General features: G+C 45.2%; 1 protein-coding gene and 1 pseudogene across 2 annotated transcripts; both read left to right on the top strand.

Annotated features, from left to right (window-relative positions):
• Positions 1-15,633: 15,633 nt before the first annotated feature.
• LOC129851660 (fibroblast growth factor 8-like) lies at positions 15,634-22,289 on the top strand. Of its 2 annotated transcripts, none has more exons than XM_055918215.1 (5): positions 15,634-16,543; positions 16,642-16,678; positions 17,764-17,911; positions 19,838-19,944; positions 21,135-22,289. In XM_055918215.1, exons 1-5 carry the CDS (start codon positions 16,512-16,514, stop codon positions 21,417-21,419), a joined length of 609 nt encoding a protein of 202 aa, XP_055774190.1. In that variant the 5' UTR covers positions 15,634-16,511; the 3' UTR covers positions 21,420-22,289. The 2 variants fall into 2 exon arrangements, with proteins under 2 accessions (XP_055774190.1, XP_055774189.1); XM_055918214.1 differs by having other exon boundaries at positions 17,731-17,911.
• A 4,522-nt stretch (positions 22,290-26,811) lies between these two features.
• Positions 26,812-69,051, top strand: LOC129851644 (F-box/WD repeat-containing protein 4-like; annotated as a pseudogene).
• Positions 69,052-72,089: the final 3,038 nt, after the last annotated feature.

Here is a 72,089-nt window from a genome sequence, read left to right as displayed (position 1 = left end):
AGAACGCTGCTGGCGGAATGTGCGCTCTGTCGTCTCTCTTTCACCCTCCATCCCCACCCCAGCCGTAGAACATTCCTCAAGGTTCCACCACAGCTCTAAATACAGACTGTTTACCTAATTAGGTATACACAACAGAGATGGGTAGGAAATTCAATATAAATCATTCACAATATCTCTTAGATCATGAACATCACATACTGTAAAGGGTGATCAGAATTGGTGTCTGCTAAAAAATAGCCGTATCAATTGAAAGGTCAAAGAGCTTGGTTAAGGATGACACTGATGACATGACAGTTAGCCCAGAAAATGATCTGGTAAGAGTTCCATAGCTTTGTGTGTTAGCAACAGCCAGGGTGTTAGCCGGGTTGGGCTCAGTTCTCGATTTCAAATGACCTGAAATTCTATTCATGATATACAGTGCCTTCAGAAAGTATTCATACCCCTTGACTTATTCCACATTTTGTTGTGTTACAGCCTGAATTCAAAATGGACTAAATATACAAATATACCTACATTACCCCATAATGACAAAGTGAAAACATGTTTTTTGAAATGATTGAAAATGTATTGAAAATGAAATACAGACATCTAATTTACATAACTGTTCACACCCCTTTGCTAAAACAATCCAAATTGAGCTCAGGTTCATCCAATTTCCTTTGATCATCAATGAGATGTCACTACAACTTAATTGATTTAGAAACAACACACCCGTCTATATACTGTAAGGTCTCACAGTTGACAGTGCATGTCAGAGCAGAAACTATACCATGAAATCCAAGGAACTGTCCGTAGATCTCCGAGAGAGGATTTGGATGAGGCATATATCTGGGGAAGGGTATAAAGCCATTTCTAGAGTGTTGAAAGTTTCCAAGAGCACAGTGGACTCCATCATTGGGAAATGGAACAAATATGGAACTACCCAGAATGCCTAGAGCAGGCAGTCCAACCAAACTGAGCAACCTGGCAAGAGGGACCTTGGTCAGGGAGGTGACCAAGAACCCAATGACCACTCTGACAGAACTACAGAGATGGGAGAACCTGCCAGAAGGACAACAGTCTGTACAGCACTTCACCAATCTGGGCTTTTTGGGAGAGTGGCCAGACAGAAGCAACTCCTGAGTAAAAGACGCATAACAGCATGCCTAGAGACCATGGTGCTTGCCTACGGAGCTGTGAGGGGAACGGCACCTCCGTACCTTCAGGCTCTGATCAGGCCCTACACCCAAACAAGGGCACTGCGTTCATCCACCTCTGGCCTGCTCGCCTCCCTACCTCTGAGGAAGTACAGTTCCCGCTCAGCCCAGTCAAAACTGTTCGCTGCTCTGGCACCCCAATGGTGGAACAAACTCCCTCACGACGCCAGGTCAGCGGAGTCAATCACCACCTTCCGGAGACACCTGAAACCCCACCTCTTTAAGGAATACCTAGGATAGGATAAAGTAATCCTTCTAACCCCCCCCCCCCCTTAAAAGAGTTAGATGCACTATTGTTGTCACGATCGTGTGGCGGATTGACGGACCAAAACGCAGCAGTTGGAAAATAAGCCATCTTCTTTTATTTTAAAAGATGACGAAAAATAAACACGAAACACTTAATACAAACTATACAAAACAACAAACGACCGTGAAGCTAAATAACGTTGTGCACATACACACACAGGCTACAAACGTTCTACATAGACAACTACTCACCACAAACCCATATGCTACACCAACAACCCCTTTACCATAGAAACACCCAAAACCAACAAAACACAAACATTCCCCATGTCACACCCTGACCTAACTAAAATAATAAAGAAAACAAAGAATACTAAGGCCAGGGCGTGACATAACCCCCCCCTTAAGGTGTGAACTCCGGGCGCACCATTACACAGTCTAGGGGAGGGTCTGGGTGGGCTTCCATCCACGGTGGCGGCTCCGGCTCTGGTTGTGGTCCCCACGTCACCACAGTCCCTAACCGCCTCCTTAGCTTCCTCCAAATGACCCCCCTCCACATTAACCTTATTGCATTAAGGGGCAGTTCCGGACTAAGGGGCAGCTCCGGACTAAGGGGCAGTACCAGGGTAAGGGGCAGCACCAGGGTCAGGGGCAGCACCAGGGTCAGGGGCAGCTCCGGACTGAGGAATGGCAGCTCCGGACTGAGGAATGGCAGCTCCGGACTGAGGAATGGCAGCTCCGGACTGAGGAATGGCAGCTCCGGACTGAGGAATGGCAGCTCCGGACTGAGGAATGGCAGCTCCGGACTGAGGAATGGCAGCTCCGGACTGAGGAATGGCAGCTCCGGACTGAGGAATGGCAGCTCCGGACTGAGGAATGGCAGCTCCGGACTGAGGGACTGCAGCTCCGGACTGAGGGACGGCCCATGGCTGGCTGACAGATCTGGCTGCTCATGGCTGGCTGACGGATCTGGCTGCTCATGGCTGGCTGACGGATCTGGCTGCTCATGGCTGGCTGACGGATCTGGCTGCTCATGGCTGGCTGACGGATCTGGCTGCTCATGGCTGGCTGACAGATCTGGCTGCTCATGGCTGGCTGACGGATCTGGCTGCTCATGGCTGGCTGACGGATCTGGCTGCTCATGGCTGGCTGACGGATCTGGCTGCTCATGGCTAGCTGACGGATCTGGCTGCTCATGGCTAGCTGACGGATCTGGCTGCTCATGGCTAGCTGACGGATCTGGCTGCTCATGGCTAGCTGACGGATCTGGCTGCTCATGGCTGGCTGACGGATCTGGCTGCTCATGGCTGGCTGACGGATCTGGCTGCTCATGGCTGGCTGACGGATCTGGCTGCTCATGGCTGGCTGACGGATCTGGCTGCTCATGGCTGGCTGACGGATCTGGCTGCTCATGGCTAGCTGACGGATCTGGCTGCTCATGGCTAGCTGACGGATCTGGCTGCTCATGGCTAGCTGACGGATCTGGCTGCTCAAGGCTAGCTGACGGATCTGGCTGCTCAAGGCTAGCTGACGGATCTGGCTGCTCAAGGCTAGCTGACGGATCTGGCTGCTCATGGCTAGCTGACGGATCTGGCTGCTCATGGCTAGCTGACGGATCTGGCTGCTCATGGCTGGCTGACTGATCTGGCAGATCCTGTCTGGTTGGCGGCTCTGGCAGATCCTGTCTGGTTGGCGGCTCTGGCAGATCCTGTCTGGTTGGCGGCTCTGGCAGATCCTGTCTGGTTGGCGGCTCTGGCAGATCCTGTCTGGTTGGCGGCTCTGGCAGATCCTGTCTGGTTGGCGGCTCTGGCAGATCCTGTCTGGTTGGCGGCTCTGGCAGATCCTGTCTGGTTGGCGGCTCTGGCAGATCCTGTCTGGCGGACGGCTCTAGCGGCTCCTGTCTGGCGGCTCTAGCGGCCCCTGTCTGGCGGACGGCTCTAGCGGCTCCTGTCTGGCGGACGGCTCTAGCGGCTCCTGTCTGGCGGACGGCTCTAGCGGCTCCTGTCTGGCGGACGGCTCTAGCGGCTCCTGTCTGGCGGACGGCTCAGTAGGCTCATGGCAGACGGGCGGCTTTGCAGGCTCATGGCAGACGGGCGGCTTTGCAGGCTCATTGCAGACGGATGGCTCAGATGGCGCTGGGGAGACGGATGGCTCAGATGGCGCTGGGGAGACGGATGGCTCAGATGGCGCTGGGGAGACGGATGGCTCAGATGGCGCTTGGCAGACGGGCAGTTCAGGCATCGCTGTGCAGACGGCAGACTCCTGCCGGCTGAGGCGCACTGTAGGCCTGGTGCGTGGTGCCGGGACTGGTGGCACCGGGCTGGGGACACGCATCTCAGGGCTAGTGCGGGGAGCAGCAACAGGACGCACAGGACTCTGGGGACACACAGGAGGCTTGGTGTGTGGTTTAGGCACTGGTGGTAAAGGGCTGGAGACACGCACCATATGGCTAGTGCGTGGAGGAGGCACTGGTGGTACTGGGTTGGGGCGGGGAGGTGGCGCCGGAAATACCGGACCGTGCAGGCGTACTGGCTCCCTTGAGCGCCGAGCCTGCCCAACCTTACCTGGTTGTATGCTCCCCGTCGCCTGACCAGTGCGGGGAGGTGGAAAAACCCGCACCGGCCTATGTAGGCGAACCGGGGACACCATGCGTAAGGCTGGTGCCATGTACGCCGGCCCGAGGAGACGCACTGGTGACCAGATGCGTTGGGCCGGCTTCATGACATATGGCTCAACGCTCAGTCTAGCCCGGCCGATACGTGGAGCTGGAATGTACCGAACCGGGCTATGCACGCGTACAGGAGACACCGTGCGCTCTACTGCGTAACACGGTGTCTGCCCGTACTCTCGCTCTCCACGGTAAGTACAGGGAGTAGGCGCAGGTTTCCTACCTGACTTCGCCACACTCCCTTTAAGGCCCCCCCCAAGAAATTTTTGGGTTGTACTCACGGGCTTCCAGCCTTGTCTCCGTGCTGCCTCCTCATATCGCCTCCTCTCGGCTTTAGCTGCCTCCAGCTCTTCACGAGGAAGGCGATATTCTCCAGGTTGTGCCCACGGCCCCTTACCATCCAGTATCTCCTCCCATGTCCACGAATCCTGTGTAGGTAGGTCCTGTTGCCGCTTTCCATGCCGCTTGGTCCTGTAATGGTGAGTAGTTCTGTCACGATCGTGTGGCGGATTGACGGACCAAAACGCAGCAGTTGGAAAATAAGCCATCTTCTTTTATTTTAAAAGATGACGAAAAATAAACACGAAACACTTAATACAAACTATACAAAACAACAAACGACCGTGAAGCTAAATAACGTTGTGCACATACACACACAGGCTACAAACGTTCTACATAGACAACTACTCACCACAAACCCATATGCTACACCAACAACCCCTTTACCATAGAAACACCCAAAACCAACAAAACACAAACATTCCCCATGTCACACCCTGACCTAACTAAAATAATAAAGAAAACAAAGAATACTAAGGCCAGGGCGTGACAATTGTAAAGTGGTTGTTCCACTGGATATCATAAGGTGAATGCACCAATTTGTAAGTCGCTCTGGATAAGAGCGTCTGCTAAATGACTTAAATGTAAATGTAAATGTAGAGTTTGCAGAAAGACTCTGAGATCACAAGGCAAAAGATTCTGTGGTCTGATGTGACAAAAATTTAACTCTTTGGCCCGAATGCAAAGTGCTATAAACCAGGCACAGCTCACCACCTGTCTAACACCATCTCTACCATGAAGCATGTGGGTGGCAGCATCATGCTATGGGGATGCTTTTCAGCGGCTGGGACTTGGAGACTGGTAAGGATAGAGGGGAACAATGAATGGAGACAAAAACAGGCAAATCCTTGATTAGAAACATCTTCAGAGTGAAAACAACTTTAGACTGGGGTGAAGATTTATATTCCAACAGGACAATGACCCCAAACCTACAGCCAAAGCAACGTTGGAAAGGCTTCAGAACAGGAATGTCAAAGTCCTTGAGCGGCCCAGCCAAAGCCCAGACTTGAATCCCATTGAAAATCTGTGGAAAGATTTGAAGATTGCTGTTCACCGCTGCTCCCCATCTAACTTGACAGCGCTTGAGAAAATCTGCAAGGAAGAATGGGCGAAAATCACCAAATCCAGATGTGCAAAGCTGATACAGACATAACCAAGACGATTCAAAGCTATAATTGACTCAGTGGTGTGAATACTTATGTAATATTTTTTAGTTTTTTCGAATTAATATTATTATTATTATTACTACTATTTTTTTTGTTATCTTTTTACATACCTCAAATCAAGTAACCTGCAGTGGTATATTTACCTCAGGAGCTGTAGTATACTTCACCTGAATTAACTTTATTTTTGTATCCTTTTTGATCTTGAAATCAGGGTAATTTCTGGGAATTTCACAACGGAACCTCACTCACCTCAGCACACCTCCTACGCATTCATACAGTAACCCTATCACAACGCTCGAGTTGCCATGACGACGGCCATAGCCTTTTTGCTTCTGAGTGCACTACTTTATTGATCCTACAGATCGCCATGTAATACCTCATATACAGTAGTCACTCCCACAATCAATAGCCTATTGGAATGATGTACTTTATGCAATATTTCTGTATTCAAGAGAAAAAAATATGAATTGAATCCAGGCTGTAACACAACAAAATGTGTAATAAGTCAAGGGGTATGAATACTTCCTGAAGGCACTGTGCAAATCAGAAACTACGTTTTTCAGTTTCCTAATTGATTTTCAATTTAAGCCCAGATCCAATAGAATATCAGCAACGCGTGCAGTGTGCATATCTGTTATTTCTCTAGTAGCCTACTGGGTAAATCAAGTCTGATCTAATGCAGTGGTTATAGTTGTATACCCGACCCACAACCCAACCACGTTTGGGACCTTGAACCCTCCGCCCCTTTGGCCCCCTGCCCACAGGGTCACTACAGCCCTCTCAAGTCATAGGTCAGCCCCTGTGAGCATTACAGGCGTGTAGCCTGCCGGGTGGAATCCATGATTCGTTCCCCAGCTTGTCTGTAACATTACGTTGCCACGACAACACTATATTACGTGCTTTTAGAGGAAGTGGGTGGAGAAGGGCCTGACAGTAGACCTCCAAGGGACAGCAGTTCGTGGGTGTGTGTCTGAGTGTGCGTGCGTGCGTGTATGTGTTTGTGAGAGTGCATGCATGTCCGCCATGCAGACCTCCCTAAGGTCTAGAGTAGCGCAGCTCAGTTCAGCGTAGCACCGCAGCAATCTCCACGAAAAATGATTTCATCCTTATTGAGCCCCAATGCATACCTTATGCCTGCTCTGTGCAGGTTCATCTAGAGTGTGACTGTGTAGGCTGCAGGCTGTGTGGGGTTTCAGACTGCCTAAGCCCCAGCCCCACTGGCCCTAACCTGCAGTCCTGCAGCGCATGGTAAAGACATCAGGCCGTTCCCTTTGAAGGGGACCACTGAAACACAACAGCTCTCAACACGATGTGTCTCTCTTTTCAACTAACCCTCTCCCTCCAAATTCCTGCAAGACCCTGCTCCCCTCTGCTTTTTCCATTTATTCCCTCGCTTGCTCGCAGATCCCTCTTTCCCTCCCTTTCTACCTACTTCCCTGCTCTGTCACTCACTCACTCTACTTAACCCCCCTCCCTTCCTCACTTTACTTATTGCTCTCCCGCCCTCACACTCCTTCTTTCACTCCTTCTCTGGCTGTTTCCGTGAGTGCACAGACAGGTCATGAGGTACAGTATTCTCCGAGTGCTCCTAGAAAAGGTAGTGATAGGTGTCATGCAGTAGTCTGGAAACGGTGATACTGTTAAGCATAGGGAGAGAATATTGGTAAAGCATAGGAAGCATTGGTCGTTGACCAATTAGAGCCTACTTTATGACTAGACACGACCAATTTCAGTCTTTATTTCCATGATTGCTGCCCATATTAACTCTTGCGTGTGACATTGCGTGCTGTCCCGGGCCGATATAAATTGTGGTCTCTCTGTAGCAGAGAGAGTGAAAATAACTATCTTTAGCAATGGAGGTTGCTGAGGGGAGGACGGATCATAATAAGCGGTGGAACTGCGCAAATGGAATGGCATCAAACCATGTGTTCGACGTATTCCATACTATTCCGCTCCAGCCGTTACCACAAGCCCATCCTCCCCAATTAAGGGGGCACCAACCTCCTGTGATCTATATATTCTATTAGTTGCACATCGATGACGGTCCACATTGCCCCTCTGTGACATTTTGGGTACGTCTCCCCTGCCGTAGAGGAATGCAGCGTGTCCGGCGTCTGTCAGAGACGTCACACATGCTCCTCCACTCAGCCGCCCTCCGGCCATATGGTGCTGCCCCGGCCTCTCCAGAAACGTGAACACTGTCACTGCACTGACCTCAGACCAGTTAGGGAAACCTATAATGTCATTGTCATGGTGGGAATGTTAATTCAGCTCTGGGGGAGGGAATCTAGGGTGTTAACTGTGGCTCTATTCCAGAGTTCGGGGTTGGGGTCAATTCCATCTCAATTAGATACATTTGAGAAGTGCCAGGCATTACCAATGCATTACCAAACAACATATAAGAGAGGAAAGGAGAAGCGATAAGAGGACAAGGAGGGATGGGGAGGAGAGGATATGATATGGTATGATATTGGGTGGAGTAGGGGGATTGGCTAGGAGTAGGCTGAGACAACAGACGGACGTGGCATCCCCTCTACTCCCTTCCTCCTCTCTTTCATCCCTTCATGTTTATTGGCTTTGTTAAACAGTTAACAATGTTACTTTGGGGATTTTTATGAGATCACGTTATGAGAGAGAGATTTTAAGTGTTCTCCCTCTAATTCTTTCTGTCTCCCTCCCCTCCCGTAGGACCTGAGCCCTAGGACCATGCCTCAGGACTACCTGGCCTGATGACTCCTGGCTGTCCCCAGTCCACCTGGCCGTGCTGCAGCTCCAGTTTCAACTGTTCTGCCTGCGGCTATGGAACCCTGACCTGTTCACTGGACGTGCTACCTTGTCCCGGACCTGCTGTTTTTGTCGCTCTCTCTCTCTCACCGCATCTGCTGTCTCGATCTCTGAATGCTCTGCTATGAAAAGCCAACTGACATTTATTCCTGAGGTACGGACCTGGTGCACCCGCTACAACCACTGTGATTATTATTTGACCCTGCTGGTCATCTATGAATGTTTGAGCATCTTGAAGAACAATCTGGCCTTAATGGCCATGTACTGGTATAATCTCCACCCGGCACAACCAGAAAAGGACTGTCCACCCCTCAGAGCCTGGTTCCTCTCTAGGTTTCTTCGTAGGTTCCTGCCTTTCTAGGGAGTTTTTCCTAGCCACCGTGCTTCTACATCTGCATTGCTTGCTGTTTGGGGATTCAGGATGGGTTTCTTGTATAGCACTTTGTGACATCGGCTGATGTAAAAAGGGCTTTACCTTCAGTGAGGTATCTGAGACGTTATCGCTCAGATAACACATTGAGTAATGAATGAGTCTCGTTATCGAAATAATCTCCTTCGGTGGATAACTGACACTACCTATTAACAGAAAGGTGAGCTGACAGGGTGTTGCTCTCTCTACCGGACACTGTGTTCATCTGGCTTAATTGAATTTGACACACATCGTCCATCGACAGGGCAGACAGGGTTACCATCAATTCTTGTTCCATTAGAAAATATGAATTTTAAATTGCATTTTTATCAGAGGATGTCGCTATACTGCATTCTTTGTGGCTTGTTGAATATATCATTCACAGTGGTTTGAGATGGTAGCCTTGTGTATGATTCTCACATGTATGCTTGGGACTTTTGAAGCGTCATCACTTTATGCTCTATATCTTGTGTGTGGTTTGTGTGTGTGCACGAGTGTGTTTGCTTGCGCATAATTGAAAAACACAGACAAGCAAGGCAGAGAGAAACTCCACAAACTCTTTGTTAACCCCCCACGTACACACCTCACAGAGCAACCTCTGGTTAGGCATCCAAAGAGACCTATCCATAGAGATTTATTCCCACTCTCACACACAGCCAGGCCACTAGCATGGAGGGTCAGTAGTCCGAATGGGGAACTTAAGACACATTTGTGATTTGAATCACTGGAATACTCTTCCCCGACCTCACACTATGAGCACCACTAGAGCCCATCAGGTTTCCGCCGCTCCAGGCCTTAAACCCACGCAGTCCTGTGTGACGCAATTTGCCAACTGGTGGGAACAATTTCCTGTGCTTTTGTCCGTTCCACATAAAGGCTGGACTCTCCTTCCTTGCCCCGTCTACCTCACTCCTTCGCTCGCTCTCCTTCCTATGGCATATGGTTATTATGTCCCGACTCAGCCCAGGGGATAAGGACTGTGTGTGTGTGTGTGTGTGTGTGTGTGTGTGTGTGTGTGTGTGTGTGTGTGTGTGTGTGTGTGTGTGTGTGTGTGTGTGTGTGTGTGTGTGTGTGTGTGTGTGTGTGTGTGTGTGTGTGTGTGTGTGTGTGTGTGTGTGTCTCTCTGTGTCTCTGTGTGTGTGTCTCTCTGTGTCTCTGTGTTTGTGTCTCTCCGTGTCTGTGTCTGTCTGTCAGTCTCTCTGTGTTTGTGTCTCTCTGTGTCTCTGTGTTTGTGTCTCTGTCTTTGTATTTGTGTCTCTCTGTGTCTCTGTGTGTGTCTCTCTGTCTCTGTGTTTGTGTCTCTCCGTGTCTGTGTCTGTGTTTGTGTCTCTCCGTGTTTGTGTCTGTGTGTCTGTCTGTCAGTCTCTCTGTGTTTGTGTCTCTCTGTGTCTCTGTGTATGTGTCTCTCTGTGTCTTTGTGTTTGTGTCTCTCCATGTCTGTGTCTCTGTGTCTGGCTGTCCGTCTCCCTGTGTCTCTCTGTGTCCGTGTCTGTGTGCTTGTAAAGCTGAGTCTGGTCCTTGCAGCGGCTCTCAGACTTTCACTCACTCAGCCCCTCTAATTCTCAGCAGCGGCAAGTTGCCAGGTATTTTACTGCCTAAGAACCATGTGTCTGTTGCGCTTGTAGCAGCATGGATGTTGTTAGCAAAGGAGAGATGTGAAAAGCAGCCTAAAGACGCACAGGGACCTGTGTGGATGCGCTGAGAACATGGCAATGCTTGGAGGGCATCCAAACTCATCACTCCCACGTCCCACCACCAAATGCCGACCTGACCGGGTGAACAATGCGAAGCTTGTGTGTCTGAGACATGGAGTGGTCCTGAATGCTCATGTTGTGAAACATGCTAGGCTTCTTAGCCACCACCTGTGAAACATGCTAGGCTTCTTAGCCACCACCTGTGAAACATGCTAGGCTTCTTAGCCACCACCTGTGAAACATGCTAGGCTTCTTAGCCACCACCTGTGAAACATGCTTGACCTGAGTGCTGAAGGTGTGTAAAACATGTGAACTGAACATTATTCATATGAAACATGATAGAACTCACGGCCACACGTGTGATAGGTGTGATACTTGCATGAACCGAATACTACATGTATGACAGAGGGGCAGAACTGTAGAGAGCGTGTCCTTTTGCCTCGCTGAGTGTGACCTTGCATGGCTGGGTCAGAAGAAGTGAGGTTACGGTGAGGGTAGGAGCCAATATACAGGGGGGCCTGGGGAGTGTGTGTCAGAGGGCAGTGTAAAATGTGTTTTTATGGTCATATACACTGGATAGGTGCAGTGAAATTTGTTGTTTGACAGAGTCCGCCATAGTAGTACGGCACCACCTGGAGCAAATTATGGGTTAAGTACCTTGCTCAAAGGCACATCGACAGATTTTTCACCTTGTCGGTTCGGGTATTCGAACCAGCGACCTTTCAGTTGCTGCCCCAAGGCTGTAACCTAGGCTACCTGCCTTGAGAGTGTGTGTGGGTCTGTGCGTGTAATTAGAAGTGTGTGTGATAGAGTGGCGTATAATCAGGGGTCAGAGGTCACCTTCTGTCTGGTACCTCCTACTGTTCAGCTACAGCACACCTTAACACCACAAATTCTTTACTTTCTCAGAGACCACAGACCTCACAAAAACTGAGTAAACAATGAAACGGCATAGAAATTGAGTGGAATAGAGCAATTCATATAAAAATAGACTAGGAATAGACTAATCTAGGGCACAGTTTGGCGAGCTGAGACGGAGCACCTCTTGTATTATTATGGTTTGTTTGCCTGGTTCGTACCCCATTTCTATTGGCATGACGAGGGAGTCTTGAAACAAAGGGCAGGCTAGATGCTAAAGCCATGGTGTTGCTGGGCGCTCATATGGAATAGGTATTACTAGCATGTGTTCAGTGAAAACACATACCTGGGTGAACCCAATGGGGCTATGAATGCACCCCTGGCTTTGAGACTGGGAATGGAGCTGCTGTCGGGGGCTCTAAATAAGTACATGCCAGGGAGAGACCTCTCGCTCTCCTCTCTCTCCAGATGGATAAACAGTTGAAAAGCACACCTAAGGAGCAAGATGCCTGAGAAAGTCACTGGGGCTGGGTGACTGCAGGTATTTAGGCAACTTCAGAGTAGATGTTGTGAAAAAGTTACTTTAATGGTGATATTGAACTCTTTTTCCACATTTCTGATTTAGCTTTGTGTGTTTTAGACCTGTTCTGTGGCACTGTTATCCTAGAGCGGATCCTCTATTACTATAGCTTATTAGTTTTTAACTATGATACTAAGGTTTGGGACACTGCAGAATGCCAGAAGGCAGGTATGACTGACAAAAGGGCTGCAATGCATATTATGACTTCGGATGACTCTGGGGAACATTTAGTACCCCTGATTGGCCACAATGATGAAACATGGATTTATTATCTGCTACCCCAGTCTACCAGCCCGGAATATATTTATCCTCTGTCATTTTATGAATAGTCTCATCAATATTTAAGTTTTAATGGAGTTCATGCTTTGTCTCAATTTCTTACGAGAAGAGAGCTGACGTGATATTTAGCAAGTGCCTAGTTTCTCTTGGGTGAACGTGGTGTTGATCTTTGTAAGAAAAACTGAGGGAAGGTGTGTTTGACATATTTCTGATCTTATAGTAACACGTCAACTTTAAGTGAGGGAACATTTACATTTTAAGTCATTTCGCTGACGCTCTTATCCAGAGCGACTTACATTTAACCTTTTTTTTAAATTATTATTATTTTTTATTTTTATTTAACTAGGCAAGTCAGTTTAAGAACAAACTCTTATTTTCAATGACGGCCTAGGAACAGTGGGTTAACTGCCTTGTTCAGGGGCAGAACGACAGATTTGTACCTTGTCAGCTCGGGGATTTGAACTTGCAACCTTTCGGTTAATAGCCCAACGATCTAACCACTAGGCTACCCTGAGGGAAGATATGGAAAGGAAAGTAGAGGTAGTGGGAGAAGGAGGGAGGAGAGACAGGGAGGGAGGAGAGAGAGGGAGGGAAAAATAGGCTGTGGGGAGAGTGAGGGTGAAGGTGAGGGAGAGAGGTAATGGGAGGAGAGTGAATAGGGATAGCAATGGAGGAATAAAGAGGTGTAGTGGGAGAGAGAATGAACGGGGAGAGAGATGGGAAGAGGGAGAGAGAGAGAGGGGTGGGGGGAAGGAGGGTGGTGGGGGACCCCCACAGAGTTGCTGATAGATGTGGGGCTCCTGGGGTTAAGGGGAGGGCAGGCAGGCCTTGTGCCGGGCTGCAGAGTGGCAGCTACCTGCCGCTCATCACACACACACAGATAGAGAGAACAAGTAGACAATGCTAATGGTAGAGTGGGAAGGAAACATAAATACAAACCAACTAGCAACGAGAAGCTCGACAGTTCAAGACCTAGGCCTACCACTCACAGATTAATAAAGTTCAGCATTGTTAAATTGCCATCAATGAGAGATCATCAAATACACACACCCTTTCATTTTAATAGTCATTACATCTCTGTCTTGCTGCTTTTTGTTCTATGTTACTCTGTCTGTATTCTATGTCTTGCTTGTCCTATGTTGCTCTGCGTGTGGTCACTGCTCAATGGTTGTCTATATTGAAATTGTTTTTAATAACCTGCCCAGGGACTGCAGTTGAAAATTAACCCGGCTGGCTCAACTCAACTCTGTATAATCTTGCTGACCATTTGTTAGGGCGATTTTAGGAACTAAAGATTGCTTTAGTTCAATATAGTGTACATGTCTGGCGTTTACTAACATAATCGTTCTTTCTTGTACCAATGTAATAGAGTATTAGACAGATACGGTGCCCTCTAGTGGTTCAGATGAGTAACTGCGGGCAGGGTGACAAGGACAATGGATCGTGTGATTTGTCAGTGACAGAGTACTGCGTCCATCCATTATTGTGTGCTTAAAAAGGTTAGTAGGCACTCACTTGCATGAGATGAGACGCATGATTGAGAGATGGATTGATGCATTTGTAGTATCTATGTAGTCCAAATAATTTCTGGCCTATTCAGTCTGTTCATTGGTTTGACAAATAACTAATCAGAACAGACAACGCATAGGCTAAATAACAATATTAGACACCAGTACAATTAAATATCGAATGCATAAAGGCATGTTTCAATTAATGATTTTATGATGGGCTCTAAAGTTTATTTTCATAATATAAATTACAAAAATGGGACAATAGCCGGGGGTATAGACAGTTTGCATTTGCAGTTTTAAAGCTCATTTCCTGTAATTCAATTTTTTGTGTGTGTGTCATGGCTTATGACGTGCTCATATGATATCTGGGGATGGGGGGCGACCTCCAGGGGGCCCACAAACCGCACTGCGGGGGGTGTGGTAAGCCAGTCAGTAAAGTTAGGGTAGGTCCTACACATTCATTTAAAAGATAAACTTCAAATGATGTCAATCAAATATTAAAATGAGTGGCATGCCTTTGCGTTTCTGTCTGACCATCACATGGCTGAAACTAAACTCTGGATCCGACCACCAGAAAGTCTGTGCTTGCTGGACCACAGCCTAATTAATTGCAGACAATCAATTAACCAGATGGTCTTCTTGGTGATGGGCATGTTCTAGGTCCCATATAATAAAGGGTGGGGTGGAGTCTGCATGTAAGGGGGCTTTGATAAGTCTCTTAACCAAAATAAAATAATTGACTGATTCATTTGAAGACATGTCCCCTCTAATGGCCCATTCACCCATTCGAGGTGAGAATGTCCTCTCACACAACTCATTAATAAATTGTTCTGTCTGGTCTCTCTCATAATTAAGTAAGTTTTCGTTTAAGAAGTCTGTTGCATTCGGGACAGTGAACGATCAATTGGATAGGTTAATCAATAGGCTATTGTTTCAGTTGAATGTAAGGTCCCATTTTGCAAAGATATACATGTACCCTTATGTTTGTTTATCTACCCTGGTTCTCTTCTCTGAGTCGTGAATAATGATGAGTGAGAAAGTTACAGAAGAACAAATATCATACCCCCAGGGCATGCTTACCACTCACCATTACAATACCAGGGGGGTTTAGCATGGGGGGGGGGGGTATTTGTGTTTCTATTAATGATATATACCCATTGCTTCTTAAAGAATATAACTTATAAATGGCCCATGAGCTTTGTTCAACTGTCGTACCCCATCAGAACCCAAAATATAAACTTGTTTTACTCCAATTTTTGTAAACAGCGTAAATGTAAACAAACACTGTATAGCCTCAAAACATGGTTAAAATTATACACTTATACAAAATTATACAGTCCTTGCATCCATAGCTCTGACTATGAATGTGAGAGTAGTTCGATTTCTCCAGCTAAATCCCTTAGCTTTTTGGTGATACAGGGGTGGGGAGTACGCTTTGTTATTGTTTCCATTATGGATTCTATCTTGAAGTAGGCTACTGGAGATTAATGCATCTCCCTTTATCAAATGCAGGGAGGGGGTGTTTTAAAAACGCTAATCGCCTGTAATCCTGTTATTATGTTAGTCTCTCACTTTTCTCAGGCAATACACAAGATACGCATTTTGCAAGTCTGCACTCATCCCAGTGACACATCTGTTTCATCCTGAAAACAAAAAATCGAACAAATCTATAGGCATAATCAAGTTTGTAGCTGTAAACTATAGCAAAATCATTTGCATTGATGACATGCGGCCATTGTACTAAAATAGATTGCAAATTTGAGTTTGAATTTTTCTCTTTCAATTTTATTATAGATTTTAATATAGGATAAATTACCAGGAACGTTCCGTTAACTCTTTTTTTATTTCATTAATTCCTTCGGTAATTCGGCGCAGAAGCGTCATTGCGCACTGGGTATGTAAGACTCCTCCTGCTTCTCCCCGCAAGTGTTGACTTTTCCTCAGGTGAATATATGTTTTAAATGCAGGGGGAGGGGGGTGGCTTTTGTTCTGCAGAAAAAGGGGGCTTGTTCCTCGCAGATCGTCCTTCCATTTTAACCAGGGGTGTGAGTGCGAACAAGGGGTTGACATTGGAGCCTGCGATGGGAGGAGAGGAGGGGAGACTGGAGAGTCGCCAGTCCTGCACTACCGATCAATGAGGCAACATCACCCGCTCTGAACGCAAGGGACGCGCACGTTATCCACCACCGAGAACCCCGATATATAAACTCTCTACAACCGGCTAAACTGGAAGATAGCTACTGAGGATTCTCTGAAGGAATTACAAAGAGATAAATATTACAGCGAATGAACTGTCATCTTCATTGGCATAGGATGACCTTGTTTGCTTTTGCATTTGTATCCTTATTATTAGAAAACCCACCAGCGCTTTTGCCAAAACTTGAACGCACCTTTTCCAAGTGCACTTAAACGTTGGTAAACTAGAGGGCCGCCTGACCAACAGACAGCCACTTATCAATAATCATTCATCATTGTTATCAATTATCATTTTCAGTTTCGCATTTTACTGTCAAGGTTGACGATAATTCGTGAGCGTCAGTCTTTTCAAAACAGGCTATGGACATTTATTTGACGTGAAATGTAGTCCATTTTTTGCAACGACAAAAAATTACCGCGTCCTCCAGCCTTGGTCGTTTGGGATTTTAATGAAGTCTTTGAAGAGCGAGGATTGCAACCGAAACCAGTGTTTCACAAAGCTTATCTTTACCAAGTAACCTCGTTTTTGGAACACTGCAAGCACTGTCAGCTGCATTTATCGAAGGAACAATCAACACAATCAACATGCGACGCCTCCCATCCCAGTTGAGTTATCTGTGAGTATTTCCTGCAACTCTCAATTCTCCTTCTGTTGATTAATGTGGGATTTACGTGCCCTAATGTATAATAACTCATTTATGTTTCTCTTTTTCAGGTTCCTACACTTCTTTGCATTCTGCTACTATGCTCAGGTATGTCCATATGCATGATTTGAAATATAACATTTCTTTTTATGATTGATTATGATTTTAAATATCTCACGCGTTTTCGATTCATTTACAAATAATTTACAAACTGTTCAGTCTCAGTGGATTTATTCATTATTGGATAACACTTTAAATCTCCTTGGACGACATGTCGTTATTTTAGCATCTTGAAAATTCGTAGAACATCAAATGTAAATTGTTAAAACATATGGTTTCTGTGACTGAAAGCACGGGGTAATAATAGCGAGCAGTGAGCTAGAGAGAGATGATGGATCGTCATATCGTTTGTGATATAACATATCAGCTGGGTCCCAAGGCGCAAGGGGCAGCGGGCGCGTTGCATGCCGCCCGCGTCACAGCTTGGCAGGTATCTTGCGAACATACTTCCCTCGCGCAGGATGCGTGGGCACAGAAGGGGCATCGCGTGGGGAAAGGCAAGTCTGAAAAATCTCTTGGGGTTCAAATTTTGCAATATTGCAGAAGTTTCCGTCATTGTTCCTTAGCTGTCGTCCCTTGAAACAGACACGAGGGCGTATGGCTAAGTGTCAAATAGGGAAACGTTTAAGATAATCATTAATATGCCCACTTGCTCCATTTTATTGTGAGTAAAATATTAAACATTTATTATGTATAGCCTATTTGATATTTTAGACATGTTTAGTATCTATCTAACACCACGCTATATGCCTACACTCACTTTTACGCACAAGCTGTTGCACCTTGCGCCCACTTTTTCATTTCAAGGTTTTCCTACGTAAAAAAAAATATGCATACATAATTTAAGGAACTGTTGGCCTTTGCATTAAGATTAAATCATTATGGTCTATTGCATTTTATCAAGTGATGCGTTATTAGGACTATAGCCTATAATGGCAAGTAGGCCTAAATAAAATTGAAAACATATTTCCAAATTGGCTTCTTTTGGTTTTAGAGCAAAATTAGGATATTATTGCTTAAAACATAGGCAACTGTAATTAGCTTACTTTGAAGCCATTTTTTTTCAAATACTGATTGTGATGACATTTAATTTCTGACAGGTAACCAATCAGTCCTCGCCTAATTTCACGCAGCATGTAAGCGAACAGAGCAAGGTGACGGACCGTGTGAGCCGCAGGTTAATTCGGACCTACCAGCTTTACAGCCGAACCAGCGGGAAGCACGTGCAGGTTCTGCCCAACAAGAAGATCAACGCCATGGCAGACGATGGAGACGTATACGGTAAGCCCAATATACACACTTTGTGGACCTGTTTCAAGTTCCTCACACTTTTTCTCAGTTTTATCTAGCCAAAATGCACTAAGTTTAAAACTCTAAACTAACTTACTAAAATAAACGTAGGCCCTATGGCTATAACAGTGTTGGGCTATGCCCATAGGCATATAGGGTCTAAGGGCCCATTTTCTTTGTATTACAATCATGTGTAAGAACCCACTGGGTAAAAACTAGTTGAATCATCATTTCATCCCCAAAAATCAATGTGATGACGTTGAATCAACGTGAAAAACGTATCAATGTAAGGGCATTTCATATATTTTTCACCCAACTTTAAACATAAATCCAATGACATGGTGACATTTTTGTTGATTTCACGGTGACAACTCAACAAAATGTAGGCCTAAATATAAACTAGACATTGAACTGACATCTATGCCCAGTGGGAGGTTAGTAACCTAATACTTATAAAGCGACTAAATTAATTAAACAGAGGTAGTTTTTCTCTTTTTTTACGGTAAGTAACACGCCACTGTATCTATCAGGTATGTTTGAGAAGAGGCCGCGGACCTCAAATTTAAATTGGATTGAATATTGTGCTGTAGGTGATTCTCCAGAGAAACTCATGTCTGGAAGAGCGATTATAAATAATTTTACCTTAACATTCTGAACATTTCCTGCATAGCTCTCTCTCTCTTTACTCTGACCAGCTTTATAAGAAAAATAGACTGCGCTGAATTTCCAACTAGCCCGCTTGCATTTTACGCACAGTTTCCCCTGGACAGCCAGGCTACATTTATCTATTATCTTTGCATATTCACAAAGATGGATATTTTGTTCAAACTTGGAATTTCTATTTTAAAATAAAATGTTTTATTTTTTTATTGCCATTACATGGTTTTATAATTACATATAATTTGGCAGCAAACTGGACCTTGGGCTCTGTGTGTATCCTGCTGTAGGCCCTGTCTAATGTGGTTTATTGAGTGTGTGTGTTTGTGGTTTGCACCAGGGGGTGTGGAGGTGCTCCGGTCACCTGTGCCTGTGCCACCTTTACCCTGGTAGCAGCTTGTATGTGTGGGTCTGCAGCTGTGGCTTGCATGAGGTGTTTATTATTTAGTCCAACCATCTGATAATAACTGTAACTCAATGACCACAGTGTGCATGAATCAAAGAGGGGTTGGAATCTCTAATAAGACACATACAAGGGGTTAACATTTTGAAATGTCAGTAGTCCTATTTGTTGAATTTTGATCTGTTTAACAAGAATAGATGCTGAGCAGTAAAACCTTCAGATGCACCATGGGTTATTTATTTCTGCCAATGTTGGTCTATGAATGTGTGTGTCATGTAGGTAGGGGGGTGGGAATAATAACGGTTTGTAAGACTATGAAAAGTTGATTTATAATGGCTAGGTAGGCATTGTGTACCTCCGTGGAAGGCAACAACATAATAGATAAGCACATTTTAGTTTGATAAACCCACACCTTATTTTACAACCATAGAAGCAGCTGTGAGACTTACAGTACACATAGACACATAGATAAACCATTGAACACACATCTATTTATGTGTTTTCTTTCTTCTGATTCCAAGCGTGATCTATGAATGTGATGCTTATGTGTGAAGTGAGTAGAAATTAAAAAAATACAAATAAAGTTGATAGTCCTTCCAGGATGGCCTCTTCAGTTTTCAAAGAATTGAGGTACACATGTTTTTGTCATTCTGCAAGAATTTAAGCTTGCGTAAATCCTCAGGAATGGTCCCCACAGGTTTTCTGTGTGTGTGTGTGTGTGTGTGTGTGTCTGATGAAATATAGAATTTGCTCGTATAAAAATATAAACTGAATCAACCAAACTATGTCTTCGAGCAACTTGCCATTACTAATAGTGGCAACGCCTGGTTGATAATAAAACTCCTTTGTTTCCTCAGCCAAACTCGTCGTAGAGACAGACACGTTTGGAAGTCGCGTGCGGATCAAAGGAGCAGAGACAGGACTCTACATCTGCATGAACAAGAGGGGGAAGCTGATCGGAAAGGTAGAGAGAACAGTTCCTCTGAGCACTGCCGTGAGGGTTATGATCATTTTCCATTGGCTTGGTTTTCGAGGTTCTTCGGCTGTGGTTCCGCTGTTTGATTATATTGTAGTTCTGTTTGGGGGTTCTAAGACCAGTGGATTTGTATGGCCACTCTGCAACAGTTCTTACCCTCGTTCAGTGTGGCTGTGGTTCTGTTTGTTGGTTCTCTATAGCTAGGCTCCAGAACTGTCCACCTCTGGTAGGTTCTGCATGTGAGAGGGGTTAGAGTCGTTGTATGTTGTTGGAAGTCTCCTCCTCTGTGAAACGTGTTGTGGGTCTGAGGGTGTCTCTGCTCCTCTCTCGCTGTGCTGGCTAATAAACAGGGCTGCCATCTCCGCCCCCCCTACAGAACCCTGCCAGGTGCACCATCTGCCCTGAGCTGCCTCTCTCTGCCATACCGGCCCAGCAACAGCCTGTGTGTGTGTGTGTGTTTAAATGACTGTATGTGTATATTTGTGTATGTTGCACTTGCTTGCTGGCTGCATAAATGCTAGATTTATTTTTAACAGCCCATTTTGTCCATCTAGGTTGAGCTCGTTGAGCTAAGTTAGTGTTGCCGGTGTGTGACGTGTCACAGACCAGTGGAGTTTGGGCTGGAGGGGTTGTGGGAGGACGCAGGTCCTAGCTACTGCTCACAATACAAGAGCACAAACTCCATTCTCTCTCACTGTCGAAGCCAGCAGGAAAATAAAAAATCCACCCTGTCGGACCATTTCTCAAAACGTAGAGATAGATAGAATGGATGCTAGTCAACCATGTATTTGATTGTACCGAAGGGAGACTAGTCTAGTTTATCCACACATGAAGCTGATAAAGAATTTGAACTCCTGAGGTATTTCTCCTATGATGGTGTCTTAGGCTGCTGACCCGTGAGTGGTCCTTGGTGCACTGCCTGCGTCTCTGTGTTTACTGAGGGGGGAGACTCATCGCTTACTGTCATCCCCTCTCTCTGATCTGGGCCTGTAATGGCTGTAGCATATGCTTCATGTGTGTGGGGAGGGCTGCACGCATGTGTATTTGTGTGTGTGTGTGTGCAGGGACATACTGTTCAGGGTAGCCTTCATATGTCTGATATTTTCCATCTGTAAATCTTCATCGAAAGCTCCTTCAGAACCTCAGACTGACCTGGTGTGTGTGTTTGTCTTCCACAGAGAAATGGGCAAGGCCACGACTGCATCTTCTCAGAGATTGTCCTGGAGAATAACTACACGGCGCTGAGGAACGCACGCTACGAGGGCTGGTACATGGGTTTCACCAGACGTGGACGCCCACGGAAAGGCTCGCGAACGCGGCAGCACCAACGCGAGGTCCATTTTATGAAACGATTGCCTCTGGGATCCCATCCCACCCATCCGGCCCAGCACAAGCCCTTTGACTTCGTCCACTACCCCTTCAGCCCCAGGACTAAACGCACACGCTTCTCAGCCGAACACTGAGGGGGGGGGGGACAGAGAGGGAGAGAAAGAGGAGGAGGAAAAGACACTGACTGAAGCTCCAATGAACTCCTCTGTCCAAAACCTCTAGAGACATTTTTTTTGTACCGAACATTACTATACCTAACATGTAGTTAAAAAAAAAAATCAGAAAGTAAAGAAAACAGAAACAAATAAGAAGTATATTTTTGTACTTGAGACTTTTAGTACTGACCTGTGTTAAGTTGTTTTTAGATGCACATAACTCATCAGACATTTGGGGTGCTGACTTTTTTCGTAGAGCGTGGACTTTTTATCATCTCTGTATTTTAGGTTGTGTTTTTACTTTTGTTTGACGGTTCAGAGTTTTTTGGACTCACACTTGCTGCTCCAAGAGACTTGAAGGGCCCTGATCGACCGCACTGCCAGAATATGCTGCGTTCAGAGACACATACAGTACACCCACACACACACACAAAGCATAACTGCTGCGTTCAGGAGCTCAGTATTGGGTAATGTTGCGTTCAGTCTTACACACAGCCACGGCACCTCTGTTTTGAACACTGTGGTGTGCCCTTGCTACTTCTGGAATTCTATACAGACAAACACCGTTAAAGCAAATAGAGCTTTAAGTATACACAATGGAAAATGTGGCAGCTACATTGATAATCACAGGTTTCTTGCTATAGTTATAACTAAATTAGAGGTGTAAAAATGTATCGACATGTAGGAAACTCCCTTTGATTTTGTTGCCCTTTTGTTTGTCTGTTTTTATACATATATAAATCTATTTTTATTTGAGGATGTGTGCAAATAATTTTAATGATGGGATATTTATTTAAAATGTGTAATAAATGTACATTAGAATACTGATATTAAACTCTTGTTTGTTAAGGGGTTGTTGTACACTCATTGAACCGCCTTGGGAAGTGGAAGTGTCACTAAGCACACACTGGAGATGGCTTAAGTCACTCCACGTGCACATGCACAGGTCACTTGGATCACATAAGCATTCTGATGATACATAACACAGAAGGTCATCCCTTCCCAGCCTTCAAACCCTTTATGCATACATCTAAAAAACCTTGAACTCTGTTATTAATAGAGATGTCTTTCTATTTGTCGTTTCTCTGAGTTGATCTTAGAAATGTCAACTTTAAAGTGGGAAATGTTTTTGTCCTCCAACCATGCAGTAGAAAAATATTGATCTGTAAAGTTTGATAAAGAGTTGGGAATAGATTACCTCCTGCTTTGCTCTGTTTGAAATGCTACTCTTAGCCCCCTAGAAGGCCAAGCAGCATTCTATAGCAAGCAGTGTAAGACTACAGCAGGTCACTGATGTTGGAGCCCTTTAGCATATAGAAAAGTGTGTTGGTCTTCTTCTGCTTGGTCCTCCAGAGATGATATCAATCTGTTTGTTTAAGGCTTTGGTTTCTCCAGGTTCAGTAACTGTCTCAGAGATGATAGCAATGTGTTTGTTTAAGGCTTTGGTTTCTCCAGGTTCAGTAACTGCCTGTGTCGCTTTGTGTGCAGACGGCTGTTTTTCTTTCATCTCACTCCTTTAACACCTCAGGGCTTAATCTGATTGGACAGCCCCGTTGTGTGTGTTTATAATCTGATTGGACAGCCCCGGTGTGTGTGTGTTTGTTTGTGGACAGTGTCCTCATGGGTGGAGAGCTGTGCTGAGTGAGGGAGGTTGGGTTCTGACAACTCCTTGGCCACAGTGTCTCCAGGGATTCATTTCTTTCCAAGATGTCTTCTGAACCCTTCTGCTTCTCTTGCTCCCCCATATCAGACTAAGCAGAACTATCTTGCTCCAGAAGGGTCTCTTGATGCAGCTCTGCATGGCAGAACAAGACCCGGTGATGCATCTCTGTAAAACCCCACACATATCAGAATGAGGGGCAGCCAAGCGCAGCAGGCAGCTATTCAGTCTCTTGATATGGCCATTGTGTGTTACAGGGACCACCTGCCGAGGGTGTAGAATCTTCGAAAAATGAACAGAAAATGATGTCCGATATTCTGGTTAGAGGCACTCGGTTGCACTCGGCCGTCCATCGTTCTGGTGTGTGCTCTACTTAAGGCATAGTAAGGCCTTCTGCCCTCTGTATGGCAGAGCAAAGTCTAATTATGGAACTCAGTGAAGAGCAGCATGGCAGGCTTCACTGGCAACTTATACTTCAAGGAGTCTGTTCATTGTAGATTTGAATTGGTAATGTCCCTTATTTGAAAGTCCAGAGCATTTATGTCTAAGACTTACTGTATATCATTCTGTACATACAACTATATTTCGATGTTGACTGAATTCTGTTGTCTTGGGGAGGATCATTATCCCAAATGCCTTTTTATTCTATGGTCATGATTTTACCCCCCCACGCCCCCTTTCTTACTCCTTACTATGTCTTACCGTATCTATTAACGTATCTAACCTCACATCTTAATTGTTAAGTCAGTGCTTAGGAGTTGAAATGCTCTTCCATACTTGAAGACTGAATTAAAAGGTCTATTCACAAAACTTGACATTAATCTGATTGAGTCCTTCCATGATGGATTAACAGGGTTTCTGTCCCCCTGGGCTCTCTGTAGTGACTCCCTAGTCTGCCCACTCCGTTACAGCTCTGTGTTGGTCCTATGACTCGAAACCCCCAATGGACACTGGGGAAAGAGCAAGTTGTGGGAAAAGTCGCACCTTCTGTGTAGCCTGTGATGCCTTGCAAATGCAGAGCAATTCTGCTGCAGAAACAGGGGGTAAAATTGCTTTCTTTCGTTTTTTATTGAGCCACAACCATCGTCCTTAACCCCAGATAAACAAGAACTACCCTCTTCATTTGCTTAGGGAGCAATTCAGCTTCCCCCCCCCCCCCCCCCCCCCCCCCCCCCCCCGCTGAGACAGTAGAATAGCAGGGGTGAGCAGGGAGCACGACCCTGCCTCCCTAAGCAGAACTGATGCAAACTGATGCAAACTGATGCAAACTGCCCTGATCAAAAAACCCTCATAACATCTAAATATATCTTAATTAAAAAAAAAAAAAAATACTATCCTGGACAAACTGCCTTAGTTAAACTGACTTTTGTGTGAGATCAAATACCACAAACTTTCCTTTATTATCTTCTTGATCAGGAGACTCATACTGAGGTCTCAGGTGTGTTTACCATCTACTTTTCTCAATATAGAGAATATAACAAAAAACAACAGGAAAACCACAGTAAGCAGCAATCAATGACCAAGTGGGTTTGAGGTATCTGTGTGTTTGACACTGTCCAGAAATAGTGCACAGTTAACTCCCATTTTCTTCATTTCATTCTCAGAGCCTAGAATACTAGTTGTATTGATTTTCCTTCCAAGTGACAGAGATCCCCTTAACTCCATGTCCTTATTCTTCCTTCAATGTTAGGGAAGAGCCAGCAGCCAAACCAAGCTGGATAATTGAAACGCAAACACTGATCAAAGTGGAGCTCCAACTCATACGTTTCATTGTTTATACGGGCCTTACGGGAGACCTGTTGACTTTTCCAATTGGAGCTGTAAACTTTTGTTTGTCCATGCATTTCCAAGACTGATTGTCAGAATGATCTGAACAATTACCAGTTAAATGTGTTTGCCTGTTCAGGGAGAGTCCCCCCTCTCTGCCTTAAAAAGATCAAAAGGGAATACCCCCCCCCCCCGCGTACCCCTCTGCTCCCCAGCTCTCTCCTCCCAACCTCTTCATTTCCTTTTAGCCATGTCAGTTCAGCTGGAAACCCGACCATAAATGATTTTTTTAGACGTCCCAGTGTTTGGGACATGGCCTTTCAGTGTGTGCAGCTTTCAACAGAAGACACGTCTCTAAGAAACAATCTGCATATTTCAATGATGTGCCGTTATGCACAGCTGATCAAAGACTTTCGGGGCTGCCTGTTGTAACTGGAGGCTAGAGCACCCTCATGATGTGAATGTGCACAAATTGATGCTAGTGACACTAAACTGTTAAGCTTTACGACAGTTGAATGATCGATATTAGTAGTAATTTCACCACTGTACAACTTTTGGTACTTTATTGCTTTTGGTGAATAACCTTAAATTCAAGACATAGATTCCTTAGAACAGCAGGTGAAAAGGAGCAATATTTTGCATGCAAATAGATTTAACATATGTGGTTCTCACATGATTTACAATGCATACAAACTTGTCCAAAGAAAATAAAACACTTTGAAACATTTTTGAAACCATTGTCCTTGCATTACAAGGCCCTTTCCACAGTACTCTTTTTCACAGTATTCTAGTATTTCACAGTTGGCATCATCCCAAGAACCGCAGGTGCTTTCTGTTTAGAAACTGTATTCGTCAGATACATACAGATTCAATGATATTGTTTTTAAAAATCACAATGTTGATGTAGGATGTGGTCCCTATGGTCCTATAATGGTTTGACCTGGTCGCCATCCAGTTGTTGCAAGGAACTTGGTCTCAGTTACGTCACCTCTCTCTGAGCAACACAGGCACAACGCGGAATGAGATAAGGTTACGCTGCCACTTTGGTCTGAATAGAAACCGCCACCTAGAAGCTGCATTTCTGCCAATCACACACCATGACCTCTGATCAAACAGCCTATCACATACCATAACCCTTGATCAAATGGGCCCATTGTGGCTGTAATAGAAAAACATGTCAGACAATGACAGCTTTAAATACTGACAAGATGGGGGTCCGCCAGCAATGACAAGAAGCTCGCTATACAAAAAAACCCACAACAAAAACATCAGAGAGACTGGGTCAGTCAATATGCCTCAGCCCCTCAGAAGGACTGAGTGGCATTCCACAAGCATGTCTGCTGCCGGGGAACTCATGCCCATGCCAGAATAGCCAATAGAAAACAGTAAAGACAAGGAGAAACAGCCAAAGAGGCCACCTGGCCAAGCAATGACGAGCTTAAACTCAGCGTTAGTAAATAAAGCTGCAGAATAAAACCAACAATTACAGCAGTTGTTGAAATTAGCTATAGAGCACTGTGGAATGTGTGTGTAGGTTTTCAACACCTCAAAATGCCACAGTATAGCAAAGCAATATATGTCACTGTTGCTTATACTGTTGCAAATACAAGCAATATAGTAATTGGAGAGTGAGACATTTAATTTCATATACCCTAGCCTTTGCTATGTCCCCAACAGCCATTTGTTCCGGTTTTCAGAGGAATTGGAAAGAGCCTTTGATAGGACTTCCTTTGGACGTTAACAAGGCAACACTCCATCCTTAACTCCTCATTAACATTTACTGGATTGGTTGAACATGCAGAACAGAACTTCCCCCGACAGTTTTTTTCCCTTCCTGTCAAAACCAGTACGTAGGTGATCTAGTTTCATGCGTTTCTTTCACGCCTGCTACGTTATACATGTTCCCTGACAGAGCAACAGGTTATAGGTGCATGACGTCATTACGTTGCACGACGTCATCGCGTGATCTGCTGTTAATGTTTTGGAATGGCTTCTTGTGTCTTCTCTATTCACGCGCTCTGAAAACATGGAATACTGTTTACCGCTATTATTAAAACTTTTTTTTTTACTACCACAGAAGAGGCAATACACCTCCTAGAGAAATATACAGGGCAACACTTAAACGGAAAAGAGAAACATTCTTCAATAAGAACTTAAAATGTTCTTATTCCAGTTACCAGATGATGTGCTCTACCACATCATGTCATATTTGGAATACAAGTCTTCGAGTCGCCTTTCTCAAGTTTGCAAAACTATTTACCATTTTGCTAATCGGGGCGCAGTATGGAGGAAGATAGAGAAAGAGTTCATAAACACTGGAATGTCATGACAAGAAGCAGATGTGTAAGAAATACATTTGTTATTCGTACAGTAGGCTACAGTGGTCGTTTCATGATAAGTAAGCATCATGACTTCCCAAGTGTTGTTTACACATTTTCCCGGCTTGCTACAGTCAGTTGTCAGTCACACCGCTGTCCTTGATGCATGTAGTGCATGGGCTACAATGCTTCAGTATGGTGCCCCAGGAATACGTTTCTGTTTCTTTGTAAAAATGTATGCAGATAGCCTCGTGGTTACATGCTATAGATATAACTAACAGCGTTTATAAATCAGTTATAGCTGCATAATAACACATTCCTTATTGCGCACAGTCATGCTGCTACATAATGCTGAGAATAAAATACTCGGTCAATGATTGTAGTCACGTTGACATGACGACACTGTATTTCATGATACATTCATTGTAAGAAATCGCCTATTTCTTCCCACTTGCTGCTGTGGAGTCTAACTGACTGGTCTAGAGAACCTAACATTGTGAATTGGACCTGAGCCATTCTGGCATCACTGCCTCTTCCCCCAGCACAGCTCCATGTGCCACAGTGACAGCCACTCTAATCAAACCATGGGTCTCCTTTGAGATGCAGCCTAACGCCAGTGTAAATGAACTTGGCATTCCTGCTGAGAGCTACAGGATACCACATCCCTCAGCTCTGTGAGAGGAGCAGGCTGTTTCCTCCAGCCCGTATCCACCCCCTCTGGCACAGCCTCCTGAACACATGTGAATACATATGCTACTATTCTGTACTGGGTTTTCCCAAAAACGTTGTAGTACTAAGATAATCTTTCGTCCATTTAGTTTAAATGGAATTAAGATGATCTTATTGCTACGATGCTTTTGGGAACCCAGACCTGGATGATATTGTTGAGTTGAAGTCCGACCAGTCTGGTATCTTTCTAGCTGCCTTTATCCCCTCTAGATCCTAATTGCAACATGCGTATGAACAATATGGTTCTGTTTGAGGTGTCCCACTATGCCATGTGATATTCATATCATGCAATGCTGTAATTCAATGCCTTTTGGGGAATTGTTTTTGAGCGTCGTCTGTTCGGAGGTTATATTTATTTTTTATTCTTCGGGGGTTATAATTGTGTTATCACATCACTGTCCGTGTCACATGTATCTCCACATCCCGCTGAAGGACAGAGTGAAGGTATCTCAGAACTGGAGCCATGGGTTCTGCAGAAAGGAAGTCATGCTCAAATGGAGGATTAAGTGAGTGTGTTTGTGAGTTTTGGCCTCATGGTGACATAGTGTAGATTCAGAAGTTATCCTCATCCATCTCATCTCTAGCCCAACTGAACACACGACAGGGATTGGCAGGTGAAGGGTTAGGGAGAAATAATTGACAATGAGTTCCTGTCGAGTTATTGTTAGTTTGTTTTCATAAAGCTGTATACAAGTAAATGGTATTAGATATTTAGGTGTTAATGTCTGGAAAATGGTTGCTGAATAGCTTATAGTTCTCGATGTTGGGGCTGAGAAGCTCATTAGGAGTACTGCTATGCCCTATCCAGAGAGTCAATGGTTGGCTTACTGTCCATCCTTAGATAACTTTAAAAAGTGTTCCCTTCTGGTTGTGCAATTGACAAGGTTTCAACTAAAGGGAGAATCATTATCTCCTTTTAGTCACCGTGTCACCTCAATCCGTGAAGTCTGAAGCGAGGTGTAGAAAAACAAATGTTTCGATTGTGTGTTCCCCCCACAGCTTGTTGCCATGGATACAGCCTCGATGGGGATGTGCTGTGTCTGTCTCAGGCTGCAGACATCGTAGTGTACACCTCGTTAGTGGAGGAAGGTAACGAGCAGTAATCACCTTGACCCAAACCCCTGGAAGGAATATTATCAGTGGTTGAAGTTCAGTCCAGCATTTTGCTTCAGTACTCATATGCCATTCCTGCTGTGAACATATTTAGACTAACGAAAAAAATAGAAGCATCATCACTACTGCAGACCCACGGCCATAGAAGCACACTCACGTCTGTTATGATGAACCATTATCTATCTCTTTCAGTGATGGTAAGATCCTGGCGCACCACAGGAGGAATGGGTTCTCTGTAGAGTACTCCGGTCACAAGAAGAAGGTGAACTGCCTGGGCTGCATAGGAGGACTGATGGTCTGCGGCTCCAGAGACAGAACAGCCCGGGTAAGACACACTAGTATGCTAGCACATAATGTGTCAGTTTCTTTAAAATGCGACTGGCTGACAGAGCTCTACTGGAGTGTCCCATTGGGTGGCAACCCAAGAGTGTGTCAAATGCAAGCTAGGCGAATAAATTGCCATCAGAAACTCTGTGTGTTCCACCCTGTGGCATATTAGCAAATTAACTGTCAACCACAGACAACTATGGTTTTATCGCATTTACAATGGTTTTAATGTGTGTATTTTCCTAATGTTTTCTTTTAGATTTGGGCTTTGTCTTCCAACTGCCCCGGAGGCACTATCCCCATGAATGACAAGGTGTGGTCTGTGGCTATTAGTTCCACACAAAGGTACGTACATGCCTAGAATGTTCCAAAATAGTCGGACAGCTACACTAACATCATATATGAGAGTCCTGCCCCCCCAGGACAACCCCCATGGTCCAGTACAACACCCTGGCTTCGGTAATGCTTTTGTTATGTGAACAATTGTCAGCCACCAATTTGGGTTTAGGTGATGGTCGAGGTTGGGGCTAGATGAACCCTAGCAGTGGGTTCATTGTCCTCTTTTACTGCATAGGACGATATTTATTTCCCTCAGGTGGTCTGGGGAACAGTGAAAGAGGGATCGAGAGAGGTGAAAAAACAGGATATCAAGGCAAAGCGGGGTTGCCTTCATAGGCCCTTTGATTGCTCAGCCATGTACACACCCACACACTTAATGTTGCTCACACACACACACACACACACACACACACACACACACACACACACACACACACACACACACACACACACACACACACACACACACACACACACACACACACACACACACACACACACACACACACACACACACAGAAACAGACACCCTTAATGACACACAGACGCACAAGGTTGTAACAGTATCCCTGCTTCACCACTTGCCCCAGACCGGCAGGCAGCTGATCCGTCAAACTGGCCTTAAAGCCGCAGCAGAGTGGAAACACCATGAGTCACGATCACAGGGGGCAGCTCCCCTCGGCTAACAGGCCCTGGGTCAACTCTGTTCAATTTAGGCGATCAGAGACACCCATCATCTTCTGGGTGGATTGTTCAGATTCATGCATTCCATTTCCATTCATTGACTGGAATAGAAATGGGGTAGACCTGGAAGACTGTGATACTGTAGTGAGACTGGCTGTGTCTGCTCATTGACCCCTGCCCCCTCAGCCATACATTCATTCAGTATAGAAACTCAACTTCACAAACACACTTTTATTTTAGAAACACACAGACAGGGTCACGGACAATATGAACTCACTCGCTCTCTCTGTCATACACACTCCTTCAGTATATATTACTCTCACACTGACACACACTCACGCTGAGCCCCGGTGGCCTTGTCTGCTCAGCCAGGACGTCAGCTCTGAGAGTACGGGGCGATTATCCACTTCATTAATTCTCCAATTTGCTGGTCGAAATAGCAGCCGTGCCTCAGCCTGCTGCCCCCTGATAATGGATCTGCTCCTTCCACACACTGGCCAATGACCTGGTTAATTAAAAGGCCCCTTGGAATCAAGGTGTCAACTCACTGATAAACCTATAAACTCACCTACCCCTTCAAACTGATCACTCCTGGAGCTAGGGGGATACAAGGAGAGAGATGTCATAGCCAGAGTCAGTGATGTGATGGTACCGCCAATACATTTTAAATGATTGCATGACACAGGTCTTGTCAATAAGGAAATGGCTCAAAATAAATCTGATAACCAACTCTATATTGTACAGCTTTCCACTCTTCCAACTGTGTGACATGACACGGTTTAACCATGGAATTTAAAGTTTGTTTAATCTTGTTTTAAAGGTCAGTCGAAAGCGACGGGGTGGTTGCGCCATGTTTTTGATTTGGTGTTGTAGGGAAAGGGAGAGAGAGGGAGCCCCTTGTGTTGTAAATGTAATTGTCCCTGCTCCCTAGTGACGCAGCGGTCTAAGGCACTGCATCTCAGTGCTAGAGACGTTACTACAGACCCTGGTTTGATTCCAGGCTGTATCACAACCGGCCGTGATTGGGAGTCCCATAGAGCGGCGCACAATTGTCCCAACATCGTCTGGGTTAGGTTTGGCCGGGGTAGGCCGTCATTGTAAATAACAATTTGTTCTTAACTGACTTGCCTAGTTAAATAAAGGTTAAATAAATAAAATTAAGGAATCTAAAGAGTAGAGAGAGAGGGGGCAGCAGGAGACAGGGGGTTGCCATACTATTGCTAACGTGGCTATGCCTTGCTGTAGCGATGCTACCGTACTGTAGCTTCACTACTCCTCTAGAGCTGCTTTCCCACAGTATCTGTTATGCTGTCATGCTATTGAGTGTATGCTAACCAACAATGGTCATATCCACTTCTGTGGTCAATAGTACCACTACTATACTGCTATTACCCAATGGTCATCCCTCCGCTCCGCTACACTGCCACTGCTCTTTTTATATTGACCCTAGTGTTCAGGCTGGGGGCTTTGAAATGTTTCCCTCTCCCTTTCTTCATCCTCCCCGCTCCCCCTTTCTCTGTGTAATCTTCCTCTCTCGGGTGTCCCTCGTTTTCCATCTCCCTCTCTCTCGTTTTACAGTGAATATCACCTCAAGGTCTGTTAGAGGATTACAGAGAGGTGTATTGTGGCCGCAGTGAAATGCCAAGGCTGATGCGGCTCCGTGTTGTCCCTGCCTGCGCTGGACGAGATTGATCCCAGCAGTAAATCTGTCCCTGGCCTTTTCTCTCAGATTGCTTTTCTCAATCAAGTGTATCTTTCCACACCACGCTGTGGGATACTGTATGTGTCCAGAGGCCCACCTCATATGGCACATGGTTACTGGAATAGGCCTGGGCTCTGTTGGGTCCATGTCCAAGAGGTTTTCTGTCATCGATCAGCAATTGAGTAAAAGGGGTCGAATCGGGTCTTGGACTTGACTCTGACACGGTCAGGGACAGACCTACGCCCCAACCCCGTACCAAGACTACACATTAGATATGAGGACTTGCTGTATTAGTTACAGAGGATGAGGGTGAAAATTGGTTCAGTTACTGGTCTTCTCACTCTCTGTCTCTGTCTTTCTCTTTTCCTCTCTCTTTCCCTTTCTCACCCTCTCTTTCCACTCTTGGTGATGTGCCTTTGAATTATAAAGAAGCGGGCAGGTGGTTAATAGTTGACTGAGGTGTTTCCTGACAGGCTTGGGCCAACAAGAACGAACAGGTTGAGTCTTGGGTGCTGGAGCTGCCGAGGCAGGTCACTATTCAACGGGAGAGAGCATGGCGTCACAGCTGATTGGATTTCCTACCATATGTTGTTGCATTGCGTTATGGTGCTGTTTACTGCTGCTGTATTGCTCTGTAGGAAGAGTAAGGAAATGGTCTAGGACCAATGTAATGAAAGCTAGGTTTATCCCATCTAGGGAATTCTTGCCATTGTCACCTTGGCTTTTTCATTGTGGGTTTAAGTCTGACACTTTGTCACAAATATAGGCTTATTTCAAAAACTTCCGCCATACAAATACAATTTGATAAATTGATTGATTGGAACTCTGGTGTTAATCAGTTAATCAGATAACTGTGTGTCCACGAGAGAGTCACCACAAAAGCTGTCACTCACGCACCCAGAGAATCACCTGTGTGCATGTGTTACAGGGTGAGCAGCAAGGGATTGCCAATAACAGACTACTCCAAAGAACCAATTAGGGTTTGACGCTCAGTGTCAAAGAGCCAATGAGATCAATCCATTTCTCAGCGCCAAAATGCAGGCACACAATGTATGTCGGGAAGACTAGGGGGTGGGGGAGGGAGGGGGGTTTACACTGACCACTCGTAAAGGAGAGGGGGCTGGAAGCCACTGGAGGGAGAAGCTACCCTGAGGAGAGGTGAGAAAGGGGCGCTTTTTCGGGGTTTGTTTTGTCTAGAATTCCTCAAGCACAACTACAAAGATGTTGCAGGGGCAATGCCTTTGAAAGTTTCCAAAGAAAATGATTGTTGGATAAACCGCCCCGATTCGCCACTTTCTCACCACGGAGGGAGGCTGACCTCTGACCTCTAGTATCAAAGTACAGGGAGACGCCCCCTCCAGCCCCCCCACTCCAATTTCACCCCCACTGCTCTGCCCCACTCAACCGCAAGAAAAAGCCTGAAATTCATGTCTTTCTCTTTCGTCTCTCTCAGGCTGGGCCTGTGGCTCAGGAGTCAAGAATTCAATTAGTTAAAAAAAGAGAAGAAAAGAGAGAGACTGCAACAATGCAGCGATAAGGGGCAGAATGTGCGTTCCCACACGCTAAATACAGGGCGCTTTCTCTAGGGCCCACAGAGCCGGAGGACCCGCACTGCAGGAGGCGAGAATAATCACAGCTCCTCTGAACCACTCATTACACACACACACACACACACACACACACACACACACACACACACACACACACACACACACACACACACACACACACACACACACACACACACACACACACACACACACACACACACACACACACACACACATATTTACGTACATAACTCACATCTCACGTACACACCTGACAGCCACAGACATATGGTACCTCAAATTTACACACTCCTCCTTCAAACACACACCCATGCGCACAATTCATACGTACCTCACAAACACATATCTCACAGGCCTCTCATTACACAACACCTCATACAGGTGTTCCTCGCGTTCACTTGCTCTACCTGAGAGACAAGGTCTGCTGTTCAATGTACAGAATGGAAACAACACTACTTGTGGTCTACATCATAGCATACATTGGGTCAGTGATACAACCGCCCAGTGAACATGAAATTAGTGTATTTGGCTATTTCAGCCATACCCGCTGCTGACAGGTGTATAAAATCGAGTACACAGCCATGCAATCTCCATAGACATACATTGGCACTAGAATGGCCTTACTGAAGAGCTCAGTGGCTTTCATTGTGGCACCGTCATAGGATGCCACCTTTCCAAAAAGTCAGTTTGTCAAATTTCTGCCCTGATAGAGCTTCCCAGGTCAAGTGCTGTTATTGTGAAGTTGAAACGTCTAGGAGCAACAATAGTTCAGCCACGAAGTGGTAGGCCAAACAAGCTCACAGAACAGGACCGCCGAGGGCTGAAGCGTGTAAAAACTGTCTGCCCTCGGTTGCAACCCTCCCTACTGAGTTCCAAAGAGCCTCGGGAAGCAAAGTCAGCACAATAACTGTTCTTCGGGAGCATCATGAAATTGGACACTGGAGCAGTGGAAACGCGTTCTCTGGAGTGATGAATCACGCTTCACCATCTGGCAGTCTAACGGACAACTCTGGGTTTGGCTGATGCCAGAAGAACGCTACCTGTCCTAATGCATAGTGCCAACTGTAAAGTTTGGTGGAGGAGGAATAATGGTCTGGGGCTGTTTTTCATGGTTCGGGCTAGGCCCCTTAGTTCCAGTGAAGGGAAATCTTAATGCTACAGCATACAGTCACATTCTAGATGGTTCTGTGCTTCCAACTTGGTGGCAACAGTGTTAGGGAAGGACCTTTCCTGTTTCAGCATGATAATGCCCCGTGCACAGAAATGGTTTGTCAGAGCAAAAACCAAGCCTTGAGGTCAAAGGAATTGAGCTCCGAGACAGGATTGTGTCGAGGCACAGATCTGGGGAAGGGTACCAAAACATTTCTGCAGCATTGAAGGTCCCCAAGGACACATCGGCCTCCATCATTCTTAAACGGTTTGGAACCACCAAGACTCTTCCTAGAGCTGGCCACCTGGCCGAATGAGCAATCGGGGGGAGAAGGGCCTTGGTCAGGGAGGTGATCATGGACCCGATGGTCACTCTGACAGAGCTCCAGAGTTCCTCTGTGGAGATGGGAGAACCTTCCAGAAGGACAACCATCTCTGCAGCACTCCACTAATCAGGCCTTTATGGTAGAGTGGCTAGACGGAAGCAACTCCTGAATAAAAGGCACATGACAGCCTGCTTGGAGTTCGCCAAAAGGTACCTAAAGGACTCTCAGACCATGAGAAACAAAGATTCTCTGGTCTGATGAAACCAAGTTTGAGCTCTTTGGCCTGAATGCCAAGCGTCACTTCTGGAGGGAACCTGGCACCATCCCTAAGATGAAGCATGGTGTTTTTCAGCGGCAGGGACTCGGAGACTATTCAGGATCGAGGGAAAGATAAACGAAGCAAACTATAGAGAGATCCTTGATGAAAACCTGCTCCAGAGCACACAGGACCTCAGACTGGGGCGAAGGTTCACCTTCCAACAGGACAACGACCCTAAGCACACAGCCAAGACAACGCAGGAGTGGCTTTAAGACAAGTCTCTGAATGTCCTTGAGTGGCCCAGTCAGAGCCTGATCGAACATCTCTGGAGAGACCTGAAAATAGCTGTGCAGCGACGCTTCCCATCCAACCTGACAGAGCTTGAGGGGGTCTGCGGAGAAGAATGAGATAAACTCCCCAATACAGGTGTGCCAAGCTTGTAGCGTCATACCAAAGAATACTCAAGTCTGTAATCGCTGCCAAAGGTGCTTCAACAAAGTACCGAGTAAAGGGTCTGAATACTTATGTAAATGTATATTTCCGTTTTTTTTTTTTTTTTTTTTTATAAATGTGCAAACGTTTCTAAAAACCTTTTTTAGCTTTGTCATTATGGGGTATTGTGTGTAGATTGATGAGGAAAACAACAACAATTTAATCAATTTTAGAATAAGACTGTAACCTAACAAAATGTGGAAAAAGCTCAGTTGGTAGAGCTTGGCACTTGCAGGGCCCGGATAGTATTTCGTATTTTATTAGGATCCCCATTAGCTGTTCCCGAAGCAGCAGCTACTCTTCCTGGGGTCCACACAAAACATGCAGCATGACATAAAACAGAATGTCAATAGACAAGAAAAGCTCAAGGACTGAACTACACAAATGTTTAATAAGTACAACAGAACCAAAACAGGTCCTACTGACACAACACTGAGAAAAACAGAGAGACCCATTACTTTAGGCCTCCATCCAAATACGTTCATATATTACATTTCCATGTTCATATATTTAAGTTACATTCAGTAGCATCTATCAGTTGTAAACATACATACATCAGTACAGATACATATGCATACGAGTTATTTAGGTCAGTAGGGGAGTTTTGCTGTGATGTGTTGTTCTATTTGATAGTGGGTTCTATTACGGAGACCACCCATATGTAAAATATATGCACGATGACTGTAAGTCTCTTTGGATAAAAGAGTCTGCTAAATGGCATAGTCTATTGTTGTAATCCATTATAGAAATCCACTTTGCTCATAATCGACATAATCTGAAATGTAATGTTAAGCTGTTGTTAGTTAGAGGATAGCCGTTACTATAGCAAGAGTGGATGGTGTTTTGTGTTTTCAATACATGGTGGCGGGCCGTTCTGTTCCGTTCCAGCTGGCTGAGCAGAGCAGAGCAGAGGGGCTGTGTGTGGAATGCCCTGGTGCTGTCCTGGTGACCTCAGACAGAGGGGACACAAACAGAAGCCAAAAGGGCCAAGAGGGGGGTATTGGGGGGTGGGGTGGGGCTTGGGGACAGTGTGTGTGTGTGTGTGTGTGTGTGTGTGTGTGTGTGTGTGTGTGTGTGTGTGTGTGTGTGTGTGTGTGTGTGTGTGTGTGTGTGTGTGTGTGAGAGCAGAGGGGGGTGTGGGGTGGGTCAGGGCGAGCCCCTGCCATTGTCCCCCTCCCGGCTGATATAAAAGCATCATAACCCTTTGAGCTCAGACATATTTAGAGAGCAGATAAAAGCACTTTTTTACAAACTAGATACACAGTGGGCACAATGCCGGGGGTCAAGCGCAACAAAATAACAACCTCTTTTGGCTAGAGGAGGGAGGAGGAGGGGGGCAGGGGGCATAGCTAAATTGCCCCTGGAGTCCATCGCCATGCCTCTACATTCCCAGCGCCTGCATGGGTCTGTGTTCGTCTCTACTATTTAGCCTATTCTTCTGTAATTGGCTAGGGCTTAGTTTAAATAAATGGTGACTTACTTGTTTTGTTTGGAGTATTCCTTTTCATGGGATAGGTTTGTGTGGGATTCTTTGAATTTCACAGAAGTGGTGCCAGTCCTTTACATCTTTTGCAATAACGAAAGGATTGGAGTCAGGTCAAATGTAACATTTTATTTTGCTGTCAGATAGCCACATACCATTTTAAACTATACGTTTAACTGTATTTATTTTGCATGAAGCTTCAATTTTTTATTTTGCCATAAGCTACAATACTGCGAAGGATAAATTGTCCATCTGTTTCCCTTGTAGCCCATCTCTCAGAAGGTTTAGGTAGTAAGCTGAAAGTCATACACATGGAAATGGTATACTTTTGTCGTGACTTGTGATGCAAGCCAAATGCTAAAGCCACGCTGGTGGCTTAGAATGTGCAGCCTGACACCAACGAACACCACTAACCCACAGCGATGTAGAATGGACATGTCATTAGAACTCTGAGTCACTGAGCCAGCGACCAGAGGGTGAATAGATGAAATGCTGCTCCCTAAGTCCATACATTGACTTTATGGTGTTTGACACAAAGTTTACATTTTGATGTGTTTGACTTTCAGACTTCATTTAGATTTCCTGTATTTTGACTCCGAGCGGGTTCAAATAGGTTACTTTTTAATTTCCAAGGGGGGGGGGGGGGGTCGGTGAATCCCCTATTAACTGAGAAATAATTCTCATAACATTTAATTTGTTTGAATAGATTCCTAGACCAGGATTTTGTCCAGTTCTTTGTTAGGAAACTGAAAGTGATGTTGTAGCTAAGAATGGGGATGGGTTACCACAAGTGGAGTTTTTGCGGTGGTCTTAGGAAGGGGTGGAGCACCCTGTGCAGTCAGCTTGTTGATTTGGAGCTAACATTGTTGGTACTGTTGGGATCGTCTCCCAGCAGGAGAACACGCGTGTGCCTGTGCGAGTGCATGCATGCTTGTGGCAATGTGCACATGTGCGTGCCTCTGTGCTTGACCGTGTGATTGTGTGTGTGTATATTAGTTTGGCTGAGTTCCCAGCAGGAGCTGAGTTAGTTTGTGTGACCCCTCCACACAGGTCCTTAGATAATGCAGCCAGCTGATGAGTCTACCCAAACGGCAGCAGAGAACCAGCATGTCCTAATGATGAGAAGCGGACTGGGAAGGAAAGGGAGAAGGGTTGGGGGCCACAGAGATGGGGGTGGGCTATGTGAGGATTTCAGGATGGAGTGGTAGTAGCAGCTCAGGGAGGTGATTGGGATTGAGGGGTTTTAGGGAGGGGGCTCCTGTCCCACATCAGGTGAGAGAGGCTTTGACCTTAGCAGCTATAATATCAGTGAGTGGTCTGACCCTACATCAGGGCAGTGCTCGGAGGGACAGAACCGGTTCATTGTATTTCTGTGCTGTTTGTCCCCCCCTTCCTGCCCCAGCGGAGCAGCCCAGTGAGTGGTGAGTAATGTGAGTAATGGAGAGTAATAAGGGCCAGGCAGCGAGTGTGACCTTAACCCTATTGTATCCTGTGTCACCAGGGGTCAGAGGTCATACTCGCTGAGGGCCCGCCACCCTGATTGGACCAAATTAGTTTACCCAACACTAATTAACATGGGCTTCGCTAACGGGCCTCTCCGCTTAACGGGCCTGACAGCTGCCCCTGTGCCTCAGTACCCCCACCATGCTACGTCCCTGTCTTAACGCCAAACCATTAGACATTAAAACCAGCAGATAGTGATAGCGCTGGCGTCATCCTAAAGAAAACTCCCGATGGCATATGAAGCCGGAAGTATTTGAATTTGAAGCGCGCCATATTGCTGAATGGAGCTAAGTGGCACCAAAAAATTGCTGAGGTTCATGATGAAAGTGGCCGTAACTAGCAAAGGATCATGGTCGATGTAGTCATTTTCATCCTGCCGGAGAGAGTCAACGAAGATTAGACTCTTTCGAGTGACGATTAGTACAGTTAAATACAGAACATGCCGGCACGGTCACTCTCTTTGTAAAATCAGACTCAAAATAACTAAAGTTATGTGCGCGCGAGTACCTTATCTAGTCTGGATATCATATGACCATGATCATTCCACCTGAAAACAAAAAGTTAATGGGCTACCATCACAACAACCGATCACAACTCGGTTAGGCTAGATTGGATTACCCCATGAGAAAAAAGTGGACTATATTATTTTATCTCTATTTTTATATGATTATAGACTATCTTTATCATTTGTGCAACTGCATCATTTTGTCATCATAAAAAAATAACCTTGGACATACGATGTAGTTTTGGAATTGATATATAATTTACTTATTCAATTATAATTGCATACCAAATTGATATTTCGAATATAGTGTGAGGACAATCCTCCATCTCCATGACCCTCTTCTGTTCTCTGCTCTGTCATCCTCTGTCATCCTCTGTCAGCCCCGTAGACATTGGTCAGCCCCTCCATCTCCACTTGACAGGCTCGTTGACTCCGCGCTGTCATCTGGATAGCACACCACACCCCCTTAAGTGCACGTGCAAAGATGTGTGCATGAGGGCGCGAACCTCCTCGTAGCCTCCCGGACCATGATTGGTCTGTGTCAGCACGTGGTCCTGTGTGACGACAAATGTAGTAGTAGGAATGGATCACTATATAATTAAATATCTCGATTTGTAGCGAACTTTAAAATAATTCCCAGTAGGGATTATAAAAAACAACATTTTGAGCCCAAAGCGGTCATCTACATTTTTTTGGGGGGGGGGGGGGGGGGGGGGGGGGCGTTCTGGCAATCGTAATTTACATAGGCTTTCTAGGGCAGACAAGGGCTTTTGGCACCGCTAGGTTGCTACGTAGTAGCTGACCAGTAGAGCTAGTGACTTCACGCCCCAGACCGGACACTGGGGGCTTGTTGCCAACCCACCCAGCCGTCAAGAGGAAGAAACGCCAACCAAACCACCTAACATTGCATCAGCACAGTTATCTGTCGACTTCTCTGTCCATCTCTCCTTCTCTCTGGCTATTCTGTCTCATTGTTTTTCATTTGAGATCTGCCGCGTTTAGTTTGACATTGTATGCCAAAGCAGTTGATTCTGAAACTGTGAAGTAAAATGGAAAAATAGTAAATTAATTAGTGGTACAAAAGAAAAAAAAAAGATAATCAAATGGTAGTTGTGCCCCAGGGTGTTGGACCTCCCCCTGTCAGTCAAATCTGCAGGAGGCCCTAAGCCTGAGACCTGGGCAGAGCCCAACAGAAGCCCCCCTACCGGCCCTCTCCCCTTGGGTCCACCCCACCCTCTACACAGACCCTACTACACCCCTTCACCCCACCCTCTTTTCTCCTTTCACCCCTGTCCCTCCCATGCATCACCATGCATACCTAGGCCACTAATTCCGATCCGTCAATCCAATCAAAGGAGCACATGTATTTGAGTTTTTCCTATTCTTTTCTTCCCCACTGAAACAATAAACCATCAGACCTCCTCCTTCATGCTTCACGGTGGGAACCACACATGCGGAGATCATCCGTTCACCTACTCGGCGTCTCACAAAGACACGGCAGACACGGCAGAACCAAAGATTGCAAATTTGGACTCATCAGACGAAAGGACAGATTTCCACCAGTCTAATGTCCATTGCTCGTGTTTCTTGGCCCAAGCAAGTGGTGGTTTCTTTGCAGCAATTCCACCATGAAGGCCTGATTCACGTAGTCTCCTCTGAACGATTGATGTTGAGATGTGTCTGTTACTTGAACTCTGTGAAGCATTTATTTGGGCTGCAATCTGAAGTGCAGTTAACTCGAATTAACATATCTTCTGCAGCAGAGGTAACTCTGGGTCTTCCTTTCCTGAAGAGCCAGTTTCATCATAGTGCTTGATGGTTTTTGCAACTGCACTTGAAGAAACTTTCAAAGTAATGATGGACTGTCGTTTCTTTTTGCTTATTTGAGTTGGTCTTGCCATAATATGGACTTGGTCTTTAACCAAATAGGGCTATCTTCTGTATACCAACCCTACCATGTACAACACAACTGATTGGCTCAAATGCATTAAGAAGGAAAGAAATTCCACAAATTAACTTTTAACAAGGCACACCTGTTAATTGTGGGCTCCCGAGTGGCGCAGCGGTTTAAGGCACTGCATCTCAGTGCAAGAGGCGTCACTGCAGTCCCTTTGGCCGTTGTAGGCCGTCATTGTAAATAAGAATTTGTTCTTAACTGACTTGCCAAGTTAAATAAGAGTTAAATAAAATAAAAAATTGAAATGCATTCCAGGTGACTAACTCATGAAGCTGGTTGAGAGAATGCCAAGAGTGTGCAAAGCTGTCATTAAGGTAAGGGGTGGTTACTTTGAAGAATCTCAAATATATTTGGATTTGTTTAACACTTTTTTGGTTACTACATGATTCCATATGTGTTATTTTGATGTATTTACTATTATTCTACGATGTAGAAAATAGTAAAAATATAGAAAAACCCTGGAAGGAGTAGGTGTGTCCAAACTTTTGACTGGTACTGTATATTGACACGGTTACAAGGTGTACCTGAGCTCGTTCTTGCTAGACAACATGTTACGCTCGTCGATGGAAGGAGTAGACCAAGGTGCAGCGTGGTAGGCGTACATCTTTATTTTATTGATGACACCGGAAAAAACAACACATACAAAACGAAACGCACAGTTCTGTAGGGCTGGAAAGCAACAGTACAAAAACAAGATCCCACACTCTGCAGGTGGAAAAAGGCTGCCTAAGTATGATCCCCAATCAGAGACAATGATAGACAGCTGCCTCTGATTGGGAACCATACCAGGCCAACAAAGAAATAGAAAACATAGATTGCCCACCCTAGTCACACCCTAACCTAACCAAATAGAGAATTAAAAGGATCTCTAAAGTCAAGGCGTGACACAACATGCCCTTGTATGGTACATACATGTAGTATAGTATTCAGGTCTTTTGTTTGTGGTTGGTGTTTTTCTCTCAGTGGAGGATTAAAGATCCCAGTCCTGAAAAAGATGATGTTTTTACTGTAGTGTGATGATTGGCACCAGTGGCCTGGCTGATCTGTGTCCCCCATAGTTACTTCCTGTCTGGTAATCAGCTGAGGTACACAAAGCAGTCTGGGAGAGGGCAGGGTGAGGGTTATGGTGGCACTCTGTGTATCTGCAACTGTCTTTTATTTCCCATATCTCAGATGCTTTCACACACACACACACACACACACACACACACACACACACACACACACACACACACACACACACACACACACACACACACACACACACACACACACACACACACACACACACACACACACACACACACACACACAGCAACCCCCCCCCAGACCGTGATAATCCCCCCACACACACACAAAACACCTTCAACCTCTCCAGACACACAACCATAACTATCCACCCCCCTCCTCCACCCCAAACTAAGACTACCAGCATCAGCCCACCCCAACCCTGTGCATTAGCGTGACCACACTCCCTTTGACAGTAGACACATCAGAGAGAAAACATCATAACTAAGACAATGTTACACCTGCAGCACCAAACATAGCCAGTAAAGCAGCTGGTGCATCAGGATCTGAACAAGAAAGGAACCAAAATATATTGCTGATTCCAGGAATGACTTGTCTTCCGATGGTGGAAAATAGTGGCACAGGATGTGACTGAGATCAAATATGCTGATGCTCAAGTCATGGGCTGCCACAGTTTTTTAAGAGAGGGAAAGAGGTGAAGAAATATAGATGCAGGGAAAGGGTGAGAGATAGGAGGGGGAAAAAAGGTGAGAGGAAAGGGGACAGAGGAGAGAGTGAGACCGGGGGAGGAAGAGAGGGAGCAATTTGTTCTGTCTATTACAATGGTAGGTCTGATTTATTCTAGTTTCATAAATCAAGAATTGTACTCTTTGTTTTTCAAGAAATCAGGACCTTTTTATGACAGATACATGCCTTTATTCTATAACAGTCTCATTAAAATCAGTTCCTCTTTCTTGAATCAGTTCCTCTTTCTTGACACGTCTAGTGTTGCCACTAGAAGTGGGGCAAAGGAACAAAGGAACCTGGGGCAAAGGAACCTTAACCAGTCACCCATTGTGGCTTTGATTTGAATTTAATTTAACACATTTCTTTTATCACCCATTGCAATTAATTCTGTGTCTTTTTCATCTCAATGGCACAAAGCCTATGATCAGCCATACAGATGGATCCCACACAAGTGGCGCTTTCGAGCGCACCCCAACTTTTCATGGTGCCTTCTCTCATGGATAAACAGGGAAAAAGCATCAAAGGATCCCAACCATCCCTCCGAGATTCCCGTCAAAGGAGCCCCACAATCGCCTGGCTGATTCCTGGCATTCCACTCTGAAAAGAGGGGGTTAAATGTCTGCATTGGGAGGTCGGTCTGTCATACAAATTGCACGGGCATTGTTTTTGGAGAGAACGCGTGTGACATTTAAAGGTGGCCATTGTTCCACCCGTACATTCCTGCCCAGTTCTGTGCCCCACGGTTCTCCCAGCTCCGGGGCTAAATTAGGTGGACGTGCAGCGGGTTGCATGGTTCCCTGAGTCCCCTCTGTTTGTTTTAGGGCTTGAAAACCCCAGCAGGACTCTTTCTCTACCTGTCTGACGTTCTTTCAGAGGAGTGGCTGTTTCCCAGCGCGGACGTCCCCAGGCCCAGTTTAGACTCCAGACTTAACCTTACAAGAGCCCCCCCCCCCCACCCATACTGCTTTTCAATAGTCCCCCGACACCAAGAGAGAATGCCCTTAGCTTCTCCTTTTTAAAAGTCTGTCAATTCATTAATGGTTCCTTTCACACACTGGGTGCGTGTATGTGTGTGAGTGTGTGTGGCCCTATAGCCAACCTGACTCATGCAGTGAGACCATACAGGCCCTATTCCCACTACGAGAAATGAAGGAGAGTCTGAGGAGTGGCAAAAGAGATTTCTACTTTTCAATTCATATGACATCTTTGCCTTACCTTTCGTTGTGGCTGGCAATGCTACGTTCTTGGTCCGCAGCTCAAATTGTCCGTAAATATCACAGTATTAAGCAAAAACTATTTAACAATCCAACCAACTTTTCTTCTAAAACATATTACACTATTGAATAATGCAACCAAACCATATTACACTGTTGAATAATACAATAATTCACAAGCATGTGCAGACAATTAAAGGTTTTATTTTCTTGTCCATACACATTAAATTAGCTGACAATAAACAGATAACTCCCGCTAGCTAGCTAACTAACAACATGCAGGATCAAGTAACGTTAGAGTAAAAAGAATGAACGTTTACCCCTCCAATACGAATATAAAAGTACAGTAAAAACGTTATCATACAGTGTCATTCATATTATAATATAGGCTACACAGCTAGGTAACTTTAACTAGCAAGCTAGCTAACTAGCTAACCATAATTTCTGCATCCTCACGTCAACGTGCTGGCTGTTAGCTGAATGCTGATGTTTAGCTGAACCATAGCTAGGCTTAAACTAGTGTATTAAAGTTACCTTAGAACAAACCAGGCTTCAATTTATCAATATCATGGAAGTCATTATATTAGGTAAAAGCTAATTGTGACTGTAAACCATGGTAATTCCCTGGGGAGATTTAAAGCTACGGCGACCGTTTCAGAATGTATCAGTTTACTACAATTTCAGGTAAAAAAAATCTAAAATAAATAAAACAAGGCTTAAAAAAATAAAAAAAATGTCTGTACATTTCAGCTGTTTCAAAAACATTGCTCTGGTATTAACTGTAAGAGTGTTGTCTCAATGAGACAAGTCTGTTTACTCTGCCTTGCTTAGAGGGGGGCAACAGTCGGCCTATGCGCTACTCGAGACGTGACAAGTTCACAAGTTTACATTGCAGTAATATGTGTAGCCGAGGGTATTTTTGTGAAAAGTCTAGTAAGTGTGAGACCCTCTACTACAGACAGTCACTGCCGTCTCATATCAATCAGTCAGTCCCCCCTATGGTGGACAGTCAACTCACCTCTCAAAATAACTGCACTGTTGGGGTTCATTTTTTCTCAAATGTATTGACCCAGAAACCAAGGTCAGTAGCACAAGCTGCTCTGTAGTTTTTGAGTTGGGTCACAGTCACAGAACATTGGTGTGAGAGCAGCTGGTCCCTCTATCCACTTTCTGGGGTATACTGCCCATGCGATCTCTTTTGCAGGTTGCACGCCTCCCAAGTGTCCCTTACTGATCTCTGAACTCCCATGTGCCCAGATCCAGTCCAAATCTTAGACATCACCCTTGGCGGCATGCTATAATGACTCACCTTGTGATTTCACAGACTCAATAATGTGACAGGCTACATTCGGACAGACTCAGGTGGGTTGTTACACCAATTCGATGCCTATATGGATAATTTAAACATTCTGTTATGAAAAAATTCAAACTTAATAAAAAACACGTTTTCCCATCTCAAGAGGTTCAATCAGTTTGTAAAACCTTACTAAGTGCCTATTAAGTGCCAAATAAAGTAACAGGGTTGACTGTAACATGGTTGACAATTTCATCTTAAATCAGCCCTAAATCTCTTTGTGACAGAGGAAATGGAAGCTTGTTGTGTGTAAAAGGGAAGGGCAATTGAATGCAAATTGTTAAAACATTTGTAACCTGTCTATCTAATAGGTATCAAATCAAAGTTTAATTGTCGCAATACACACAGATTAGCAGATTTTAAAGCAGGTGCAGCGAACTGCTTTTGTTCCTACCTCCAGCAGTGCAGTAAATGGCTAACAGTATAATAATTATACACAAATAATCCCAACCAAAAAAAAGGAAAAAACAAGAGATTAAGAAATATCAGAACCAGTGATGTCAGAGTACGGGATATAAATATGTGAAGTGTATAGATAGTATGGGCAGAATATAAGTAGAAAAAGGGTATGTACAGCAGTAGTTACACTGAACAAAAATATAAACTCAACATGCAACAATTTAAAAGATTTTACTGCGTTATAGTTCATATAAGGAAATAATTAAATTGAAATAAGTCATTAGGCCCTATTCTATGAATTTCACATAACTAGGAATACAGCTATGCATCTGTTGGTCACAGATCCCTTAAATAAAGGTAGGGGCGTGGATCAGAAAACCAGTCAGTATCTGGTGTGATCACCATTTGCGTCATGCAGCATGACACATCTCCTTAAATGAATATATAATCGACTTCAGTGGGCAAATGCTCACCTTCAATGGCCACTGGCATGCTGGAGAAGTGTGCTCTTCACAGATGAATCCCGGTTTCAACTGTACTGGGCAGATGGCAGACAGTGTGTATGGCGTTGCGCCCCATGGGGGCAGTGGGGTTATGGTATGGGCAGGTATAAGCTACAGATAACAAACACAATTGCATTTTATCGATGGCAATTTGAATGCACAGAGATACCGTGACGAGATCCTGATGCCCATTGTCGTGCCATTCATCCGTTGCCATCCCCTCATGTTTCAGAATGATCTGGACACAATTCCTGGAAGCTGATAATGTCCCAGTTCTTCCATGGCCTACATACTCACCAGACATTTCACCCATTGAGCATGTTTGGGATGCTCTGGATCGATGTGTACAACAGCGTGTTCCAGTTCCCGCCAATATCCAGCAACTTCGCACAGCCATTGAAGACAGCTTGATCAACAGCCTGATCAACTCTATGTGAAGGAGATATGTCGCGCTGCATGAGGCAAATGGTGGTCACACCAGATGGTTTTCTGGGCGAAGGGAAAAGACCAGACCGCTGACTGCTTAACAGTCTGATGGCCTGGAGATAGAAGCCATCTTCAATTTTCTCTGCCCCGGCTTTGATGCCCCTGTACTGTCTTCGCCTGCTAGATGGTAGAAGGGTGAACAGGCTGTGGCTCGGGTGGCTGATGTCCTTGATGATCTTCTTGGCCTTCCTGTGACACCGGGTGCTGTAGATGTCTTGGAGGGCAGGCAGTGTGCCCCCGGTGATGTATTGGGCTGACCGCACCACCCTCTGGAGAGCCTTGCGGTTGCAAGCGGTGTAGTTGCTGTAGCAGGTGGTGATACAGCCTGACAGAATGCTCTCGGTGGTGCATCTGTAGAAGTTTGAGGGGGTTTTAGGGGCCTAGACAAATTTCTTCAGCCTCCTGAGGTTGAAGAGATGCTGTTGCGCCTTCTTCACCACAGTGTCATTGTGGAGGGACCATTTCAAGTCCTCAGTGATGTGCACACAGAGGAACTTGAAACTTTTAACCTTTGATGTGGATGGGGGTGTGCTCTCTCTACTGTCTCCTGTAGTCCACGATCAGCTCCTTTGTTTTGTTGTCGTTGAGGGAGAAGTTATTTTCCTTGCTCCACTCCGCCAGGGCTCTCCCCTCCTCCCTGTAGGCTGTCTCGTCGTTGTTGGTAATCAGGCCTACCACTGCTGTGTCGTCAGCAAACTTGATGATTGAGTTGGAGACTTACGGAGCCACGCAGTTATGGGAGAAAAGGGAGTACATGAGGGGCTGAGCTGAGCATGCACCCCTGAGGATCCCTGTGGATCCCTGTGCCTACCTTCAACACCTGGGGTCAGCCCGTCAGGAAGTCTAGGACCCAGTTGCGCATGGAGGGGTTCAGACCAAGGGCCCTGAGCTTAGTGATGAGCCTGGAGGGAACTATGGGATTGAAGGCTGAGTGTAGTCGATGAACAGCATTCTCACATCGGTGTTACTCTTGTCCAGGTGTGATAGAGCAGTGTGCAGTGCAATGACTATTGCGTCGTCCGTGAATCTATTGGGGCGGTATGCAAATTGTAGTGGGTCTAGGGCAGGGATCATCATCTAGATGAGCGGATGGTTGGGGGGCCGGAGTGTAATTACAAATAATCAGACCCCTTCCCCTTTTTTACATTTAGTTGCGTTACAGCCTTATTCTAAAAAAAATGTTTTCAAGTGTCCCTCATCAATCTACACACAATACCCCATAATGACAAAGCAATGAACATTTTGTGGGGTGCAAATTTATTCAAAATAAAAAACAGAAATACCTTATTTACATAAGTATTCAGACCATTTGCTATTAGACTCGAAGTTGAGCTCAGGTGTATCCTGTTTCCATTGATCATCCTTGAGATGTTTCTACAACTTGATTGCAGTCCACCTGTGGTAAATTTAATTGATTGGACATTATTTGGAAAGACACACACCTGCCTATATAAGGTCCCATAGTTGACAGTGCATGTCAGAGCAACAACCAAGCCATGAGGTCAAAGGAATGGTCCGTAGAGCTCCGAGACAGGATTGTGTCGAGGCACAGATCTGGGGAAGGTTACCAAAAAATTACTGCAGCATTGAAGGTCCCCAAGAACACAGTGGCCTGCTACAAAGGCCTCTGTGTTCAAATTGCTGCAAATAAACCAGTACTCAAGGACACCAATAGGAAGAAGAGACTTGCCTGGGTCAATAAACATGAGCAAATGGACATTAGACTGATGGAAATCTGTATTTTCGTCTGATGAGTCCAAATTTGAGATTTTTGGTTCCAACCGCCATGTCTTTGTGAGGCGCAGAGTAGTTGAACGGATGATGTCCGCATGTGTGGTTTCCACCATGAAGCATGGAGGAGGTGTGACGCTGTTGGTGATTTATTTAGAATTCAAGGCACACTTAACCAGCATGGCTACCACAGCATTCTGCAGCAATACGCTATCCCATCTGTTTTGCTCTTAGTGGGACTATCATTTGTTTTTCAACAGGACAAGGACCCAAAACACACCTCTAGGCTGTGTAAGTGATATTTAACCAAGGAGAATGATGGAGTGCTGCATCAGATGACCTGGCATCCACAATCATCCGACCTCAACTCAATTGAGATGGTTTGGGATGAGTTGGATCGCAGAGTGAAGGAAAAGCACCCAACAAATGCTCAGCATATGTGGGAACTCCTTCAAGACTGTTGGAAAAGCATTTCTCATGAAGCTGGTTGAGAGAATGCCAAGAGTGTGCAAAGCTGTCATTCCATTTTTCTTTTACCTTTATTTAACTAGGCAAGTCAGTTAAGAAAAAATTCTTATTTACAATGACGGGTTACTCCGGCCAAACCCTGACGACGCTGGGCCGATTGTGCACCGCTCTATGGGACTCCCAATCACGGCCAGATGTGATACAGCCTCGATTCAAACCAGGGACTGTAGTGATACCTCTTGCACTGAGATGCAGTGCCTTACACCGCTGCACCACTCGGGAGTCACAAGGCAAAGGGTAGCTACTTTGAAGAATAAAAAATAAAAACACTTTTTTGGTTACTACTGTACATGATTCCATATGTGTTTTTTTCATAGTTTTAATGTCTTCACTATTATTCTACAATGTATAAAATACAAAAAATTAAGAAAAACCCTTGAATGAGAAGGCGTGTCCAAACTTTTGACTGGTACTGTATATCAAAGGGACACAAAAGGCACTCATTTCACGGACCGACTCTGTTATGTGACGGTAATGACTCGTCAGTATTATTTTATAGACTCAACCATGTGACTTCCACTCAGGCATGCTTTGGGCCAGACTCAGGTATGTGACGGTGTTGACCCAGACATGAGATGGTCAGATCACACAATCAAGCCGCAGCTCAAAGGCAAATGGCAGCCCCACTTGCAGATACAGTCATTCTGAGAGATTATATGGTTATGCTCCATCCTGTAATCTTTCCTAGGCTCATAAAAGTGGTGACCTAACAATTTGAGAATCCCGTTTTGCTTGCTCGCCATCCATCGCACAGTGCTATTACGGGCTTTAATATACTGACGCAGATGTGAAGAGCGCTTTCATGGATCCGGGTTTTTATCATCTCACCTTTTGGTGTCTGACGTTTCAGAGGGCCACGAAGACCTTCAGTGCAATCAGCTCAATTGTGTCTGCGAGACGTTGTATTCAGGCTATGAATTGAATGGCCTATATCCTTGTGGGTTGAGTGATGTAGGGGGCTCTCTACAAGACACATTTGAGTTATGAGTCAATTATTCACGTGTGACTTGAGTGGTATAGGTGTTCTTTGTCCGGCATGCATTAAGCCCTGGGTTTTAGCAGTAAAAAGAAAATGAGAGGTCGGTACCCCACACAGACACATAGCCCAGAGAGAGAGCCTCATCACAGACTCCCCATTGGCCAGGCTTAGACCCCAGGGCTGAGAAAGCTCTCATCCAATAAGACGCCCCGTGAGGAAAGCCCTCGTCCAATAAGATGGCCCCCTGGGGTGAGGCTGGCGGATTACCAGTCTGCCCCTGGTGTTTGGGGCAGTGGGGGCACGAGCGAGGAGGGGGAGGGAGTGCGGTCACCAGGGCCAGCGGGCACCTTTAAATGGTTGCTAGGGAGCAGGTATCAAAGATCTGTGACTGCACACAGTCACGGTCATGGAGGAATTAAACAGCAACAAAGAGACAGTTATTCTGCGATAATCCGCACTGCGGAGGGCAAGTTATTCTCCAATAATCAGAGCCGCTGAGGGGGCAGCCAACAGAGGACTGTGATCACAAGAGCATGGTACTGCTCATACACACACCCATACACACACCCACCCATACACATCCTTTGTGTACCCATACACACAAATATATATTTTTTACACACCATGCCGTTTTCTCTCTCTCTCTCTCTCTCTCTCTCTCACACACACACACACACCTCCATCCCGCACAGTGTCGTAGCGTGGGAGGATCCCTGTAATCGGCCTCAGAGCCCTCTCCCAGATAGAGAGGTGTTGACTTTGATCTCCTCTGGGTGGTCTGGAGCCGGTGGAATTGGGAATATAGAGATGGAGAGAGAGGGCTGTCTGTGGGAATATGAAGATACACACAGAGAGCTTAGGGGTGAATCAAGGATCAACTCCAAGAAAGACTTAGACCGGTGACAAAAGTGTGTTGTCTTCCTCTCACTTTGAGATAAGAGTTATACCTAGTAGGGACTACATTGATTATTCGTGGCTGCTTATGGGTGTAAGTGAACACTGTACATCCTCATTTGAAGCACTAAGGACCTCCTTTATTCGACGTAAAGTAGCCAGTAGCCAGCAGGCATTTGTTGATACAGATGGTAGTGTGTAACATGTCTGTGGTCTTAGGTGCAGAACGGAACTGTCTCTCTTCATCTTTCTTCTTTTTCCTACTTTCTCTCTATTTCTCCCTCCTCCCTCTCGCTGTCTCTCAGGTGTGAGTTGCTGTGTTGTCTAGGTTCAGAGTTCCAGTGGGATGCAGGTGTGTTGGATATAGTATATGAGTCGCCCTTCCAGCAGCTCACCTGTAGCTACGACACCTACATCCGCTCTTGGGACCTCCGCCTCAGCCCCAGGTACGCCGTCCGTCCATCAAGCAAGCTGTCAATCAATACTTTTTTTTTCTCGTATTCACGTATGTATAAATTGTCAATGTACTATTGCACATATTGTATGGCAAAATGTACCGCCACCAATATAGCACATGCAGCAATATACATTATAAAACTGTTCATTATGGCCAAGCATTATGATTTGCAAAGAAGCGTTCTGAGCCATGCCAAAATGAGAATAACGTCACGGCTACATCATACACTTCAATACACGTGCTATGAGTCAGCACAGCACACATAAGAGCACTAGCAACACAGTCTAGTCATTCTCCCTCCCCTCCATCTTCCAAAGAGAAAGAGCGCAGTATGTCCCTATCCAGTCCGCTCTGGGCGGTGCCCGTTTTGATGCGGAGCTTTGCAGATTTCCACAACAAACCAGGTCCTGCTATCAAAGGAGACGGGGCCATTTGATTTGGGTGGTGTGTGTGTGTATGTGTGTGAGGTGTTTTTGTGGGGAGGGGTCCAGTCAAGTAACACAAATAAAAGCTGATTGTCAGCTAGCTCTGGGGAGTTGAGTGGAGGGTTGGGCTGGGATGGGGGTCCCTCTTTAGACATCAATAATTCACACACACAGCACCCCCAGGAGGCTCCCTGGGACAGTGAGGGGTGTCTGGACGTTGGGTTCTCGCTGAAAGCAGGACTTTGAGTTTTGCAGATGCCTGGAGGGTATCCGACCAGCGGACAGCAACACACACACAGTTCATTCTCTGTCTGATATACACTGTTGTCTTGGTGTTGTGAAGCTCCTGTCTCTTGTTATGTGTTAATGTTGTGTAGTGTTGTTGTGTATTTTATCAGATTGATCTATCATCTCATGGTCTTGTTGAATATGTGAGGTTTGTGTGTCACGTTGCTTCATCATATTTTTGCGGTTAATTCTTTATATTTATAGTATGTTTTGGGGGGAATTGGGTAATGGCAAATAGTTTTCTCATGTGATGTTGTAACGAACGTCGTCGGGAGAAGGAGAAGAGGACCAAGGTGCAGCGTGGTAAGTATTCATAATACGTTTAATAAATATGAACACTCGAACAAAAACAACAAAACGACCAACGAACAGTTCTGAAAGGCGCAACAAACACTAAACAGAAAATAACTACCCACAAACACAGGTGGGAACAGGCTACCTAAGTATGGTTCTCAATCAGAGACAACGATAGACAGCTGCCTCTGATTGGGAACCATACACATAGAAATACAAAACAAGGACAACATAGAACACCAGACATAGAATGCCCACCCAAACTCACGCCCTGCCCAACCAAAATAGAGACATAAAAAGGATCTCTAAGGTCAGGGCGTGACAGTACCCCCCCCCCCAAAGGTGTGGACTCCGACCGCAAAATCTGAACCTATAGGGGAGGGTCTGGGTGGACATTTCACTGCGGTGGCGGCTCTGGTGCGGGACGTGGACCCCGCTCCACCTTAGTCTTGGCCCACTTAGGCGGTGCCTCTGGAGCAGGGACCCTTACCGCAGACCCCGGACTGGGGACCCTCGCAGCGGGCCCCGGACAGGAGGACGACTCTGGCTGCTCCGGACAGGAGGGAGACTCTGGCTGCTCCGGACAGGAGGGAGACTCTGGCTGCTCCGGACAGGAGGGAGACTCTGGCTGCTCCGGACAGGAGGGAGACTCTGGCTGCTCCGGACAGGAGGTCGCTGGAGGCTCCGGACTAGAGGGCGTCGCTGGACGCTCCGGACTAGAGGGTGACGCTGGAGGCTCCGGACTAGAGGGCGTCGCTGGAGGCTCCGGACTAGAGGGCGACGCTGGAGGCTCTGGACTAGAGGGCGTCGCTGGAGGCTCCGGACTAGAGGGCGACGCTGGAGGCTCCGGACTAGAAGGCGACGCTGGAGGCTCCGGACTAGAAAGCGTCGCTGGAGTCTCCAGACTGACGTCCTTCGTTGGGGGCCTCGTGCCATAACTCCTCACTGGAGGTTTCGTGTCATGGATCCTTACTGGAGGCTTCGTGCCATGGATCATCACTGGAGGCTTTGTGCCATGGATCATCACTGGAGGCTTCGTGCCATGGATCATCACTGGAGGCTTCGTGCCATGGATCATCACTGGAGGCTTCGTGCCATGGATCATCACTGGAGGCTTCGTGCCATGGATCATCACTGGAGGCTTCGTGCCATGGATCATCACAGGAGGCTTCGTGCCATGGATCATCACAGGAGGCTTCTTGCCATGGATCATCACTGGAGGCTTCGTGCCATGGATCATCACTGGAGGCTTCGTGCCATGGATCATCACAGAAGGCATCGTGCCATGGATCATCACTGGAGGCTTCGTGCCATGGATCATCACTGGAGGCTTTGTGCCATGGATCATCACTGGAGGCTTCGTGCCATGGATCATCACTGGAGGCTTCGTGCCATAGATCATTACTGGAGGCTTCGTGCCATGGATCATCACTGGAGGTTTCTTGCCATGGATCATCACTGGAGACTTCTTGCCATGGATCATTACTGGAGGCTTGGTGCCATGGATCATCACTGGAGGTTTCTTGCCATGGATCATCACTGGAGGCTTCTTGCCATGGATTATCACTGGAGTGGAGAGACACACAGGAGACCTGGCTCTGGGAGCAGGTACAGGACTCACCAGGCTGGGGAGACATGCAGGAAGGTTAGGGCTAAGCACAGGCACAGGACTCACCAGACTGGGGAGAAATGCAAGAGGCCTTGTCCTTGGCACCGGATACACTGGGCCGTGGAGGCGCACTGGAGGTCTCGAGCAAAGAGCCTGCACAACCCGTCCTGGCTGTATGGTGACTTTGGCCCTGCACGTGCGGGGCGCAGGCACAGGACGCACTGGGCTGTGCAGACGTACTGGAGACAGAGTGCGCAGGGCTGGCGCAGGATAACCCGGGCCGAGGAGACGCACTGGAGACCAGATGCGCTGAGCCGGCATCAACCCTCCTGGCTCGATGCCCACTCTAGCCCGGCAGATGCGAGGAGCTGCGATGTAGCGCACCGGGCTATGCATGCGCACCGGGGACACCGTGCACTTCCCCGCATAACACGGTGCCTGCCCGGTCACTCTCTCGCCACGGTAAGCACAGGGAGTTGGCTCAGGTCTCCTACCTGAGTCCGCCATTCTCCCCGTGCCCCCCCCCCCCCCAAAAAAAATTATTCTGGGGCTGCCTCTCGAGCCAACTCGTTACCTCGAGCCAATTCCTCGTAGTGTCGCCGCTCCGCTCTAGCTGCCTCCAGCTCCTCTTTCGGACGGCGATACTCTCCCGGCTGTGCCCAGGGTCCCTTGCCGTCCAATATTTCCTTCCATGTCCAGGAGTCCATCCTTCCACGCTGCTTGGTCCTTTGGTGGTGGGTAGTTCTGTAACGAACATCGTCGGGAGAAGGAGAAGAGGACCATGGTGCAGCGTGGTAAGTATTCATAATACGTTTAATAAATATGTACACTCGAACAAAAACAACAAAACGACCAACGAACAGTTCTGAAAGGTGCAACAAAAACTAAACAGAAAATAAATACCCACAAACACAGGTGGGAACAGGATACCTAAGTATGGTTCTCAATCAGAGACAACGATAGACAGCTGCCTCTGATTGGGAACCAAACTAGGCCAAACACATAGAAATACAAAACAAGGACAACATAGAACACCAGACATAGAATGCCCACCCAAACTCACGCCCTAACCAACCAAAATAGAGACATAAAAAGGATCTCTAAGGTCAGGGCGTGACAGATGTGGTATTGTTTTATTTAGTTTTATGTAGAGATGTCTGTTTTTGTGTCGTGGCTGGGACATTCTCTGGGTGAGATGGTCAGAGTGTGTATGCATTCTCTACAAACTCTGCTGCACTCTCACCACGTCGGCTATAGGTTCGGCAGAGAGGGGGGGAAACGAGAGAGAAAGAGGAGTCAGCCCAATTGGCCTTGTCTACCTCATGCACTCTTGACTCACATTGTCCCGGAAAAACACACTCCGAGAAACCGACACAGCTCAAACTCTATCAAAGACACACAATAGTAAGTTACTGCTTGACTTTAACCTCAGATGCCAAGACAGGTAAAGTAGTCTGGTGATAGGGACACTCCTTTGAGTCTGGTCGAATCAGGGCTATATGTGGATATATCTGGTGTCTCTCAACACTTTAGGACCCAATGACAGTGAATTGACCTCGCGCTCATTGGATTGCTAAAATTAGGACGAAGAAACGGTGTGTGCCCTGTGTGTGTGCACGCCTGTGTGTGTTTGCGTGTGAGAGTGACTCCAGACGCCTCTGTTGCCCTGCTGTCTGCTCCCGGTCCCTGTGCATCACTTATTGATGAGGCTCTAATGGATGATCGATCTCCATTGGCAGAACTCCTAAAATATTTCCCCTACCACCACCTCCTTCCCCACCGCAAACCCAGCCAGCGCTCCCAACACCCCAGCGCCTTTCCGTAAACAACAGATGAAGTTTCAGCATCCTCAGAAAACTCACACACAAACCTCACAACATGCACCCTACTCAAAACACACACCAACATACACAATCTAACTTACTCAAAACATGCACACACACATTTGCCTTCTTAAAATTCTTCAAAGTACACTCACCAAAATCCAGTCACATTCTGCAGTGTGAAGTAGTGGTCCTCGTCTAGGTCATCAAAGTAAGTTGAACGAATGAATGCTGTAACGCTGTCATTTTGGACTATTTCACATCCTGCAATTCATAGTATTTCAAATGAAACAGATGTCTACTTTTTCACAAACATCTTCCTGTCCAACAGGAAGTGTGTCATGGAGTGGGAGGAGCCTCACGACAGTGCCCTCTACTGCATCCAGACATACGGGAATCACGATTGCCAGTGGCTCCTCCTACTACGGCGTCATAGGGATGTGGGATAAGTGGCAGACCCGCTGCGTACAGGTATGTGTGTGTAAAGTCAGTTTGTGTGTGGGTGACGGCCATTTATGACTTGTTTTCCTTGCCACAGATGTTGCAGTTATCCTTTGCTGTGAGCAGCCCAGTGTGGTCACCTGATGCAGCACTCCATCACTCTTCTTCTTGGTCAAATAGCCCTCACACAGCCTAGAGGTGTGTTGGGTCATTGTCCTGTTGAAAAACAAATGATAGTCCCACGAACCAGATGGGATGGCGTATCACTTGCGAATGCTGTGGTAGCCATGCTGGTTAAGTGTGCGTTGAATTTAAAAATAATCACAGACAGTGTCACCAGCAAAGCAGCCCCACACCCCCACACCATCTCCTCCATGCTTCACGGTGGGAACCACACATGCGGAGAGCATCCGTTCACCTACTCTGCGTCTCACAAAGACACGGTGATTGGAACCAAAAATCTCAAATTTGGACTCATCAGAACAAAGGACAGATTTCCACCGGTCTAATGTTCTTTGCTCGTGTTTCTTGGCCCAAGCCAGTCTCTTCTTCTTATTGGTGTCCTTTAGCAGTGGTTTCTTGGCAGCAATTTAACCATGAAGGCCTGATTCACGTAGTCTCCTCTGAACAGTTGATGTTGAGATGTGTCTGTTATTTGAACTCTGTGAAGCATTTATTTGGGCTGCAATTTCTGAGGCTGGTAACTCTAATGAACTTATCCTCTGCAGCAGAGGTAACTCTGGGTCTTCATGAGAGCCCATCACACCTCCTATTTGAGCTGTTCTTGCCATAATATGGACTTGGTCTTTTTCCAGATAGGGGTGGTATACAGAAGATAGCCCAATCTTGTCACAGCACAACTGATTGGGTCAAACACATTAAGAAGGAAAGAAATTCCACAAATTAACTTTTAACAAGGCACACCTGTTAATTGAAATGCATTCCAGGTGACTACCTCATGAAGCTGTTTGAGAGAATGCCAAGAGTGTGCAAAGCTGTCTCAAGGCAAAGGGTGGCTACTTTGAAGAATTTCAAATATGAAATATATTTTCATTTGTTTAACACTTTTTTGGCTACTACATGATTCCATATGTGTTGTTTCATAGTTTTGATGTCTTCACTATTATTCTACAATGTAAAAATAAGGGGAAAACCCTGGAATGAGTAGGTGTGTCCAAACTTTTGACTGGTACTGTATATGTGGATACTACACCCTGAAACCAACATAGAAACCTCTGCCAGGGCAACACAGATCCTGGACTAGAGGGCATGCAAGAACATGTTGTTACAGGACTAATCCAGTGGCCTGGAGGCTCTCTCTCTCTCACACACACACACACACACGATAAAGCCTAGATAACGCTTCCATTGAAGAACACACAGGGAGGTGTTTCCACCTCACACTTTGAGTGACTATGGGCTCTGTCGGATGCTTTGAGGGGATAAAACCATATTAGCCACTGACAGTAACATAGGAAAACAGTGTTTGGGTTTCCATTCATTTGACCTCAACACCTGCAGTCAGTCAGGATTGAAGTGTTTAACCTTTGAAAATCCACGTTATAATGTGAGGATGATTTGACGGACAAAGATAAAATATACTCACATCTGGCATATCAAAGTTCTAGACGCATATCCAAACCCCACTTACACCTGGCGGTGCGTCATACATTGTAGATATAAATGGGTCTCATTTCGACGTTTTCTTCGGATTCATTTGGTCAGTGGGGAGAGATAGTTGGGGGTTTATTCTATGTTGTGCTTGGGGTTGTGAGGGAGGGTGGTTTGGGGGTTGTGGTGTGTGTGCATTTGGTTCCATTGTGAATTCCCGGAGACCCTCCCTGCTTGCCATTAATGGCATATATTAGATCATATTCCATTAGCTAATATTACGGTAGCAGATAAGAGGAATGGCCACGCTGCGTAAAGGCATTGCACAACCATGCAGGAGATGTGGCCCCCAGGGACTGTGCAGAGTTGAATTAATCATATGGACCCAGGGAGGGGCCCCACAGAAGCTGTTCAGCCGTGTGGCCAGTATTTTGTTATCTGTAACACAGTACCCTGAAATACAGGTTGTGCACTGATGATGATTTGATTGTGTAGAACGCCGTCCTTCACCTACTGTGTGGCTTGGTATGATATGCCTGACCTTGCATGTGTGAGGAATCACACACTGAGGATGCCACGGACTGAAGTGTCATCAGGCCACACTACTTGGTACCAACAATGCAGTGCTGTTGTCTGAGGTTCTGTCACAAGGTCAACACAGTGACTCACACAACCCCACCACCCAACTAACCCTCTCAGGAAAAGGCTGAAATTAAGACTTCCGTTTGGGACAGAAGTGGTAGGGGGGGGGCTGGGTTGAGGGTTGCAAGAAGGGTATTTGTGGTGCCCCTCGTCACACCTAAAGAGGCCACTCACACCCATACACACACCACACTCACCTAGCAACACTTGCACACACCATGGTCTCACAGACTCAGGAGTGAGTGATGTGGGCCTTGCCTGTACCTGCCCCTCTCCCTCAGTAGTGTCAGTTTGGCGGGAACGGATGAGGAAGAAGGGAGGGGGGTGCAGAGGGCACCTGTACAAACCTCTCTGTCACACAGGTGATGGGAGCTTAGCAGGGGGACAAAGGATTTCACCTCACCCTCTGCCACAATGCCTTCATTTTTGTGACATTAACTCGGTTACATCATTAATATGATTCCCGTGTCAGACATGCAGAGATAAATGATGAAATCAATGGTTTGTTCTTGTCATATCAGGTCTATTAGATTTAGCTAAATGTTCTGGCAGTGGTGGCTTTTTGTTTGTTTATCCGGATCTCTAAATGAAGAGTCAGTGGCTAAATCTGGCATGTTGCAAGTGTGAAGAGGGCAAACCATCGTGACCTCAACTGAAACACAGCCAGCTGAGACACACAGGGTATATTTAGCTGAGGGATCCATGTGAAGAGCATCAGGGTGGGTGCGGTGCGTCTGGGTTAGTGGCGACTTGGTTTAAGACGTAAATCACACACACTTGGATCATGCAGATGATGGATGAGGAAATAAAGGTGTCTGGTACTGCCACTACCTTGCAGTGGAGCATGACTTGCACTAAAATGCAGTAGCTTTATGCCAAAACGTGTTAGCAGATGACAGCTGATGGAACAAACCAGGCTGTGTGTGAAGGTATAATGGTTAACTGTTTTCAACACAATATGATTTGGCCAATTAGAATTGTAATTTCCGTACCACTACTGTTACTGTTCACGCTAGATCAACAGAGTAACCCACTGGCACCTGTCTCAGAGCAATCCACCATCCTTTGACTTTGTTTTCTCTCACAATGGATAACCTGTAATTTACCCTTAGCACTTAGCAAGACTAGCAGAGTAACATGAGAACATGTGAAGAATCACACAGTGTTTTCTTTGGCCACGTTCATTGGACTTGAATGGAAGGAAGGGCTTCCCTTTCAGTGGAGGTGAGCCCTGTTTCCGTGGGCTCGGTGGGCTGTGGTACAACTATGGAGAGGATCAGATATCAGAGCAATGCTGGGCTGAGCATCAGAGCATCATACCAGGTTTGAGATTGGTTTTGGGGAGGTGGTTGAACTGTGTTATAAATGAGCTGGCAGGTTTTTACACTGATTTACCAGTGTGCCGTTATGTGCCAAAAGGTGCTGGAGTTTTGAATTCTTGTACCAATGCTGCCATCTACAGATGATGAGAGTAAATGCATGCAAGACACCACTACCACACATCTGCCACCATTTCCACAATTCACTCTAACTTGTGTTATTCTTACAGTGGTTGCAGACAAAATACAGGTAAGTGCCAAAAATAAAGGAAACCCCAACATAAAGTATCTTAATAGGGCACGTGTCTGGGACTCCATCATTTTGATAAATTCCATCATTTTGTGTTTTGTTGATTGTGGTGGAAATGTTGTCTAAGCTTTCGCTCCAGAATCAATTGAGATCTGGTGACTGAAACACACACACACACTTTAAACCGCTATGCTCCTTTGGGACCCCTCTTTCAAAGTCACTGAAATCTTTTCTTCTAGCCATGGTAGCCAAAATAATGGGCAACTGGGCATTTTTATGTATGACCCTAAGCATTATGGGATGTTAATTGTTTAATTATTTCAAGAACCACCCCTATGGAAGCACCTGCTTTCAATATAGTTTTTTCGATCATTTACTCAAGTGTTTTTTTGGGTGGGCAGTTACCTGTATATTGGCACGATGAAAATATCTCAAATATCTCAATTCATTTGATTTTCCCACAAACTTCCACCTTTTAAAAGAAAAAAGGACATGCATGTTTTCCCATAACACTGCAGTAATGGAAGAAAACTGGATCAAAAGATATCCCCCAGACCAGCTGTCTTTTTTTAGTGTTTTTTTGGGGGATGGGGCCCAAACCAGCCTTGATTTCAATGTCTACAGAAGTTTCATTTTGGTCCGGATCAGACCAAATCTGAACTAATCATAGACGTCTATATTTGGTTCAGATCTGCTCCAGTCTGGACCAGCCTTGATTTCAACATCCACAGACGTCCGGTCCAGACCAACCTATATTTGGTCCAAACATAGATGTCTATAATTGGTTCGGATTTGGTCCGGTCTGGACCGCACCAAATCTGAACTAATCATAGACATCTATGTTTCACAAGTTTGGACAGTAGAGTGCAATACACTAGAGTACAGTGTAATGTACTGAATTAAACTCGACTGTCCTATACGATACCGTACTGTACAGTACTCTACTGTGATAATTGTTTGTGATGTTCAAACTTGCCAAATGTGTACTTGTTTGGGGGCAGAGCTCATTAGAATAATACACAGCATGCTTTGCGAGTGTTTGTTTTTACATTTCGGTCATTCAGCAGACACTCTTATCCAGAGCGACTGACAGTCAGTGCATTCAACTAAGGTAGATCAACAACAACATATCACAATCGTAGCAAGATAATAAACAAATCTGTAACCGTCCTTTACTGCAAATGGTATTGTTGTTCAAAGTGGTCTGTTGGCTTATTCTGTAGGTTGGACTACTTTAAACATCATCACTGTCAGTTTTAAAGCTTTTGAATGTGACAGATAGGAACAATAATACATATTCTGCTGCAATCTTCAGTTGTCTCCTCTTTCCTATATTATTGTGATATAATACTTACTTCATTGAGAATGTATGTGCAGTTGAAATTTGTCCATAGAGTCGATGACCAAAAAATACATATTTTCAACATCCGCATAAGACAAATTTTCAACGTCCATATAAGACATTGCTTCGACGTCCAGAAAATACGTATTTACAATGTTCTGAAAATACATATTTTTGATGTCGGAAAAAGATGTCTTATAACCTTTCATTCAGCACGTGTAATCCACTTGATGTCAATGTCTGGAAAAGTTGTAATTTAACTTACTGAGATTGTATATTTATATACTTTATTTGTTATAGAACATTTCGGTATTATTTGTCTAACTATGGGATTGTGAAATTGTCTCAGCTGAAGACCAAAAAGCTGCAACACAGCAAGATTGAGCTAATTGTGTTAATTGTGAATTGTGAATGTATGCGTGTGTGTTTACCGCTGTGTGTACCAGAATGTGAATCAAGAAAGGCAACCATTACCTCCCCACCCCACTCACATACAACCCCTCCATCCACCCCACACACCCCCAACTCTAACTCCACCCTCATCACCTGTCAGTCATCCACGGGTCCCTGGGTTGAGGAACACAGGCCTGTCAGAGGGACCTCCAGCAGCCCTCAAAGAAAGAACCCCCCCCCCTGCCAAAATAAGTAAAATTTAAGAAAGTCGGCCCTACTTTGCAGATCAGTCAGTAGATACCTGATTGTCACTCTGAGAGTCACAGCCTAATCCTATTGTGTCCTCTATAGGATTACTCTCTGTGGTCCCTCTCTCCCTGTGGCTGCGTGCGGGAGAAAAACCAGATTAAGGGGATTAGCTTGTATCCTCCTGACTTGTCAAGCTGGGATGTAAGGAACCATTGACTTCTGGGATATGAATGAGAGAAGTGCCTAAAAAAGAGGCAATGAAAGGCAGTGAACAAGAAAAATTCCTGAAAGAACAATGTGATTTGTTTGCTTTTGTTCCCTTTAACTGGGCTGAAAGGTTCAAAGGGCTTCCCCTGAGGAAAGGAAACCACCAAGCGCAGAGAGTGGGATAGAGAGAAGGAGAGGGAGGGAAAGATGGATGGAGGTAGAGAGAGAGAAAGAAAGGGAACTAGGGCGGGAGAAAGAAAAGGAGTGAGGGTGGGAAATAGAGAGGGAAAGAAAAAGAGAGGGGGGACAGAGGAAAAGAGAGGAAGAGATCCACATCTCACTTCTATAACAAGCATGTAGGGCTTTCTTATTTTTTGTACAATATTACATTAATGTATTGCCTTTATCATGTTCCTAGAATTGCACTATGGCAATTTGTCTTCTCCAGCCATTGATCATCATCCAGTATACACTCCCAATAGATTCCAGGAGAATGAGACATGGAATCAATCTCCATCAAGTCATCCAGAAATGAACCCTCAGCTCCATTCATAAAATGTTTTCCACACACAGCTACGTGTAGCCTACTTGGACACTGGTTCCCCACATTTCCCACTCTCCCACGCCGAATAGGTTGAAGCCACAGAGCTCTTCTCGAAGGCTCTATTTCCCTACGTGGGACCATTTTGACCTGGTTACATGTACATTGGACAACAGAGCAGCTTTTCATGAGAATAAATAGACAACGAAGTTTGCTCTTTTACGATGGGGGTCAATGGGAAATAATGTTTGTTTTCCCCAATTTATGGGCATGGTCGGGGGGAATTCCCTCTTATGACATGAATACCAACTCGAGTATGCGAATGTGCCTCAGCCAATAAAAACGTGTGATGGACAGGGCCTGCCCGGGAAGTTATATAAGGTTATAGGGTTATCATAAGGTTTTCCTTTCTCTCTGACATTTGTTTCTTTGTATAATCTAGCTGTGGAAGACCATCTCCCATGAACTGCCAGCTTTTTGAAGCTTTGAGATTCTGTATGAAAGTAAAATATATTAGTATTAATAACATATATGCCTAATATTATAATAAACATGTAATAAACAATATAGATATAACCAAAGGATAGTTTACATGCTATCTACTCTGGTACAACTATTCTACAGGTATCGAGAAAGTTTTAAACCACCATTTCCTAGTTGCTAAAATTTGAATAGTTCGCCTATTTTCAGTTTATGTGATAAAACAAGCAAGTATGGTGTAGAGAATCATTTTACCATCTAAACCAAAGTGAAATATATTTTTCCGAAGCTAAAATATTGTATTTTCAGCCTTTTGAAGCTGGTATACAAAACCAAAATTAAAGCAAAAACTAAACTTAATGGAAAACCACCCGAAAACTATCTTTTGGTACAGTATTTGTTTCATTAGTCCATTGTTGATATAGTCCCAAAATGTTTTGCCTGTCAGCAATCACGTTTTCAAGATATGTAACTTTCAAAATACCAAAATGTGGCCCATATGATGCAAATTATATTATATGATGCAAAATGCATCATACTGGCCAGATTTGAGTCATTCATCGGTGGAAAATAAATATGCTGCAAAATATATAGGCAAGTAATGAGACCAATTTATTACATCAGAAAAGGTCTCTTAGGTAAACATCAATCTGTCCCTTTGCTCCGTAAGGTGAGACTGCATCCGAAATAGAAGGCTGGACCACAAGGGAAGGTGCAGTTTGTGGATGGGACATTTTACCCTTCACTGCAGTAGTTTGCATTCTCCTGTGCTTTCTGGACTTCCTCATGCCTTCACTCAGCTCCTCCTTGGGTTTGAAAGCACTATATTGTGGAAGCATGGCAGCGGGAAGATGTTTTGGGTTGGGGGTACTGAGGAGTATTTTTTTCTGCTAATACAGGAGTAATGCCTATTTTTTCATAATTTTTTTTCAGGGGGTGCTGCAGCGCCCACAACATCCCTACTCCCCGCAGCTATGGGTGGAAGGTGCTTCTCCTGTGGGCGAGACATAACAATTCTAACGTAGTAACTTTTATTGGATCGCCATGAACACATATGTACACACAAAATATTTCATTTGTTTACAAATGGCGACAATAAAATTAACCTAACACAAAAATAAGTGATCCACATGACAAATCTCTTGATTGACCATTGATTTACTGTAATTTATGAAATAGAGTGTAAACAGTGATTAACAAATATAACAAGGTATAACAATATGAGCACTACTTACCCAACATCTCGTCAAGTGTAGATCTCTTGACTTAACGGCTAAGAATACCCCCCCGTGTACACTTAAGAAAGAGGTAGTGCTCTTCAGAAGGAAGGAGGGAGTGTAGTGACCTTAACCCAACACCTAGCAACCTCATCAAGAGGTTCCAATTCTCTCGGTGTAACTGCTAAGGTGTTGGGATGTCAGTCGCTGGACACACGTTTGAGTCCTAGTCAGGTCTACCCCTCGAATTCACTATGGTGTTATTAAATGGGCACACTATTCCCTATGGGCCAGGTCAAAAGCAGTGCACTATGTAGGGAATTGGGTACCATTTGGGAGTCAGTGTTTGTTCACGTTACGGGACTGTTTCGGTTTTCTTATCTATGCACTTTGTTATTTTTGTATTGTTGTCGTGTTCAGTATTATTAAATAATATGGACACTTACCACGCTGCGCATTGGTCTGACATTTCTTACTCCTCGTCAAATGAGGAGGACGAATTCCGTTTCATGGAGAAAATGTGCTTTTAATTAGCTGAATTCATTGATCACATACACACACCCTGACCGACACATCCCGTGTCTGACACAGCTCACTAATTGGTCTTTTCACCAATCAAATCTGGAAAAGATCTGATGTGATAGATCTGATGTGATTGGTCAAAATACCAATTAGTGGAAAAAAATATCAGAATTGGGCTGCCTGTCTAAACAAAGCCATAGTGTACCACAACCAAAAACATACAATATTATACATTCAAAAAGTTGGCCCAACTAAATACAGTGCATTAGGAAAGTTTTCAGACCCCTGGAGTTTTACACATTTTGTTACGTAACTGCCTTATTCTAAATTGGATATCTATGCTGCAATAGTCTATGTGCTGGGTGGCGAGGGTCGGTTTGTTATATCTGGTGTATGCTCCCTCTAATTCTCTCCCTCTCTCCCTCCCCTCCCGGAGGACCTGAGCCCTAGGATCATGCCTTAGGACTACCTGGCCTGATGACTCCTGGCTGTCCCCAGTCCACCTGGTCATGCTGCTGCTCCAGTTTCAACTGTTCTGCCTGTGGCTATGGAACCCTGACCTGTTCACTGGACGTGCTACCTTGTCCTGGACCTGTTGTTTTTGTCTCTCTCTCTTTCTCTCTCTCCCGCTGTCTCGACCTCTGAATGCTCGACAATGAAAAGCCAACTGACATGTACTCCTGAGGTACTGATCTGTTGCACCCTCTACAACCACTGTGATTATTATTTGACCCTGCTGGTCATCTATGAACGTTTGAAAATCTTGAAGAACAATCTGTCCTTAATTGACATGTACTCATATAATCTCCACCCGGTACAGCCAGAAGAGGACAGGCCACCCCTCAGAACCTGGTTCTTCTCTAGGTTTCCTCCTAGGTGCTTCTACATCTGTATTGCTTACTGTCTGGGGTTTTAGGCTGGGTTTCTGTATAGGACTTTGCGACATCTGATGTAAAAAGGGCTTTATAAATACATTTGATTGATGAAATAGTTTTTCCCCCTCATCAATCTACACACAATACCCCATAATGACGAAGCAAAATTCGGATATTAAACTCAGCAAAAAAACGTCCTCTAAACTGTATTTATTTTCAGCAAACTTAACATGTGTAAATATTTGTATGAACATAACAAGATTCAACAACTGAGACATAAACTGAACAAGTTCCACAGACATGTGACTAACAGAAATGGAATATTATGTCCCTGAACAAAGGGGGGTTCAAAATCAAAAGTAACAGTCAGTATCTGGTGTGGCCACCAGCTGCATTAAGTACTGCAGTGCATCTCCTCCTCATGGACTGCACCAGATTTGCCAGTTCTTGCTGTGAGATGTTACCCCACTCTTCCACCAAGGCACCTGCAAGTTCCCGGACATTTCTAGGGGGAATGGCCCTAGCCCTCACCCTCCTATCCAACAGGTCCCAGACGTGCTCAATGGGATTGAGATCCGGGCTCTTCGCTGGCCATGGTGGAACACTGACATTCCTGTCTTGCAGGAAATCACGCACAGAACGAGCAGTATGGCTGGTGGCATTGTCATGCTGGAGGGTCATGTCAGGATGAGCCTGCAGGAAGGGTACCACATGAGAGAGGAGGATGTCTTCCCTGTAAAGCACAGCGTTGAGATTGCCTGCAATGACAACAAGCTCAGTCCGATGATGCTGTGACACACTGCACCAGACCATGACGGACCCTCAACCTCCAAATCGATCCCGCTCCAGAGTACAGGCCTCGGTGTAACACTCATTCCTTCGACAATAAAAGCAAATCCGACCATCACCCTTGGTGAGACAAAACCGTGACTTGCCAGTGAAGAGCATTTTTTGCCAGTCTAGTCCAGCGATGGTGGGTTTGTGCCCATAGGCGACGTTGTTGCCGGTGATGTCTGGTGAGGACCTGCCTTACAACAGGCCTACGAGCCCTCAGTCCAGCCTGTCTCAGCCTATTGCGGACAGTCTGAGCACTGATGGAGGGATTGTGCGTTCCTGGTGTAACTCGGGTAGTTGTTGTTGCCATCCTGTACCTGTCGCACAGGTGTGATGTTTGGATGTACCGATCCTGTGCTGGTGTTGTTACACGTGGTCTGCCACTGCGAGGACGATCAGCTGTCCGTCTTGTCTCCCTGTAGCGCTGTCTTAGGCGTCTCACAGTACGGATATTGCAATTTATTGCCCTGGCCACATCTGCAGTCCTCATGCCTCCTTGCAGCATTACTAAGGCACATTCACGCAGATCAGCAGGGACCCTGGGCATCTTTCTTTTGGTGTTTTTCAGAGTCAGTAGAAAGGCCTCTTTAGTGTCCTAAGTCTTCATAACTGTGACCTTAATTGCCTACCGTCTGTAAGCGGTTAGTGTCTTAACGACCGTTCCACAGATGCATGATCATTAATTGTTTATGGTTCATTGAACAAGCATGGGAAACAGTGTTTAAACCCTTTACAATGAAGATCTGTGAAGTTAATTGGATTTTTACGAATTATCTTTGAAAGACAGGGTCCAGAAAAAGGGACGTTTCTTTTTTTGCTGAGTTTATAAATTTAAATTAAAGGTTTTTTTAAATGAAAATATTCATTTACAAAAGTATTCAGACCCTTTGCTATGAGACTCAAAATTGAGCTCAGGTAAATCCTGTTTCCATTGATCATCCTTGAGATGTTTCTACAACTTGATTGGAGTCCACCTGTGGTAAATGCAATTAATTGGACATGATTTGGAAAGGCACACACCAGTGGAGGCTCCTCAGAGGAGGAAGGGGAGGACCATCCTCCTCAGTGAAATTTCATTTTTTTTTTAATTGTGAAACATAAAAAAAGTGATAATTTTTAGATAAAACTATACTAAATGTATTCATATGTCACGAAATAATTGGTTAAAATACACTGTTTTGCAATGAAGGTCTTCAGTAACTTCAACAGCACTGTCTGGGCTAGCACCATGGTGTGGCCAGAGGACAGCTAGCTTCCATCCTTCTCTGGCTACATTGACTTTAATACAAAACCTAGGAGGCTGGTATGCCTCACCCCCTTCCATAGACATACATGGTAATTATGACCACTTCCAGAGGACGTCCTCCAACCAATCAAAGCTTTTGCAGTATGAACTGACATGTTCATCCAATCCTAGATGTAGGATCAGAGAATGAATCTAGTGAGTTGTATTGGGATTGTGCCACAGAGCATTATGGGCGTTCTATGTGTGGAGAATCTTGGTGACATTGTTGGATAGAGATTAAGAGTGAAGAGTGATAGTTGAGTATTTTTGGGACATTTTTCAATTCAAATGAGTTTTTTCAAATTACAGGAGATGGAGGAGGTATATTATACATTGTTTTTTTTGGTTTAGAACTGTATTTTTGTGTCCAGTTAGTGCAATTTATTTAAATTTGCCTTGCTAACTTCGGTAGATGGCTAGCTATCAGTGCGAGCGTGCATGTCTCTCCGCCAGAATGGTAGATTGGCCAACGCTGCTGAAAATGTTGTGGACTTTTTGTTGAAGAATCCCTTTCATTCTCTGAGGTACACGGAAAAGGTGCGAATTAAAAGCGAGGGTCGTCCTCTGCCTCAGATCAGTTTCATGAAGAAGGATGAAAAGGTGAGGGCGTTTAATACCAACTGGTATCAAATGTATAGCTGGTTAATAGGGAGCCTATCATCAAGCCGCCTGTAATTAAGATTCTTTACACGCTGAACATCTTTTCTGGGATGTCGAAAACAATTCAGAATGATTTGATAACTTCCATCACATCATCCATTAAAAGTTACATTAAAGAGAGAGGTTGACGCATCACACTTTTTTTTGCGTGTGCTCAAGTAGGCTTTGCACTTTCCTCCTGTATTTATTTAGCAAAGATGATAACGAAGGCTACGTATGTATCCACGGTTATGTGAACTATATGTATCACTCCGCAGCGGAGGGATACATCCGAGGTGAGGATTTACAGATGTACTCCTGTGTACATGTCACGCCCTGGCCTTAGTATTCTTTGTTTTCTTGATTATTTTAGTTAGGTCAGGGTGTGACATGGGGAATGTTTATGTTTTGTTAGTTTTGGGTGTTTATATGGTAAAGGGGTTATGGGGTGTAGTATATGGGTTTGTGTTGAGTGTAGATGTCTAGCGTTGTCTATGTATGTTTAGTTGTCTAGGAGAGTCTATGGTTACCTGAATGAGTTCCCAATTAGAGACAGCTGATTTCGGTTGTCTCTGATTGGGAGCCTTATTTAGGGTAGCCATAGGCTCTCATTGGTTGTGAGTAATTGTCTATGTAGAACGTTTGTAGCCTGTATGTATGTGCACAACGTTTGTAGCTTCACAGTCGTTTTGTTATTTTGTTAAAGTGTTTCGTGTTTATTGTTTGTCATCTTTTAAAATAAAAGAAGATGGCTTATTTTCCAACTGCTGCATTTTGGTCCGTCAATCCTCCACACGATCGTGACAGTACACCTGTGTCACGGCTGGGGTTCGCCCCTATATATAGACCACATGGCAAGGATACAAGTTCTCTACATAATTTTTGAGGCGCCTCTAGCACCGTAGAGGATTGGAGTGATACATATAGCTCACATAACCGTGGTTACATACGTAACCTTCGTTATGTTTCACTATATTGGATCACTCCAATATATTGGTATACCTGTACCAGATTTAGTCGGTGCTAGAGGGACCTGGCCAGCCAAAGCCACCATACTAATGGATGCACACGGAGTCGTAGTGTAATGCTAACAAAACACAAGTACGATAAACCATGGAAGAAAGATACAGGTCAACCCCGCGCAGAAAGTGGAGCACTAAAAAGGAAGGGCTGGCCTTGTTGACACAGGTGTACACTGGAGTACATCTGTAAATCCTCACCTCGGATACCAATTTTGTGAAACATCACACATAATCACTCCAGACAGACAAGCAAAAACTCATGACATAAATGTTGCAGCAGCCCAGGCTACACCTAAACGTAAGACATCTGACATGCTGTATGGGATGAAAACTAGACTATTTTTCTGTTTGATCAACTGTAGGCTACTAATAAGAGCAGCTGCATACAGCCTATGCGCCCTGTCCATCTGGTCAGGGTAACTAATTGGTAGCGTTATGTATTTATAGTCCATTTGTGTGTCAGGAAAAAATGTGAATGTGATCAAATTTAGATTATAATCAAAATTGAGCTGGCTAGGCTGCCTATATGTTTTTAATCCAAAATTATTCCCTGGAATGAACTAATCACCATAATAGTGATGGCAGATGTGAGTCCTTTTTTAACAAGGCCTACAGTTACATAGGCCTGCATGATGCAAACATGCACAAAGCAAGCTGAGCCCTGTAAGTTTTATTGTCTATCAGTTGTTGTCTCTGTGTCTGGGTAGAGGAAATCCCCCTCCTAATCTAGTCTAAATGTAATTTATATGAACAAATATAAGGTAGCTGCATTTTGAAAGGGTTCATCCCCCCAGTGCCAGGAGTTTTTTAAAACCATGTGATTTGATGAAGAAAAACTGGTCCCATCATAGCCCATATGAAACATTTTTACAACTGATTAATCACTGTCATACCTTATAGGGTCCAGAGATTTCCTAGTTAGGTTAACATATAAGGAAAAAAATCCAGGCCCCAGGAAGGAAAAATTGCCCCACCGCTCTGGGACCTATGGTGCCACCAGTCTGCTTGCAGTTGTCAGTTATCGTCAGGTATGTGGATGATCAGGGCGCTATTCAGGAACGTTTCTTGAGCTACTTTGATGTGTCAAGTGGGCGAGATGCGCAGTCTGCGTTCGATTTGATGAATTTTGAGATGTCTGAGTTTAACTTCATTAAAGAAGCTCGTTATCCAAACCTAAGATGCCACAGCTGTAATGGAATGTATCTGCTATTTGTATTTAGCTTAGTCCTCTCATGTTCCCTGATTAAGAGGTGATGACTACTCCACTCCACTACCATTGTCAACTCTCTCCTGACATGAACTGAAGCCATGACGTTTCATGTGCCCGCTCATCCACTGGCACGTTGAATGTTTCCCTTCCAAGCACTGTGAGTACCCCTGTCAATTTTCTCTCATTACTGTATGTAGATTCAATCTCATACACAATCACATTATTACACATCAAATATTTTACTTCTTGCTTGGACTAACCCATTCTTAGCTCTTTTGTCTAACTGTGTAGTGTCTTGTGTTATTGTTTTTTGTCTTCCCAGTAAAATTCTGTCCTGCACTGGTCAAGCCTCTGAATACCTCAACTCATGCCTCATACCCTCATTCAGTCACTGTTGTGTTCCCTTTCCAACACTGTGTAAGTAGCCCTCTCATTCTCATTCCCCATAATATTGTACTGTAAATGTCTTTATTAAATGCTTTAGGTTAAAATCATTCGTCTTTGCCGATTTTTGAAACACACTTTGTGGTCTCCGTGCCTATACCGTGGGCCTCCATCATTCTTAAATGGAAGAAGTTTGGAACCATCAACACACTTCCTAGAGGTGGCCGCTCGGCCAAACTGAGCATTCGGGGGGAGAAGGATCTTGGTCAGGGATGTGACTAAGAGCCCGATGGTCACTCTGACAGAGCTCCAGAGTTCCTCTGTGGAGATGGGATAACCTTCCAGCAGGACAACCATCTCTGCAGCACTCCACCAATCAGGTATTTTTGGTGGGGTGGCCAGAAGGAAGCCACTCCTCAGTAAAAGGCACATTACATTTACATTACATTTAAGTCATTTAGCAGACGCTCTTATCCAGAGCGACTTACAAATTGGTGCATTCACCTTATGACATCCAGTGGAACAGCCACTTTACAACAGTGCATCTAAATCTTTTAAGGGGG

This window comes from Salvelinus fontinalis, chromosome 1, assembly GCF_029448725.1.
Source record: "Salvelinus fontinalis isolate EN_2023a chromosome 1, ASM2944872v1, whole genome shotgun sequence".
NCBI classification, from domain to species: Eukaryota; Metazoa; Chordata; class Actinopteri; order Salmoniformes; family Salmonidae; genus Salvelinus; species Salvelinus fontinalis.
The sequence above is the reverse complement of the archived record's forward strand: the minus strand, read 5'-3'. Positions and strand labels throughout refer to the sequence as shown.

Bases quoted from the DNA above. Each gene is read 5' to 3' on its own strand.
- LOC129851660 (XM_055918214.1), top strand. From the start codon at position 16,512: ATGCGACGCCTCCCATCCCAGTTGAGTTATCT. The intron at 16,544-16,641 runs GTGAGTATTTCC...TCTCTTTTTCAG, and splicing joins CCATCCCAGTTGAGTTATCT to GTTCCTACACTTCTTTGCAT. The intron at 19,945-21,134 runs GTAGAGAGAACA...TGTCTTCCACAG, and splicing joins GGGGGAAGCTGATCGGAAAG to AGAAATGGGCAAGGCCACGA.